The sequence below is a fragment of the Oreochromis niloticus genome, linkage group LG23, assembly GCF_001858045.2.
Source record: "Oreochromis niloticus isolate F11D_XX linkage group LG23, O_niloticus_UMD_NMBU, whole genome shotgun sequence".
Classification (NCBI taxonomy): domain Eukaryota; kingdom Metazoa; phylum Chordata; class Actinopteri; order Cichliformes; family Cichlidae; genus Oreochromis; species Oreochromis niloticus.
This window is the reverse complement of record NC_031986.2, coordinates 42,297,045-42,349,858: the sequence shown is the minus strand read 5'-3', so window position 1 is coordinate 42,349,858 and position 52,814 is coordinate 42,297,045. Positions and strand designations below refer to the sequence as shown.

Below are 52,814 nucleotides of genomic sequence, written 5' to 3'. Positions count from 1 at the left end.
GGTGAAAAATTTAACCCTTTGTGTCACGAGATGTATTCTGTGTGGTAACCAGGGCATTTATGAGTTTACTAAACAATTAACTAAAGGTTAATGAGAAAGATTAAAGAAATATTTCAGGTAGAGTGCAGACAGGGATTCCACTGGTTTTAGATTTTTTTTAAAAGAAGAAGAGGGAGAAATATTCAGTAATAATGGTAGTGATGCATCAAAATCCTAATTTGATAGTGCCTAAACATCCTCTACTTAACTAAAAGTAGTAGTGGTGGTTCCAACCATAGACTCTGTGTATGGTTATATATACTTAGACCCGTGACTCACTCACTGTTTGGTGAACTCCTGTTTGGATAGTTTTATTTTAGCCCTTTGGCCACTGCCAGTGTTTAGGAACCAGTGGTGTGTAAAGTTATCAGCTAACTAAGAAGCTTGGTTAACAAGCCGTTTCCATAGACCCTGTGTACAGACAGGGGAGTGTGGTGTGTAAAAGTGTATATTATTACCGAAATAAATCATAAAGCTATTCATCACCTGCTCAAGTGTAGCAGAAGTAAAAACAATGTTTTTTGTCAGCTGAATGGGAATAAATAAAAACACTCAAATCTGTACTTAAGCTACTTTCTGCAGTTCCAGTATTTCACTCCTTTCAAGCACATGTTCAAAAAGCACAAAAACAAAAAACAACAAATGGATCTACTCTGCGGAAACAAGCTGAAAAATATTCCTTAGAAGCCATCACAAACCATGAATGGTCCCGTCCTCCGAGATGGACTTATGTGAATGACTGAGAGTCTGGTGCGAAGTGGCTCTTGAGATGACTGGTTTTGAAAAAACCTCAGCACTGAAAGCAGTAATGCATGACAGAAAAAGACTTAGTTGCCAGTATTTTGATGCTGCGGTAGACAACGCTGGATGTTATATACTCACTTTGGTCAACGTCCCCGTGGAAGATGGCCATATATTTAAAAACAGGAAGGGGTGCAGCTAGAAGTCCTTCGATTGTTTACTTCACACTATGACAGTCATCTTGGTCCTGAAACAGTAAATATTTATGACTCTTTTCTTCTTAATTCTTTTTTTCTCTTCCTCTGTCTTTGTAACTATGAGTGAATTTCTGATGGGAAATTGAGTATGCGAGCAGAAAAGGGGAGGTCTGAATCAGACATGAACTGTTTTACATAAGCAGAAGTGGCTCCAGTGTTTAATTTAATTGTTCTGTGGCTTGTATTGAGCTGGAACTGATTATATCATATTTTCAGCACTTAAAGGGGGCCAGGCATCTAAATCAATTAGTGTTTATAGTTTCATAACCACAGATATGCATGGGGCACCACTATTGGAACTACTGGTGCTACTGACTGAGAAAATCATTTCACTCTGTAAACTTTAGCAGGTTTTTTTCTTCTTTTTTGCTTTTTGATGCAGAAAACTAGTTTCCTTAAGCGCTATTAGTATATTGCTGTATGATGTTAATTATGACAATTACCATTTTTCCCCTCCAGTATTGATTCTGAGGTGTTACAGAGAGCAGCTTTTGTTACTTTCTCATGCTGGAAGCCAGTGGAGACATTTTTAGCTTGGCTCTGTATTCTAGCAATTAAAATGCCTCCAGAAATGAGCAGCTAGTCTCTGTTGTTTTTCTCTTCCTATTATAGACAGCAGCTAGTCCTTTCATCATCGCTAAAAGCTATGCTTCTGCAAAGAGACACATTAATTGAGCCCACTCTGTTCCTCATACAAAAGGACATTCTCAAACATACATTATTTATGCAGGATCATCAACCAGTAGGTTAAAGTAGAATTGGCTCTCAGGTTTTAGTCTGAAGAATAATTTGGATTTTTGATCCTTTTGTATTTTTTATGGTTAGAGTTTTAGTAGTTAGTCTTTTTTTTTTTTTTTAGGTCCTATGTGTTACACAGACACAGCTGTTCTGTGGGTCAGCTCATACCAGCCTAACAGTAACTATGATGCAGATACTACAACAGGCTTTAAATTTTATGAATGAAAAGATGGTTTAACCTCCGGCAGAACCAGGCTCAGGGAGGGGCGGCCATCTGCCATGACCGGTTGGTATGAGAGAAGGAAGACAGGATACAAGACATGCTGTGGAACAGAGCCAGAGGTTAATAACAGAGAGGTCTATTAACACATGGTGAGTGAGAAAGGTAACTGAAGAAGAAATACTCAGTGCATCATGGGAGTCCCCCAGTAGCCTATGTCTATTGCAGCATAACTAAGGGAGGATTTGGGTCAGCCCTAACTATATGCTTTAGCAAAAAGGAAAGTTTTAAGCCTAACCTTGAAAGTAGAGATAGTGTCTGTCTCCTGAATCCAAACTGGAAGCTGGTTCCACAGAAGAGGGGCCTGAAAACTGAAGGCTCTGCCTCCCATTCTACTTTTAAATACTCTAGGAACAACAAGTAGGCCTGCAGTGCGAGAGTGAAGTGCTCTAATGGGGTGATATGGTACTAAAAGGTCATTAAGATAAGATGGGGCCTGATTATTTAAGACCTTGTATGTGAGGAGCAGGATTTTGAATTCAACATGATGAAAGCAGGAATCCATTCTGCTTTGTATCAGGGTCACCTTGGTATCGATGTAATGGGTACCTTACAGAACACTAATCATGTCCATTCCTTTTCGGCTCCAGTATACCCATCTTCTCATGGCTTCTTCCAGCAGGGTGTAACTATGAAGATTTACTTATTTTTGTGTATTTTGCCAGGTGTGTTCTTGTGGGTGTTGCTACTTTATGTACCCACTTCCAGTGGAGCTACTGCCTCTCTTGTCCAGGACACAATGGATATCGTTTAATCTCAAGAGTCTTGTTTGTCTATCTTTATATCTCTTTGTCAGGTTCATCATGCTTCTGTCTGGTTGTTTGTGCTTATTGTCTTCCTGCACAATGACACAAAGACCAAACATATGTTTAAAGAATTTAAACATCTACAGTTCTTGAAACATTTGCCTAGCTATTTATAAAGAGGTATCATTATCTTTCAAAGTAAAATGTATTTCTTATACATTTAGCTCAGCCAGAAAATTTGTTCTTAACATGCTGTGCTTAATATCCTATTTTCCTTTTTATGTGCATTTAAATGGTTTATTTCCAGCCTACAAACCTGTTGCTTGTCTTTGGTACATCCATATATTCACCCAAACTGAATGCATTTTTAAATTTTATTCAGAAGACAGGATGGTTGATTGTTCTTACATGTCTTTCTATTTGAAATACCAGAATAATTCTGTTACTAATTGGCAGTTGTTGGTAAATTATAATTATACTAGTAGACGATGGGGAGTGAATAAAATGTTGGTGAGTGCAACAACCACAACACTACAAAAGGATACTAACTTCTGACATTGATAAGCTTGACTGAATTGCTGTGCAGCAAAAGTTGTGGTGTGTAACTGTAGCCAGAGCCCGACAACACTACAACCCCAGCTACGCCTGTAATATAAAGTTTACAAGTAGGCTTTCCCTGTATTTAATTCACTGATGGTCAGCTATGGACATTTTCTAGGGAGGAAAGCCACAGCTTCTTGAACATCAACAGTGCCTGGTGCGTGTTAACTATATCAAGACTCTATTTTATGAGAAGCTACCACTATAATAATAACTCCTTTTTAAAAATGTTATTTATTTTATTTGCAATGTTTTTCTCGAGAAGTAAAGGTCATAATCTGTAGTTACCAGGCCCCTTAAGCTCTATGACACTGTATTAACAAACAACACAGACGTGGCTGCCAACAAAGTGGAAGAGATAAGCTGATCTCAAAATCTTCACTTTCACTGCACAGTTTACTGCAGCACATTAGCAAAGAAGGAACTAGACCTAAAGCACACATATACATATAGTGGTATTTTATGTTTCTTATTTGATGCACTGCTCTGTAACGAACAGCTGCCCATTGTCCAAGGACAGGACTCTAAAGCCATTGTTGTGCTAATGATTAAATGAACTTTTTGACCTCTTGTCAAATATTTGCATGTGAAGCACATATGGCTGCGATTGGACTTTGACCAGTATCGTATTCTGGCTCCAAGCAGCACTTGGAAAGCCCACTGACTCTCTCAGCTAAAGACCATGGAATGGATCAAAGAATGAGCATCCATATAGAGCCGAACAGCATGCTTTTAGTCATCACCTTTTTTTTCCATCAAAGCTCTTGAAACAAAGTGTCCAAGAGAAATAAGTGAGTAAAAGAATTACTGAGGCCTGTCTTACTGCTTAACGGTCAGATGAACATAGAGTAGGCAAGAAAATTTAATGCATTATTTGTGACTCTTGCAATCTTAGCTCCAGTCTGGACAGCTGAGTGAGATTTTTTGTTTGAGAAAAGCCTCTAAAGTCTCTGGACTAATTTTAATTTTCTGGAGATCAGCCTCACACTGGCTGAGGAAAGCCTGCATAGCTTCACTGAAAACCGCTTCATTCTAACTAGCAGTGGCCTGCTGGAAAGAAAAAAGTAGTAAAGAGAGGGTAGTGAGGCAGGAGGAACTTTTGGCTGTAGCAGAGGTGGTCGTAAACAGTCTGAGGAGGTATCTAAAGCTCTCTCCCATGCAGCTTCCAGTCTCCAGTGCCTTGGCATTTGCATGTTGCTTTGGACACTAGTTCTGAGCTCAGGGGCCCGGCTGCAGGGGCCTCGCTGGATAATGGCACATTTCTTTCAGGCAGCTCAGAGAGAGTCAGAAGGAGAGAGAGCAGAAGCAGCTTATCTGGCTGCTGGCCATCCTCGCCACTACCACCAGTGACCCTGATGAGGGATTTATATATTTAAACACACGCACTGCTTTACTTGCTTTGACCATGGGCTTCATGTCACTCCACCTCAACTCTGCAAGTCATGCAAGACTTTGTAGATTTATGGTTGAGGGGAAAACGTGTCCCACTGTGGAATAGTAGTGACACAGAGAGGTAAACAAACCTTGCCATGTGTGACACGGCCTACGTTGGGAAACAGCCCAAGGTCCTGTTTCAGACTCAAATGATGTCATTGCAAATGGAAGTGCACCGTGTAGTCGAGGCCACATATATTCATCTCTTAGTATTAATGCACAAGAAGGTTAATCCGGAAAGGTGTAGTTCTGTTTCTGTCACATGTTTACACAGGAAAAATGGTATGCGAATATACAGTAACAGACTGTAAAAGACTCTACAGAGACCACCCATCTCATCAGCCAAGAGCCATGAGTCTGTTTTATAGTTTTGTTATGCCGTGCCTGAGTTTCCAGATTTAGATTCCAGAGAGATGTGCACTATCTTTTGGAAACTTAGAGCAGATACAGGCCTCAGTGCACTGTATTTGTGGATTGAACCACACAGTAAGGCCAAGACATACAGTTCAAACTCTCTAACTCAGCATTTGCACAGTGTAGAGATGGTAATTCACAAGTCTCGTATTTCTTAAATTACACTTTAACAGCATTTTTTTGGAATGAAAACTAAACGTTCTGACCAGTTGTTAAATCAGTCATGCCGAGTACACAGACAGTCACCCCAATGGGGTTGGAAGGTGTTGTATATCACGCAGAGCTTGTCATTTAATACTGCGACTCTAACTTGGGTTTGTCATAAAGAGCCAAATATGAAATCAACAGCTTTGCAAGATATTTTTTCCCTCTTTCTATTGGACTGTGTTCAAGATTACATGATCTATTCAAACAGCAGGACCAGAAGGAGAAAGCAGAATGAGGATGTACTACATATACACGAGTATTTGACTTCTGACTCTTGAAAAAGATTTCACTCTCGCTATGAATAACATTAAGTCAGTTTTTCCTCTCTGTAGACTGTCAGAAAGATGATCTTTAATCTTTCCAACTGTCTTTTCTCTTCTAGTGTAGCCGCAGTGCACGTAGCTGTAGAACAGAGAAAAGGACCACAAGGGGAAACTGGGGGCTCGGGTCTGCTTAACTATACAAGTTGCCTTCCTGTGCCAGAAATCTGCAGATCAAGAACAAACAGTGAATAAAAGAAGGGAAAATGTTAGTGTAGTTAATGCCAGCCAAGACAGGGAAGGAAAGACTGGTTCATATTCTTAAATTCAACAATCCTCTGAATAAAGGAAAGTGCTGGCAGATATTACTAGAAGGGGTAAAGAAAGAAAGTTGCTTTTGCCTCAGAAGGTAAAACAGATAAAGAAAAACCTACAGTCTGGGCCTGAGACATTAAGGATTATGTTCTTTTAAAGATAGGGTAGGTAAAGTATGTAATACTGGAAGCTTTTTCTTTAAAGTGAGTTTGAAGTGCTGTTTTTCTTTTGTATGAATTAAAAAAATCCTCAATCAGCCCTTATGCTAAAGCATTTAATAACTGTTAAAAAAAAATTATCTTTAATGTTTTTGTTTCTTTTCCTGGGAAGTTTTACTGTTGTTTGCATATTTCCATACTATTTACAAAATTCCCAATTTGTGCAGACAAAAATTCAAAGAAAAAGACTATGCTTTTTGGTTACTAGTTACTATAATCTGAATTTACTTATTCTGATATGTAAAATGTACAAATAGCTTGCGGTATACAGCATGTAGAAGCCAAAATCCTTTAATGGTTAAAGCTTTCTTCTTATGATTCTTTCTTTATTACAGCTTTTAATTTCAGACCCATTTAGTTTCCACAACCTTCCTAATGCTTAAAAACTCCATCAGCTGCCTGATGGTGAAGCAAACAAGCAGGACAGAGTTCTCCTCCAACATATCCAATCTATCGCCAGAGGTTTTCAGCACCAACCATGTGAAATTTGACATTTAACACACATTTAATCACAGAAGGTGCCAACAAAGGGTAACTGTTTCAACAACACTAAAATTAAAGTCTTTTTCCTTTTTAGCTTTCTGTATGTCTTGTGGCTCATGTTGACACAGGAACTTTCCCAGGAGGTCACTATTATGTTTTTGAAACATCAAAGTAAAAAAAAAGACATAAGTTTGTTTCAAATTCAAAATTAATTGCAGTATGTAGCAACATAAGCAGTTGCAAAAGCAGCCTACATGGCTACAAGTGGTAATTACACAATTTTGGTGCATTAAATTCTGCCGGGGACCAAGTTTAGGCAGTGAAGGTCACTCAAACACATCCTGTCAGTTCCTCTTTCAGCAACCACAAAATCATCATCTTTAGTATATAGTAGTAATTTTAACTTCCACAGCATCAGGCAATTTAATAATATATGAACCTCAAGAAAAAAAAATGTTTTGTTTTATATTACTTTACTTTGTAAAAAGTCCTTGAAAGAAACTGCCTCCTTCGGGCTGTGCGCAGTGACCGAGATCCTTGGTAGGAGACGACGACTGACCGTCTTGGCCCCAGGTTACTCCACACTTGTCATAAATGGGAACTGTGAAAGAGAAGCAGGAGAATTGGTTATTATCATGGATCCTGAAAACAGCTGTGGGAAAAACAATGCAAGCAATTCCCTGCAAAGCTGAAAAAGCCCAGGCTGGGGCGGAACCATTACTGGTCAGTGATCTGTCAGTGCTGTGGTTAGACCTGATCCCAACAAACTAAATGTGGGACAAAGAGTATGTTTGTGTGGAACAGTATGGGAAATGTTGCTAATTCTGTAAGGTGGTCTGAAATTTTGACCAAAAATCTAAACAAACTATGGTTACGGTTCAGCATGTGAAGCACAAATATACAGCATTTTATGTGCAAGTAACTTTTCAGACAAGCATAAAAAGAAGCTGATGGTTGTTCAGTAATCTTCTCACACTCATGAATTTCCTTCTTTTTTGGTTTTTCTTTTTTGCAATAACTGTTTAAAAAAAATTAAAGGTTATTTGTGCTGTTCAGTCTAGTTGTCACTTTTGCATTTCACTGTGGATGCATCTCCACACACACTTCTGTTTTTGAGGGTTTCTCATGAAAAGCACATAATTTGATGTTATTCTTCTTTCATGTGCAAAACTGAATTGTTAATAGTAATTAAGCCAAAGTACACTGAGAACCAATATCAGTTTTTTTTAGTATTTATTGTAGCATTTTCTTTATTTGCAGTAGTTTCCATCATATTCTGTAAAAATCTGCACAGCTTGTAACTCTGTGGTGACTTGCAGGTTTCCCTGTTGAGTATAGAACACGCAGCAAAATAAAGGAAGACATGTTAACCTGCACTTGACCCATGATGACAGTCTTCCCAGCCTCCTCCACACTGTTTTCTAAAGCCAGACTTTAGAAAAGTGTCTCTTCTGCAGCGCTGACTTTTCAGTTCTGCAGCCAATCAAAATGCGAGACATCATCTCAGTAGTAAGACAGAAACACAGAGGATCAACATGTCAGTTCCTTATTATCTGGTTCAATTGTTGCAACCTAATTACAAATTAGTTTGAAATTCAGCTTCAGTTTCAAATATGAATGGGCAGCTGCTCAAGAATCCCAAGCTTGTTCTGTAAGACCAGGAGTGGGCAGCATATCCACCAATCAGTGCAGATGGGAGGAGTTTAGTAATCAGGAGATTAAATAATGCTGGGTGTGTTCTGTTCAAAGCATTTTTAGGAGACCGTGCTACCATAGAAGTCAATTTGTTTTAAATGCGTCAGGCAATTTCTATATGTGACTTCTTGTTTATACTGTTTGTGTAGTCTTGATACTATGTGTGTTGTTGTGGAGCTGTTTGATCCCTACCTTAAAAAAGTTTATATAATAAACTCATCTTAAGATTATCCACTACATATGACTATGAGCTGGAATGTTTCCATAAGGTACCACACATTCAAGTAGAAGATTTCTTACAAAAATAATGGCTTATGAGCTTATACTAGTGTCAACTAACTTTAAATATCTCAAGAAACCATGATGATAATTAGGCACTTAGTGCTAACTACAAAATACTCAGATCTCCATCAAGGTGGAATAATAGTTAAAATTTAATTCTCAAATGTACTTTCAGAAAGTACATTTAAGTACAACCAAGTACACCCTTATGTGTTCCATGAGAATTAAGAGAGGAAGTAGCAGCAAGGTGCTTCTAAAGGTCACAGTACCTCAAACGCCCTTGATTTTGGCAGTTTGCTGGTCTGGAACAATCAGATGTTTGTTAATACAATGCAAAATTCATCCTGAAGTTCATCCATCCATCCATCAATCCTCCTCCGCTTATCCTTATCAGGGTCGCGGGGGGGCTGGAGCCTATCCCTGCTACCATAGGGCGAGAGGCGGGGTACACCATGAACAGGTTGCCAGTCTGTAACACAGAGAAACAGAGGACCATTTGCACTCACATTCACATCTATGGGCAATTTAGAATTACCACTTAACTTAACCCCACTAACTACATATCTTTGGATTGTTGGAGGAAACCAGAGTACCCAGAGAAAACCTATGCAAACTTCACAAAGAAAAGCCCCGGCCTGATGATCGAGTTGACCTTTTCGCTGTGAGGCAACAGTGCTAACCACCATGCCACGGTGCTGCCCCACCCCAAAGTCAGACCACGCACACACACAAAAAAAAGTTAAGAGCTCTGTCTCAGACACTACAGGTCTTAGATAGCATGTTGAATGTTAAACTTCATGACAGTATAATTAAATATGGATTAAACAAGTATTGCATGTTTGGAAGGGTTAACAGGAAAAAGCATCTTCACTCTAAAAAAAACCAAACAAACAGAAAAAATGGCAGCACAGTTTAAGTTTGCAAAGCTGCATCTAAACAAACCACAAGACTTCTGGAACTATGTCCTGTTTGACTGTAATGCACAGCACCACAACAGCACAAACAGACCTCATACCATCCACCAAGCAGATCATGGAGCTGTTTGCATCCATCTGATAGCTAAAGCTATGCCAAATTGAAGATTGGCATGGGGTAGCACATGACCCCTTGAAATAATTTTTTCAAACAACTTGGCTGCTGATCACATCTTTCTTCATAGTTGGTAATAAAGCTCTAAAGCTGTGAACTGGGATGTTGTGTTTTTTTCTGTGTTGCAAAGTATACAGCCAAATACTGCTGTAATGCTTAGAATCGCTTTTATAAGGGCAAATACTGATTTTAAAACATGTGGGTGTTATCTTATTTCATGTGACTGGCTTACTTCAGTTTGGATTTGTAGCTGCATAACTATTAATAGCTTAAATTTGTCTGTATTTTTAAGTAAAGCTTGTGGTTTGTAAGGGAACAAAACATGTAAGAGAATTTTAAAATCTATACAGCACAAGCTGAGAACATTGATTTGTTTGAGAGCAAATACACTGAAATGATTGTTACAAATACTTTAAAACTGATAGTCTCGACTGTAAGCATTTAATATCTAAAAATGTTGATCATTGTTGTATTAATGTAAAAAATGTAATCAATATAATATTGGCTTCCTAGAATTCCTAGAATCACCCCTGGACCATCCAGCTGAAATGCTGTAGCGGGATCTTTGTAGAAAGCCCGCAAACCTCAACAACTGAAGTAATGACATAAAGAAAAATGGGCCAAAATTCTTCCACAATAAGGTTAATCACTTACATTTACAAAAATAAGTGTGAAGCAGCTGGCAGGCAAACATATACCTACACCAGCACACCTCAGTGCGAACTTCTGTTTGGCTCATTCCGGAGTGGAATAACAGTTACAGACAGCACGGGATTCACTATGTAATGGTGACACCGTGTGGTGAAAGTTCTTTACTGCAGTTTGGTACAGGATAATGGCGTCTTGGCACGCGACAGTATTTAGCATCAGTTTCCACTCAATGATGAAGGTTTTCAAGGTCTGAGACAGACAAGCGCAGCGAAACTGGCGATTAGAAACGCCCAGCAGAGCTTCTGATGGGTATGCAGTCTGTCAGCGTGTCTGTGTCCGCCTGGTGAGCTCCTGGATTTGGTGGAAAATGCTGCCCAGCGGGTAACCTTGACCTTATCCCTGGGGGGAAAAGCAGGTTGTACGAGGTCACAGGATTCAAAGTCCGCAGTGCTGCTATTACAAACCCCCAGTGAACATATAAAGCTATATGAGGTATGACACACAGCGTTGACAATGATTTATTCATTTATACCGTCCTGGAATGACACATAAATAAGATACAGTATATAATGTAGCCTATGGTACTGTATATGCCGCTGATTGCATTACTTATATGCAACAGCAGGTGGCAGCATAATGCAATGTGGTAGCTTGTTCGTTGCACGTCTAAGTACAAACTCACAAAATACAGATTAGGAGTTTGATATATTTGTGTTGTTGTTGTTTTGTTTTTTTAAAAAAAAAAGAAAAGCTCTATGTTTAATCTTTTATTTAAATGAACCCTGATATCTACAGGACCACAGTTAAGCTGTAACTGTGTGCTTTTTCTTTTAAAAGCTTTTCATGCATAAATGTAAGGTACTCAAATTATTTATTAGTTTTTTTTATTTGATAAGGAGAGTCATGTTGTTATAGACACATTTTAGAGGCAAATTCTATCAACCCAGCAGGATATTTTTTGTAGTTTATGTAATTTTCCTTCCTGTGGGAAAAAAAAGTATAAATATACAAATTATGACCCCATCTGCACTCTCCACTTTCCCAGCACTCAGTTACAGTGGAAACCTGTGGCAGTGGCTGCATACTTCTCACAGGAGAGCATCCCACCGCTGTGTGAGATGAGTGACAGCGCACGCAGAGTGCTGTCAGTAGCATTTGCAAGTCAATGCTCAGATTTAACCTCTCCACTCTCTCCCTCCCTTCCTGCATTCAAAATCAAACTCTGAAAAGATGCTCTTTTCTCACTCGCTCCTTAAAAAAATGAAAAGAAAGAAAAAGAAAATGTGGGAATATGAACCATCACATTGACCTTGTCTCGAAATTTCTCTGGCACGTATGAAGTTATCTTTTTGCAATGGGAGTCTATGCGGAAACCCCTCTAAGACGTTTCCTTGCCTCATCATTAACTCTGAGTACACAATGCCATTTCAGATTTCATGGCCAAATTGTGCAAGCAGCTACACCGCCAGACATTTGGAAAGTCAAAAGGAGATCTTATTCCGCTTCACCGTGATACAAATCACTCCATTGTTCTGTTTTATAAAGAAAAAAAAATGCCAGTGAAAAGGAGAGGAGTGCATTCCATCTTCCCGAGGCTACAACAGGTCATGATGAAAATGCCGTCCTATTTACAAATGGAACAATTTAGCAAATATCAAAGGAAAAGATTGCTCTGTATTGATCTCGTCAGCATTATGGTATGTGGTCCAAAGACTGCGGGAGACTTTTGAGCAGGGAAACAATGTTACGCCGAAACACTGGAATTCCTCAGTTCTAAGATACACATGCCTGTGGGCATAAATGTGTCAGCGCCTGTTTTATGTGCGCATATGTGTGTGTGTGTGTGTGTGTGTGTGTCACGCAGGGTATTTATTTGTATCCGCCTGCAACGAGGAGAGAAGGTGTGTTGTGTGTGTGTGTGTGTGTGTGTGTGTGTGTGTGTGTGTGTGTGTGTGTGCTCGCGTATGTGAGTGAAGCTGCTGCTGATGTGGGTCATTACCCCCTTCTTTTCCCCAGGGGCTATACAGCAGGAGAGGACAGAAGGGGAGGAGTTGGATTGAGGGTTTGGGGCAGGGGTGGGGGTGGGGATGGGAAACATGGAGGGTGTTGTGGAGGGGTGAGGAGGAGGTAGGGGATGAGATTGTGTGTTGGGGAGGAGGGGTCCCAAAGGAGTAGAGACCAATAAATCACAGGGCCGTCTCTGCGCTGACACCCAGCTTGTCTGATGAGGGACAGAAAGAGGGAGTGGGGGGTGGGGGTCAAAGTAAGGCAGCGGGGAGGGGTAAGGGAGAGTTGGGGGGGGGGGGGGGGGGGGCATTGTGACAACACTGTGGCCTTGTCTTCCTGTCACTCAAGCCAATGCAAGGCAGGAGCCATTCTCTGTACCAAACTAAAGAAACTGATGAAATTAGGGAGAGGTGGTGAGGCTGGGAAACCTAAAGTTTGACCCACGCAGGGCACCTTAATCTAAGATCATCTATCTCCTTTGCTGCTGTGTTGGAGAAAGTTGAGATGAACAAACTCTTCTTATTTGCCTACATTCTTACAGGACAATGGTTTTTATCGAGGGCTTAAAAGCTGCTTTCGGCTACTGCCTGATTCATAAGAGGTCAGAGAGCGGGTAGCTCCACATGTTTGATTTGGCAGATTTTATTGATGCGCTTCCTGACACAACCCCAAAGGGATTTGTGTCTCCACCCAGGATCAAACTGGGGATCTTTTTCTGCTTAGGTGAATGTGTAAACCACTACATTATGGAGACTTGTTTAATGTCTGAATCAAGCAATTTCAGATCTCAGAACAATTAGAAGAAAGTGGCATTTAACTTGTTACACAGCGTCCGTGGTATGGATCGGCCTCAGTAAGTTACACTAATTCATACAATTTGCTCATGAAAACCATAAACAATCATACTGGCGATAAGTTATTGCATTGCAACCTCAGTTTAATTATTCGGTTCACAGCAGTTTAGTGCTTCTGCCACAACTGTTGTGCCCAGCATGACCAAAGAGGACATTAAGCAGATCGGCCTATGCAGGTCAGACTTTGGGAAGTACCCCTCATGTGTCTTTTCAAACTTAAAAAGAGATCGCACCTCAGCTTGTGCATTTAGTTTCAAAGCATGACCTTACTCGAAAACTGCAAAACACATGGGGGATATTGTGAGCTCACAGTCAACTTGCCCTAGTATGTGTGGTGAGTTCACTGATCCTAGGGAAATAGACAGATAGATAGATAGATAGATAGATAGATAGATAGATAGATAGATAGATAGATAGATAGATAGATAGATAGATAGATAGATAGATAGATAGAGTAACAGGATAAACAATAAAAATAGTACAGTCTAATTAAAAAAACATAGTTAAAGTGTCACAAATGCATCGTGAGGGATTTATAGTGTATAGCAAAAATTTTAACCCCAAATGTGGGGAAAAAACAGAAAATACAAAATAAAAATGAGGTTAAGTTATAGACAAGTAAAAAGTAAGTAAGTAAGATGCAAATTGCATTGATAAATAATATTTCACTTCAAATTTAAAGCAACACTATTGCAACATGTGTTTTTCCATGTTAAACTGCAGTTGCTGCTTTTAAAAAGTGTCCCCATGTAACAGAGACTGTTGTGCTACTCCAAAAAAAATGGTTTTCTGCTTTTCTCTTGTATTTTGAAGGCCTATCTCTAAAACCGTCAATGCTTTACATAGTTGGCTATATTTTCTGTAGTAGCATGAGTGCTCTGAAGTGATGTCAGGTCATCTAGACTTTTTCCTTTCATCACTGCTATCCTTTCTTGACTTTCTGAGAACATCTAGCAACTTGCATTTTTATTTCTGGATGCAGTATTACTGTATAATAACACAAATGCTCATGTCTAGGGAGAAAACATCCAGACAAGTGAAGGTTATTGATCCAAACAAAGCAGCAATAACCACTCTCATCACGCTGCCCGCCGGAAACAAAAGATGCAACGGTCCATCGTCTCAACAGGATGTCTGTTCGGTAGGCTTTGTCCCTTGTTATTGGGGCATCATTTAGTATGAATATCAGTCACAGTTTGACACTGATATTGCTGCTGGCAACCACAAAGGAATGAAGCTGTCTCTAAAGAAGAGTGAGAAGCGAACTTTTTTTTCATCGCCACTCCCTCCTGATGTTTTGCTGCTCAGTGATACTTTATGCATAACCTGCGTCTTGGCCTTCGCTCCTGTTTTCTTTTCTTAGCAAAGCAGCCCTGCTCCCTTGGGAACTTTCCACCGTTTCCCCCCCCTGAGACAGGTGTGTGCGGTCATTGTGTGTTTGCTTAGACTCGGCACACATGAGTCTGATAGACCTCTCTTAACAACCTCACATAATTGAGGTAAAACCGAAAGGTCCCGTGACGTTGCGACCACGGCTTCCTCTCCTTTTTGTAGAGCTTTTTTTAATGTCCCTTTGCTCTGAGCGGTTGAGTATAAGGGCACTGTGGACGGAGTGTGTTTAATCACTGGAGCTCAGCCAACACACACACACACACACACCTAGAGCGCTCCTTCACCTGACCTGCCAATAGCAATAATATGTGTCCTTCACTTATCATTTTCTATCATCTATATTATTATGCCCCGCCAGCACAACATAGCCTCATACATCCCATGAACCCTCCCACCTGCCTTCTTCCCTATGCCCCCAACACACACGCACACACACGTGCACACACAACAAGAAACATCTCCCTGTGCAGCAGCAGACTGCAAAGCACTGCATTCCTCATGACTTTTTTTTCTAATAAATGTGATCCCAGAATCCGGGAGGGAGACCAGTGCTGTGCATTAAAATTCATGGGAAAAAATGGCAATAAAATCTTTCTTTCTCTCTCTCTCTTCCCTTCTTTCTTTCCTTCCCTCTCTACTCTCCCTACTTGCTCCCCTTCGCCCTTCTCTCTTTTTTCATTCCCTTACTTGTCTGCTCAACACATGCACGCACACGCAAAACCCACATGCACAAGCGACACACACACACACTCATTTTTTTTCATCACCCGTGCTCTCTCTCTCTCTCTCTTGTTCAATCTCCTAACCCTCCTACTGGCTCGTCTTTCTCAGCATCCCCCCTGCTGTCCTTCATCCTTTATTCTCTTCCTCCTCCCTCCCTTCCTACCCCCCTCTGCCTTTTTCTCTCTGTCTCTTTCTCACACACATATATATTCTCACACAAACAGACACACGCACACACTCACACACACCCATCTATATTTTCCAGCTCCACCTCTGGCAGGTTGTGATTTCCACTGTCAGAAATTGCTTTTTCAATATCTCTCTCTCTAATTATGAGCCCAGCTAAAGGGGTCGTGCCACCAGAATACCAATTTTTCCACCATTTCTCCCTTCTCCTCCAGAATAATTCTCCTTTTCCAGGTAACAACAAAGTGCACGTCAAACGAATAGCCTTGTGAGTGTTGCACCATTATCACTGTTGCATTTATGTGGTTTTCAGATGCCTTACTTTTAATGTGTTTTGCCAGTTCTCTGTGGTCAAGCTTATTTTTTTCTCATCTACAAACGACTAAGATGATGCAAACATTAGTGCAAAGTCTATTTATTTCCACACTGACGAGGATGAAAGGCGGGGTGAGGGGTGTGTAAGTTTTTTTTTCTCGAATGCATTGCCGAGTTTGTGGGGAGAAAAAGGAAAACCACTGAGTCTTGATACAGCAACCACACAACTCCTCGCCTTCTCAATCACTAGACGAAGCCAGGAAAGAGTTAACCTGACGGAGCGGTTGTAGCCCCGCTTGATTGACGCGTGGAGCATTGTGCTAGCCATCCCATCCAATCGGCAAACGGTCGCCACACCCCACGTGGGTGTTCTCGAAACTCATTGGCTCGTTTTACCAGTGTTTACCGTGCCGAGGCCGAGCCCCACGTGGAGATTTCATTCAATCACTGAACAATTCCTCAGAATCCCTTCCTTCTAAATACATTTTGGACTTTTTCTAAAATTAAAAAATTCCCAATTGTGCGGATACGTCTTTGTTTCCGACGCTGGATGCGAGTAAAGCTGGTTACGGTGCATCACTAACAAGAGACATGCTAAGGTTTCTTGGCAAATATCATCAGGCTGTTTGAAGAACAGCATTGTGTAAATGCTCTGATTTGCCCTCTATTTATATCCTGCATAGACTATATGTGCAATATTTCATTCTGTTAGAAGAACAATAGAAAATCTTAAGGCTGATAATTGTGAAGCAAACCGTGTCTTAAGGTTCCCCCCCCCCCCCTTCCTCAAAGAAAGCTACTCATATGTAATGTCCCATTGAGGATCAGAGCAAGGGGGGAGTGAGAGAAGTGAGGGACTGGGAGTGTTGTGTGTGAAAAGAGTGCAGGCCAACGAGCGAGACAAAAGAGGTTGCGGCTGCATTCAGTGTGCTGGTGGTGTGTCCGTCTCCGAAGCCACAAGCGAACCACATTTCCCCCATTCCTTCTCTGGCGTTTTACGCTACAGACGGCGAATATATATATTTATATATATATTTATCGAAGAGGAGGGAAACAATTTGCCTCAGCGTAATTGCTGGAAGCGTGAAGTTGAGGACTTGGAGGAGAGCTTCCTTGGACCGGGTGTTTCTCCCTCTCCTCCTCTCCCCGTCCTTACTACTCGTCGAGCGCGGTGCGGTGTGGGGTTGGAGATATAACCCAGAACAAAGGAGTCTTGAAGCGAGGAATGAGCGAGTCGAGGCTAGCTTCACTATTATCTTTGAAATCCGGCCAAATGCCTCTGTGAGCCCAACAATAGTACATCGACTGCTCGTATTTTTCGACGAAGCTTTCGGCACCGAAAAGGGGGGAAAAGGACAAAAAAATAAACGCAAAGACTCACAAGTCGGCGGCTACAATGTTTCCCCAGAACCGACCACCGGTAAGTAAGCTAGCTACTATGTAACCACGCGCTTATTGAGATAATTGTATCAGACTGAGTAGCAGTTAAATTCAGTGTGATTGAAACATTTTTTTGAACCTTAACGAGAAAGTGCAAGTCAAAATTGCTTGTCTTTTGTCCTCAGTGTGTATTTCCGGGGACTCTCTTGTATGGAAAGTGTGATTCTCCTCAGGCTCTTCTCTAGAACATATATTATTTGCCTTCGTTACTAACGCTGGGTGTAGGCTTTGTCTTGTGAAGGTCAGGAAGATTGTTGTCAGTAAGGCAAAGCCCCACTCACACAACGTCCAACTTTACCCACTGCCTTTGTGTGTAAATCTCGTGTCCTTGGTGGCCACCACCAGAAACGCAGAGCCTCCCATCTCCATACTTGACCCAGATGATGAAGTGTGTGTGTTTGTTTCTGCTTTCCTCGTGAACCATGAGGGGGGGAAGTGAGTCAGCTTGGCATGTCACCTTCCCTTAATGGCCTGCCCTTCTCAAGTGCCACTCATTGTTTTTACAAATTCTGCTTTTGCTTTTTTATTCCTCCCATCATATCAAGTGATTCATCGCCCTGATTTACTGATGTGATGCTGGAAACTATAAACCCTTTTCAAGAAGATAACCGCTAGTGCCAAACGATCTCAGTAACAGCACGTGGGCTAAAAAAAAAAATCAAATCAAATAAACGAAAAGAGAAAATGACAAGGTGTTTGTGTTTTGAGATAGATTTCTGCAAGGTTAGGACAGAAAATCTGTGCTGCATGGGTTTAATTTGCTTTAGTGGAGTTTATGTGGAGAGCTTTTGAGCAGGCTGAAATACATAAACACTGGTCCTCCAGCTGTGTGAAGTATCAATTAAGACCTGCTCATTTGCCTAACCCTCCTCTACATCCCTCAGTCATGCTACCCTGCACCCCACCCCTGACAGTGTTTTGACATTCACGTCCCTTGTATTGAAAAGTTCATGGGAATGTGTGTGTACGCCATTGTAATTATCGTTTCACAAATCCAGTCAAGTAGGTGGAGACTAAAAAGACATCGTTGGATTTTTGTGGGTTTGCCATCATGTCTATTTCAACATTTCAACCTATACTTCCTTGTAGGAAAGACTACATTATTGGAGCCCCCGTCCCAAACATACAGCACATGCAGAAAGATTACACACTAGCAGCAGCTGTGCTTGTAGTATAGCTGAGTGCAGGAAGGCAGGGCAGGAGGCAGACTGTGGGTCTGTGGTTTGCGCTGTAAACCCAATCCCTCTCATCCAGCCTCTCCTCACTGTGTTCCTGTGAGAGCTAAGAAACCACATCTTAATGTATGGGCAGGCGTCCCAGGGTGAGAGTAGCAGACTGCGGCGGGTCTGGGTGGGATGTTTAGGGCAGCGGTCCCTTTTGATTTGAACTCTCCACAGAGCTTAACGGTACCATGTGAGGCAGCCGTCATAAGGAAGTCTACGGCCATCAGCGGCTCTTGTTTGCACCTCGGAGTGAAGGGCCACTCAACCCAGCAAACTGTTTAATCTCTGAAATGCTAGGCTGGCAGTAACCTGTCATCACTGGATATTGGTGTGCTCTGAAGGAAGTGACCCATATAATATACAAACACGCAGTCATGTATTCCGACATGTATAGTTGCCAAATGGTGACTGTAAAATGCTGCATGTATTTTCACATTCTAAGAAAGAGACTTTGCGGTTGTATCTGCCAGTCAGCAGGTAAAATAACCTGAATCGTGAGAGCTTCTTACAACAGATCTTCTTTCCCGATTTCCTTCTTTCAAATAAAGAAGTAATCACGAGCTTCAAATATTCTACTAGAAATGACTCTTACCTTTCAAAAAAATATATGCACATACTGTTGTAAAGTGCAAGAGGCAAATCAGAAATTAACTTTTCAATCACACGTCTTGCACATCTTGGAAAATGAACCCTCTGCATGCCAGGGCTGAACTTTTCACCAGCTAATCAAAGTAAAATTATGTGCACAAATTAGATCCCTATGCCAAAATAGCATTAACACCACATGGAAGAATTCAGTGTCTGTTTTCAGATTATTTTAGGGTCCAAGCGGTGCCAAAAACAGAATAGGAAAGAAGTGCATAGGTCATGGCAGGCATGTCTGGCTGTCTTAGGGCATTAGTGTTCTTTCAGATCTGCCACAGCGGCATAAACACGCACAAACACAAAGAAGAAAAACATCAGAAACATAATATTAAAATATATTTAAATAGGAAACTTCTTCATGTTCTGGCCTGTACTGACCCTAACCATCTAATATACATTATTGACATGTAAGATAAATGTGATGATTATTGGATGGCTAATTAGATGTCAGGTATTCCTTGTCCATCTGTTTGGAGAAAACAGGAGTTTTACTGATTCTTTTATTATCAGAGTTTAGGGGCAATAACATAATTACCTACCTGCCATTTTATCCTAAGCAATGTCCTGGTCTAAGGGGAGGAGGGTTGGTTTCTATTAGTTTAAGTCATTATGTCTGATTAAAAATGTCTATTATCCATTTAGTATTGTCTAATGTTAGATGCACTGATCGAAAACTCACCTGAGGTCTCTCCGGAAACCACAGGCATCAGTTAGCAAATCTAACACAACATCCTAGATGGAAATATCTTAGACTTCTGTGAAGGTGACATTATTGCTGATTAATATAAAACATTTCTTTTTCAGCCTAACTCATTACCTCACTGATGACAATTCACCCCAGCACATTTAAGAGCAGGGACAACAGGAATTAGAGTTCTGGATCTCCTTTGGTCTCTCTTTTCACAGTTTGTTGAGTGAAGCTTGAGCTGCTAAGGACATTTATTTTTTTAGGTCTGGTAGTTAGTCTAGAGTAGCATAACAGACAAACATAATGAAAAAAGATGTGCCTGATGGAAGCCTGGGGTTCAAATCCAGTGTGAGGCCAGAAATCAGCAGAAGTATTTTAGGGCTTATGCCCCAGCTTGTCTGGTAGGAGGGGCTTAGATTATAGATGGGAGAGCTGCAGGAGGAGCGCCATGTGTTTTTAAATTCTGGCTTTTTCATCTCTTGTTGCTTCAATCATAAGGTCTACATCATTTTCGAATCACTGTTTTGCTTTTGAGACCAAAAGGAGGCATGCATTTTCACTCGTATATCTCCTTATTATCCACTAACACCAAGCAAGGAGTATTTCTTACTGAATTAATTTTATCTACAGTGAGAGTAAAATGCAAAAAAAAAAAAGAAAAGGTCAGAGAGACGAGTCTTCGGCTCTCCTCCCTCGGAGCTAGCATAAAGCAAGACCCACTTCCGTAGTCCTAGCATGCTTTTAGCTCTTTATCACCAGTGTTGTCCTATGGTGAGAGCGTGGCTATCGATCTGCAGCTCGCCTGCTTTGCTCAGCCAGCGATTAGAGAGAGAAAGAAAAGGTAGAGGAAAATGAAGGAAAAGAGGCTGAAGGGATTTCAGGTTTATACAAGCTGTTGTGGCGATGTGTCTCCGCGGAAGGAACAAACGAGCTGAGGGGGTTACCTAATAAAAGAAGGCACCTCCAGCAATTAAGCCAGCTGACAGGCAAACTGTGGCGCTTTGCTAATGTGGGCTGACAGCAGGGAAATTTGAATAACGAGGCTTGCGGGAGGAAGGAGACGGGAATGAGGAGGTGGTTGTGGGGGGGTGCTGGTGGTGGTGGTGGGAGAGAAGAAAACTGAGAAAGAAAGATGTGTGGCACTAATGAAACAGGTGCCTGGCAACCCCTCCCCTGTAAGAAGAGGAATCATTGAGAGATTACCAGCAGGTTTCTCCAGCACCGAGACCTACTCGATGGAAGGTGGCGGGGGGCAGAGGTGTGGGGGCAACTTCTCTTCCACCCTACACGCTGTTTTAACAATGCAAATGACTGTCAAATGTTGACAGTCATGTCTGAATAATTTCATATAAGAGGCTTTAATTTCAAAAGCTTTTTTGAGAGGACAGGATATCGACATGTTTCGTGGCCCTCAGAGATGAGTAGGTGTGGGGGTGGCGACACACAGATACGCATTCGGACATGCTGTTCTGGGTTAGACCTATTGTCATTGCGTCCTTGGTGGTATTCAGATGAGACAGAACAAGAGAGAGCTTGGTGGGTGTTTACTCTGATCGACTCTGTGGGTAAGCGGTGTAATTAGTAGCCTGACTAATGAGCTATATGAGGGGAGGCAGCAGTAAATTATTTTCCCAGTTGTAGGAGACAGACGGAGGGATCGACATTCGATGAAACAATTAAACATATATTTGGCAAGGTTTTTTTTTCAGTCATGCAAGTAGAGTGACTCGAGGGATGAGTCGGTTGGTCCGCCACTTGGTGTCGGTCCAGCCTGAAATGTCTCATTAAGTCCTGGCTGGATGAAAATGAAATTTTGTTGACATTTATGCCTCCCCAGCAGTGAATCCTGCTGACTTTCACTGGTGTTATTATGTTCCTGTCTATATATTTTATTTGTGGAAACAAATTTATTGACTACATTGTTACATTGCTGTTCCCCTCAAGAAGGATTTCAATCATTTTCCTGACCTCCTGACTTTTTTTTCTAGTGGCATTAAGTCAGAATATTGCCGTATGCTCTCTTTCATACTTATAATGTTTCAGTAAGTCTCAGCTATAGTTCGTTTCCAACCCACTACCCAGAAGAGCCTGGATACTATGTAAAATGTAACGAAATACAGATTGAATGTTCAAAATGGGACTTTCTATGAAATATAGCATCTTTTTGAGTTTAAGATTATGGCTTTATTAGGAAGGTGATTCTGTTAAGCTGCTCAAAGAATTTGGATTTAAATCTGAAACCGTATCTGGAATAATCTCTGTATGCAAGGCTGAAGACTGAAAACCAATACTGAATTTCTGTGATTTTCATTCAGACGGCACTGCATTAAAGCATGATTCTGTAACGGAAGTCCGCACATGGTCTCAGGGACACTCCTGAAAACATAATTTGGAGCTGCACCCACAGGTTTGGGTGAAAAACAACAACAAAAAACCCCAAGAAGGAACAGCCTTTTCTATTTCGCCAAGATGATGCCAGATCACGTTTTGCCTCTATTACAACACCGTGGCTTGAAAGTATGAGTCAGAGTGCTAAATTGGTTTACCTGCAGCCCAGATCTGCCACCCACAGAAATCATTTGGCACATTATGAAACGAAAAATATGACAAAAGCTTTAAAAAAAACTAGGCCACGCACCACCTTGCACAAACTTGCCACATTTTAAACTTTTTTGAAACGTTTTCTGGCATTAAATTTTCAAATCAGCACATAATATTCAATTATGATAAAATGGTGACGTTTTAAAGAAAATGCTGTGTTATTGATTTACAAATCCACTCTTTCTGTTTTGTTTACATCTACAGCATCATTTCTTGTGCAAACAGAGTTGTACTTTTGATTGGAAAATGTAATCAGGCTAACACACAATGAAGGTGGACATGGTAAAGATATCCGCTAACTGCCGACGCTGTCGTGCAGACAATGTCTCACCTAACTGCTAGGGTCATTCAAGACTCTTCATCTTGTTTTACTGTGAGCAGGCTTATTTTTAAGTTGAACATGTTTTGCTGCAGTGTAAATATTGGCGTTGGTTGCATTCTTTTGCAAAGGCACTATTCAGGATTTGCAGTGTGGAAGTCAAATCTTTTATTTTTTCTTTCTTGGATTGTGCATATGGAAAAACACATTTTTTAGTGGTGAAGACTACAGTTAAAAAAAAAAAAGTTATTGTTTTTGTCCATGGGAAATCTCTTCCTTCCCTAATTACCTGCATCCTTATAAAGAAGACCCTGAAAAGCATTCCTCAGAGTGGACACGAGCACCTCATGACAGCGACGGCACTATTTCCGCTCCGTTTGCGAATTTTGTATCACTGTAGGTCAGCGTGAGTAGCGAGGACGGAGACACATCTTGCAGGTTTCCGCTGATACTGACGTTGGAGCTGCAGTCATGTGTGAATGCAATGAAGTGCATATGTGCTTGTAAATACTTGTGGAAAACTTAATGTTTATAATGGTCATGTGTGGGTGTGTTGTCTCATCTGTGAGTCTGATTGCACATGTTTGCTTGAGAGCGTGGGGGTTCGTGCAAGGATGTGAGGTCATAGCGGTTTGCTGCTCGTGGTGCAATTTGAGGTAACTCAAATAAAAACAGGAATGATATAATTCAGAAAACACCACACTGGTAACGGTCCCTTTACATCAGATTTTTAATGGGAGCTTAATTTGTGTTATTCTCCTTTATTCATACGTTTATAATTTTGCTTGTCTTTGCATTGTCGGGCTACATTGTTGGATTGTCTTTAGGGATGGCTGTGCCCTCTTCCAGGAAACATCTTGTTTAAATCCGTGAAACTGAACTAGGCTTTTCAGTACTGACAAAGATTAGTGACGAATATGTGTTTGCATATACATTTAATCTGATGGGGTCGCAAGTTGGGGTCCTGGACCTCTAACTTTAACTTTTCTCTCTACACAAGAATGTTAGCAGACTCCTAATGATTTAACTGAACAGTTGAGTAATCAGATGATCTCTGATCATAACAGAGATAAGCTTTCCTTCCTTGTTCCTTGCCATCCAACCTCCCGCAATCCCTGCCCAGTATTACAGAACCTGACTTCACAATTGTATCACACGCAAAAAGATCGAGCCTGTAATTGTGTAACAGTGATTTTCAGCCTATGTAAGCTTTGTTCAAGGGCAGACGGCATGTCTCTTGTTTGCCTTCGAGCCTGGGACACGGCAGAGGAGGGAGGGAATAACCGACCGTGGGATTATCAGGTGAGGCTCCCCGCCTAGATCTATTCCCAGAGGTTACCAGGTCAGCTTAATGGTCTGACCTCTCACTTTTAAGCCTGCTCAGCTGTTTGCCAGATCAGGGGTTTGGACAGACTAAGAGTACTGGTTCGTGGGAGAGGAGTTAGGACGTTATGCTATGCTGTGATAGGATGGATGCTTTAGTGTTTCACAGGCAACATCTGGATGTGCATCAGTGTAAAAAAACCAAAAAAACCAAAAAACAACAGACTGGAATTTTACATAAGAGGGGAATGGTAGATTCCTTATTTTGGGAGGGGAAAAAGCCTCTCTTTTTGTAGAAGGCACAGTCTCTCCTCTCACCTGTCCTCTGAAGACATGAATATGAGGTAAAATGGGTGATTTTTTTTTTTAAAGTCCAGAAAATGTTGACGGGAAGTAGAGGAGGAAGGAGAGCGATAAAAAGGATAGTCCCCTCTTTCTTACACCTTCCACTGTCCTATAAAATGGCCATGGCCTTGGTGTTCTTTTTTCCTCTTGTGAAGAGTAATTGCTCTCAGTGTGTGCGCGCGTGTGTCTGTGTGCGCGCGTGAGAATGAGCGGAGTGTGTGCGTTTAATCAGAGGAGTGTGGGGAGTGTGTATGTGTGACCGACAAAATGTGTGTGTTTTGTGGGGGTGAGTGTTTGTAATACTGGGTTTGAGTGTGTAGGGGGAAAACGGAGTGTGCGCACACACGTGTTTGTGTGGCTTTCTGTGCTCTAGGAGGGGGATCTGGCCGACAGATTGAGAGCAGCTTGTTAGAAAGAAAGAGGAACAATGAGGCCACAGCCCCTCTTCTATCAGCCATTTTTCTTTTCCTTCCATTTCTTCTCTTTTCTCCTTTTCCTTGTTCCATTTCTCCTCCCTTTCTCTTCTCCATTTAAATCTTCTTTTAGAAAATTCTTCCTCCTTCACCTCTTCTCTGTGTATCTCCAAAAATAGTCTCATCCATCTTATCTGTCCATTTTTACTTTTCATCAGTCTTACCTTTTTTCCCCCCCTTTAAATTCTCCTCCCAATTTCATCTCTATTCTCTGTCCTTGCACTCCCCGTATTTAATTTCCTTTCCTCAGATAATGTTTCACCTGCTGGCAAACCTCCCTTGGTGTGTCTTTCTTTCATGCGTCTGCACACATGTGGACACGCACGTTTTTATTTAACATCTTTTACACACTGTTTCGCTGCATTGTAGCTGAGCGATGTTGTAATTAAGCCTTTAATTATACATCATTAATGCATCACAGACACTGCTGATTTGTACAACATCAGGATTTGTGGGGTAATTTTTTGAAACCAAATTAAAAATTGTCACAATCCTACACTCAGTGAAATAACCTTGTAGGTTATTTGATGACAAGGTGGGCAGCTTATTATTTTTGGACACGCTGTGATGTCCTAATTGGCATGGTGTAATTAAACTACATCGCATAAGTGGAACTGGCTAAGGATATCTAGATTTTGTTTATTTTTTTATCTAGTCACTTTATCCCTTCAGTGTGGTTTTATTTGTTGTTTCATATAAATTCAAAACTTTCAGAAATGGAGAAATTCCAGCCGGATGGCTTGGAAGACAGGATAGCATATATAATGTAATCTGGAAGGTATATCGTTAAAAGTGGAATCAAGCAAAAATGTTTAACCCTGCATGTGTTTAACTTAAACACACAGTCTGCTATATGCATGGGTTTGACAGAATGCAGGTGTGAGCACAGCTTTCTCCCTTTGCATTCAGCATATATATTCCACATTGCACAGGGAACTTGAGTACTTCCTTGCAAATCCCCAGGCAGCGAGACAAAACGTAGCAAAGCTACATGACTACCAGTTAAGAATGCATATAAGAGAAAAATGAGTTGCACTCTTCTACTACCCTCAAAGGAGAAAATAATGCCGCAGGGTAAACACAATGTGTGTGGCACTAGTAGACAAGTCGTATCTGCCTGGGTTGGAATTGTAACACTGCCCAAACTTTTGGTTTATTCTTTTCAAGAGAGAAGAAATCTGCATTTATATCATGAAAAAGCTTAAAAAATTCAACATTCCAAGTCTGTCTGTACAATCCCTGATTTTAAAAACGGCAAAATATCGTCAGCTGTTTCAGATTTTAAATGTATCTATTAAGCAGCGCTATGTAGAGTAAAATCTGTGGCCTACCAAATATAAGTTTTAGTACTACGCTTTAGTTGGATATAATTTTTTAAATGCTAAAACCTAAAAATTTACATCTTAGATGACAGTCAAGAAGCTTGTGAACCGGCTGTCTGCTTCTTCCCTCTGTTATTTTGTGTTATTTTGAGAGAGAGCCAAACAGACAGACAAATGGACTGACAGCCCCGACCACCCTCCTAGGCCTGCTCTTAGCCCCCTTTTGTCTGCCTGTCCTGCAGCATTACCCCTATGGTTGTAGTCTCCTAATTGCTCTGGATCCCGCAGAGAGGAGAGACTATACACAGGGGTTGGAAGGGGTCTTTGGCCACGATGGGGTCCTTTTCCTCCCCCGTTCTGCACCCCCACTGCTCTATTTTGCCCTTTATTTCTTTTTTCTTCTACCCAGACTTGCAATTAAACAAAGTGTGCTCATTTGGCTGAGAAGCTCTTGTGTCTCTCCACCCTATTCTGCTGACCCGCTCACATCTGGCAATAACAGTATTTCTATATTCAGCAGCTCCTCACAGACGTGAGAATAGATACGGTGCTCACGATTATTCCTTCCTTTGCTTCTTTGATAACATTCACTGTAGCAAATTCCTCAAGGACACTGGGAATGATGCGATTTTGACATTTAATTCCAACAATCTTTTTAATAAATATTTCTTGTATTTTCAGGCACCTCTACAGGCACCCCCGGGATCCTCTGCGTCAGTGGTGGCAGCTGCGGCGGCGGCGGCGGCTGCAGCTTCGGGGACGCCCCAGTCACTGAAACTGACCTACCCAGAAACCTTGGACCGCATCAAGGAGGAGTTTCAGTTCCTTCAGACCCAGTACCACAGGTGGGTGTGGAGCAGATTTCAGTATTGTTTGCAGTCTGTTTGTGCTTTTTTAGGGCATAATGTCGTTCGCTTCCAGTGCCCTGGGCATTCACGGCGAAAATTAAATGATCATGTGAAAGCTTCATGTCTGATCACTTCTCTGTAAATTTCACATTGGAATGGACAACAGCTGCATGACATTTTAACACTGGTCCCAGCTGCATAAAGTCTGCAACATTTTCTATCAAAGAACAGTTTAAATATAGCCTGCATAATAACAAAACTTAAATATACCTTCCCAATATTTGCTGCTTGTTTGAAAATCACCTTAAAATGGCTCATGTCTCACTGAGGAAATGCAATTTACCAGAAAACAGGTTGTTTCAGATATTAGTCAAAAATGATGGAGTAAGGTGACGCAAAGGTGTTGTTTTGGTGTTAAATATATGAGTTTAAAGCTTATCAGTCACTAAAAGACTGCGGTGATTTATTTTACTGGAGGAACTACAACTCTGGATCACAGCAGCATCCATGCTGTTATCTGTGTGAAAAGCAGAGGGCTAAATAGTAGAATTAGCATCTTCAGTGCTGCCACATGACTGTGCAGTAAAGTGTCGTGTCAGAAGTTGAGGCAGGCTCAGCTTTATTCCCAGGCGACACACTGGAATTGTTTCTCTCGCCCATGCCATGCACATGCAAACACACTTGATCTGCCTGAAATAATGCAAGATAATGCTATGTGATGTTTTGACATCTACCCTTTTTGCCTGACTGTATGGTGTGCTTGATGCGCAGGAATGTGCCCAGAATGCCTTTGAATGTGGGATTTGGGCTGGCTGTGCAGTCCCAGCCTTCTCCCTCTTTTCTCTCTCCCTCTCTCTGTTCTCTTGGCACACCTTCACAGGGTCATTCCCGCCTCCCAACTCTTCTCCTCTCATCCTGCTTTGATATAGCTGGCCAGAATCTCCTCTCCCTCCCTTTCTGTCCCACTTCAAACTTCTTTTGTACACCCATCCCTCCCCGTCCACAGCCCCTCTAACCCCTGCGGCTACTGTTACCCCTGTTCACACCACTGCCTGCATGTGTGTCTGTTCTTATTTCACTGTCCGTTTTGTTCACTGCAAGCTCGAAAGTATAAATCTAGAGAAAAAAAACACACACACACAAATTTCAATACTTTCAAGTGGATTGCTTCCGAATATACAGCTAATTTTTGTATTGACTATGAAGTTTGTATAGAGATGCATAAGAGTCACATTGATAAAGATAAATGTAAAATCGGTAATTAGCGTGGCCAGTTAAAGAGGCTTAGCAATGCCTGTTTGGTTTCTCTCATTTCTGGTTTGTGCAGCATTTTTTTTTTAGTCATGAGACTTTTATTATGAATACCAACTGGAGTAAACGATGTATAATTATAACTTGGTCACATGGATCAGAATGTCTTAACTACAGCTGGGCAAAGTAGTCAGGTTGGGCTAAAGGAAGCAGTGAGAAGAAGGCAGCATGTGCTGTTTGTTTTAACCTCAAACCAGTAAAAACATATATCTTTACTCCAGTTGTCCAGTCTTGTCACATATGCACACTCATTCAGTGCAATGCTAGAGGTATGATGCTGGCCACGTCCAAGCCTTATGGTATGTTTTTGATGTGTTTGTTTGCATGGATGACGCAGTTTATCTCCTTGTCATCGCTGTCAGCAACAAGCCCCCCTCCCTCGTTATTTGCATTGTCCCTGCGACAGATCCAGTCATTCACTGAACACGAGTTACCTCTGAATCTCATGGTGATGAACTCCTCTGGAGGGAGCTTAGCATAACACCTCATGTTACAAAACACCTGGAGCATCGCCCTCTTGCAAGTGCTGGTACTGAGAACTGCTGAGCAGGATCAGCAATAAATTAATGATGTGATTAAGAACACGACCGAGAGCGGGATTGGGATTCTATCTGCGTCGTCCAGTTTCGATAAGTCGGCGTGCTGTTTTAGCGGGTTCAGTTCAGGTTTCCAGGAAAGATTGTTTAACCACCCTGCAAGCTTTCTCCCAACAGCCCTGCAGGATGTTTAGAGCACAAAGAATCAGAGCAGATTAATTCACTGCATATGACTACAACTGAAAACTAATACTGTAACCACGACTTGGAACAATAGCAACAGTTTCTGCAAGTGGAACAGCTTGTGTTATCAGACATCTTCTCACGTATCTGTCGGGTGCATGTTTAATCTGGCAGGTGGGGATGAATCTGTTAATTGGAATGACTGGTTTGGCTCGCTCATAATTGGCGTACAAACAACAATAAACTTGAGCTGCTGCTTGTGTTGTGTTTAAGGAACAAAAACAACTATACCGCTTATTTATCTTATAGGAGTAAACCTTTTATTTTAAACGAATTATTCAGTGAAGAGTCAATCAAATTTAACCATAAAGCCAAGATCACAATTATCTAATTGGTGTTTAACTTGTTTAACCAAATTTTACATTTTAACATATGTAAAGCAAAACAATGCATTGCTTTCTGATTTTATTACACTAAAGATTAACTTGGGCTAATCTCAGTAGGCAGTTATTAGGTGCACCAAGCTAAATCTAATGCAGTCTTATACAACAGACCTTTAAAATAATCCTGCCACCTTGAATGTGTAGTTATGTTGGAAATAGGGTTAGTGTGCACAAAAATCACCAAGTAACCAAAATATGCAGGCCAGCCTCGCTTGAGCCATCTGCCACTGTGAGGTCATAAAACCACTGTCGTGCAGTAAAATTAGAAGTAATACTTTACCATTCCAAGTGGTGCAATAAAGCCACTTGCCCCTCTCACAATTGAGTAACTCTTGGAAGCTTTTTGGTTCGGTTACCCCCCCAGTTTGGCAGCAGTTTTTGAAAGGAGCACACATACATACAGTGGCAATCAGTATGATTAGCAGTGGCCTTGTTTAGTCCAACAGCAGACAGGTTGCACCACAGAACCACTTCTGATTGCAGGCTACACCTTCATGTAATCAGATCCACTTGTACGCTATTCACCCTGCAGGGAAAACATGACCTGAACGCCCACGGAGACAGACACAAACACACTGACCCATTCAGACAGACTCCCAATCTGATGCATATGCTTAACACGCTTAGACACATGTACGGGCCTCCCCAATTATCTTCACACACAAATAGATGTTGTCTGGAAATAGCTAGGCTTAGTTGTGTATTTTGGCCACAGGGAAAGTGGCCAAATTCTGATAGATGCCGGATTAGATGGCAGGAAAGAGATGGTGGGAAGGGATTTGGGCTGATGAGCTGAAACTGTGCATTGTGTGTGCAGGCGGGCGGATAGATGGATGGGTGGGTGGTAAGGGCGCGTTTCTAAATTTATGTGTCCCTTTTTTTTTTTAGGTGCTGCACGTGGTTGGTAAGATCGAGTGAGAAAGATTTCTAAGCAACCTAAAGAAAGAGAAGAGTTAATTAATTAGAGGGTCATTGCTGGGTCAGCTCGCGTGTGTGTGTGTGTGTGTGTGTGTGTGTGTGTGTGTGTGTGTGTGTGTACGTGCACGCACGTGTGTGTGTGTGTGCTAACTATCTAAACAGGCTGTAATCAGCAGGCTGAAGGGAGACGGGAGGAGCTGCTGACACAGAGCTCTCATTACTGTAATTTTCTTTCTGTACAAACGCACACACACGTTGTTCTCGGTGACTGCAGACGTGCTTGCATTGTAACTCTGTGTGCGTGTGTGGTCTGCAGAGTAAGATAGACTCTCCACTCACCACTAATATGCTGCCACTCATCACTAAAGAGCCCCTCCACTCATCTCTGCCCAAATACGACATAGCGGCACTGATGCACATACAGTCAGTGCTGCATGCGTGTAATAATTTCACAATCAACCGATCGTTTGATTATTGAGCCTTATACAAAAATAACGTTTTCTAGTTTTGCCTCCGTACACGACCACACAGGATTTTAAAGCCGACCAATCACGAGACACGTGCGGACTTTCAGCTTTAATTTTGAGGGGTTTTACATCATTTTGCATAAACTGTTGGAGAATTGTGGTCATTTTTATACACAGGCTCAAAAGCAATTGGACAATTGACTGACGAGCTGTTTCATAGCCATGTGAGGTTTGTTTACTTGTTATTTCATAATCAGAATGATGGGAACACTAAAAAATATGGAGAAGAAGACAAACAACTCATGATCGGAGACATCACACATGGCACAGGCAGTGTTATGGCATGGAAACAGGTCACTAGTGTTTATTGATGATGTGACTGCTGATAGAAGTAGCAGGATGCATTCTGAAGTGCACAGGAATATACTCTCTGCTCAGATTCAGCCAAATGCTGCAAAAACTGATCAGACAACGCTTCACAGTGCAAACGAATAATGACCCAAAGCATGCTGAAAAAGCAACCCACGGGTTTCTCAAGGAAAAGAAACAGAATATTCTTCAATATCAAATAGCAAAGTCAGTCGCCTGATCTCAACCTCACAGAGCAGCTTTTCACTTATTAAATAAAAAAACTGAATGCAGAGAGACCCACAAACAAGCAGCATCAGAGCATCTCAAAGGATTCTTCTTAGCCCCTTGAACTAAAGCTGAAAATCTGCACTTCAATCACATATTGATTGTTTGATTTAAAATCCAGTGAGGTGGGGCAGGGAGGTAAAAATTCAAAAATCGTCCAACAAATTATCTCTGGGTTATGAATTGTTGTTTGGACAATAATTCATAACCCAGAGATAAGACATATGGAGACAGTCCTCAGACTGAAATCTTTTCACTGTTTCATTTATGTTAATAGGCACAAATGATAAGTTTAAAAAAATTAATTAGCGCTAATTAAGCAACTCTGTCATTTGCATACCTCTGTTAGGCAATATATTATACAGTGCTGCATGAACACCGAATAAAGCATATTTAATTTCTTTAGAAGCTTTTGCTGTACCTCTTTGTACTCAAACACAAGAGAGTAACTACGCCTGTTGGCTCTTTACTAGAAGGTTGAGATGCACAAATATGGTGACGCGTGATGCGTTCACTGGCATCAGTCAATCTGCAAATACGATGACATTTAGCAATGGCAGTGGCCAGTGTTTACTTTTGTGCTGCATTGGTTTTCAGCTTGGTAGATTTTCAAAGATGAGCCATAATCTTTTAATTTTTATTTGTATTTATTTATTTGTTTGTTTTTGTTTGGTTCACTGGCACAAAAGGCAGAACAAATAACAAAACAAAAAACGCCGTAGATGTTGGTATCGGCCAATAATGTCAGAATTGCTGCATCTGTACCGAATACTGTAAGGCTCAGTCGACTTACATATACTGTCACCACCACGTGTGGGCCTGAATTGAATACGTCTTCACAGCGCATGTAAATAGATAGGTTGTGTTTGTGCGTGTTTACAGTTATAATTGGATAAAACGGGTATCCTGTGTTTAACTGTCATTCACCAAATGATAAAATTATATTTGCTTTAGGGCAGGCTGAGGGTTTGTGGTTTCTTAATGTGATTCTTTTTTTTCCTTTTTTTTGTGGGTTGGTTTGTGTGATGCAACCTCTCCCTTTTTAATTCAGTGTGTGGTTGTGTGTGTGCATTTGTTAGAAACAGTTATAAAAGAGCCTTTACAGTAAGCCTAGCAGCATAGAGGGTAACAGTTGGCCTCTTATTGTGTGACAAGTTCCTGGCTTGTGTATCTGCGTGTGTGTGTGTGTGTGTGTGTGTGTGTGTGTGTGTGTGCTCTTGTACTTGCCCTTGAGAGATGATGAAAGAGTACACTGGCAAGTTGGGTGGGTCCCTGGTATGTATGTTTGTGCGTTTCAGAGACAGTGTGTGTATTTGAAGACAGAGAGTGGGACGGAGGCTGGAGGTTTTTGTGGCGGAGCAGAGAGGGAAGGTTGATCAATAGTTAATGAGATGTAAAGTGAACAGTCACATACCTGGAGGCTGGCAGGCTAAATGGTCCTGACACTGTAAAGGCACTACACTGGCGCAGTTGCTCCCATCTGTGTGTGTGTGTGTGTTTGTGTGTGCGCACATTTTGCATATGCGTGAATATTTAAAGCTGGGATTACTAGTTAATATTCTGTATTCCTGCAGCACTTTGTAATCTGAATTGATGGTTCTTTCTTTGTTTCGTATCACTCTGAACTTGGTGTTTACCCTGTGATTTGCAAGAGGAAATAATTGAGACAAAAATTTAAAGTAACAGACAAAAGTTCTCTGCCAGCTTTTGGCACTTGACACCTTTGACAATCAGTTTTTGTTACAATCAGTTCGCACATCATTTTTTCTCAGCTGGTCTTTGAAATATTCAAAAGTGCTCAAAACCCAAATGTTTTTTTTTTGGGGGCGGGGGCATCCCTAAAATATTTGCTTATATTAACTACTAAATTAATTAAACATCTGTGAACCTGGCACCAGCTAATGTTTGAAATTTTTCAAAAAATATAACAATTAAATAACTCCTCAGTCTTTACGCTTTTCTGAATGTAAATGGATTTAAATGTTATATATACAATGTGATAAAAGCTTTATAATGTAAATCTACTCCTGCCTCATTTCACAGGTTCCTGTCTTCTCCTCTGGGGAGAAGATTTTTCGACCACACCTATAACTGGCTTGTGGAAGGAGAAAATTAATATTTTGTCAATATTTTGATGGTCTTTAACGCGACACTTGCCCAATGTGTGCAGAAAAAATATCTGTTATCACAGGAAAAGAAAAAATTATTTGACAATTACTGTTTCATCATTTACCATCATTCATCAACTAGCTTACAGAGCAAATCTGATCACTCATAAGAAAAATAGAATGCTCCTCTTGTTCCCTTAGCTGAAAAGAAATATCCTCAAGTAACCAGGAGCAATGGACAAGCGTGTTATTGAGGGAAAATATGAAAATACCTTTGTTCCTTTAACATAAAAAAATCAATGAAGGAAAAGTAAAAGTATTGTTCAGAAAAACAAATGCTAGAGAGGAAAGCGTTGACATTTTTGCAATACCCACAAGCCCAATTTTAAAACACGGTGACTTAAAAGGCAGTCGGCGCATTTCTACTCCAAGTGCAGAATTAGATGCTTTACTGTCTGTAGGCTCTCATTAGAGTGTGTGTGTTCCTCGCTGTGTTTATTTAGCAGCTACGTGTGCATGTGTGTGGGTGTATGTACAGTCTGTGCTCACGTGTACGTTATGTTTCCGTGCGCCTGCATACATGCAGTGGATTCGGTTAATATGCTGGTTTAGTGTGTTCTCACACACATCCCCATTTTCTCCCATGCTTTATGTGGTTAGTTTGCGTGTTTCCCTGTGTGTGCGTAAAGAGCATTTGTGTGTGTGTGTGTGTGTGTGTGCTCAGTAGCAGAGCAGCACTGACAGAGCTGTCTGAAGGCTGGCAGGCTGCAGATTTGTAGCGCATTCGGCTGATCATCTTATCTCCTGTCACCGCCAGTGAAAAATCGGAGGAACCGAGCCCACCATGCCACACAGGCACACACGTGTGCGCGCGCACACACACACACACACACACACCCCATTTCTTTTTTCTTCTTGCTTCTTTCTCTTGTTCGCTCGCTCAATCTTGGTTTCTCTGCGTGTCGCTGTGCCTTTCTCTCCATCCTCGGAAACCTTCTCTCCCTCCCTCGCAGTAAATGGTGCTGAGCCAAAGACTAATTATTACAGGCAATCATTTCGACATGAAATGTCTACTTCCTGCTCACCGCTCTCCTCCCCTCTCTCTCTCATTTTCTTCTCCCCCTCCAACTCTTTTATGCTCCCACAGTCCCATCATGACAACACACACTCGCGCAGTAATTCCAATCCTTGAAGTCCATTTTCTGGGGAATGGTTATTGCTTTCTGAGTACGACCTTGGGGTCTTTCTTGTAAGCACAAGAGCTGTCCATCTGCACACTGTTTGGGTGTAGGCGTGTATATGTGCATACGTTTGTTTTTGGCACAACACTCCAAAAATTGCTCAGCAGCATTGCAAGACTTTGTGGCTACATGGATATTTGTTTTTCTTTTATTATTTTGTAGATCGGGGATATGGAGGTGGTTGCACTTTAGTGGTTTATAGGATGACTAACTGTTGCTCATTTGCTGATTTAGTGATCGTCTTTTAGTTGTCGGTTGTGAATTCTCTAAAATAAGTAAGGAGGCACTCGTTCTGATGGACGTTATCAGTTTGTGTAACTTTATTAAACGAAGCAAAAGAAAGTGGAAAACAATACGTAACAATGTGTTGACGATAATTGGTTAAGAAGTGAGTCATTTTTTATTATCATTATTTCATCATCATTTATTTTTTTTCGTTTTGTACTTTTCAGAAGAAACACTCAGGAGAAATGGGTAGGTGCGCAGGGGAAATGCAAATCAGACCACTCATAAATGATTTCACGTGGCATTCCCTCTTTTAGTTTTTCTTTCATGACTTTGGAAAATTGTGATTGTGTTCATTTTTTTTTGAAAATCGTGAAATTGTTGCATTATGGCCGTTGTTTCATGGGTATGATTGTGTTGTATTTCAACTTATATAGACAAATATTGCACTTTAAGGATTAATAGATAATCGCTGGATTCACCCTTTAGCTCTGAGCCAGTGGACAGTTTCTGTGTGTGTTTGTGGTCACAGCTATTCTGTAAGCATATCCCCAGTTTGTCATGATTAACACACTGGAAGCCATGCAAACACACACACACAGACACACACATACTTGCAGAGAGTTGCATTAGTTCCCAGCCCAGCTGTGAGTGACTTCTGCCGAGAGGCAATTCCAGTGTAATAAAATCTATAGGGTGGCAGTGGCGGGGTGGGGGTGGTGAGGTTAATCCTCACTGCCCTCCCTCCTCCTCCGCCACCACCACCTTCCTCTCTCACTCTGCGTCCTGCTTCTCTCCATCTCCTCCCTCGTCCCTCTTCTCCTCAACTGACTGGCAATGATAAATGAGTCAATTATGTGTGTGTGTGCACGCTGCACTGGAGAAAGGGAGCGGATGGGGCTGTTATTACCTGTTGCGGCTGGGGGTAATGTTGCGGTATTAATCATATTCTAATTTTCCTCCGCCAAACGACACCCCCCCCATCACCACCAACACCACCTCCACACACTCTTTCCTGCAGCACCCACCTTTAATGTCCCACCTCACCGCAACCCCCCCAATCAATCTATCTGCTGCCCGCAAACAAGTTGGCGTAAACTGCCTCAGGCCCAAAATGTACTAGCTCTCTTTGGAGGGAGGGGGGTGGGTGTGGGTGTTGGGGGTGGGGGTTGAGGTCAGTGTATTTCTGTGTGCGGGAGATGAAGAGAGTGCTGCAGAGGTAACAAGAAAGGTGTTTGTTTGCTCGGACCTGAGCGCATTTAGAAATGGTGTGTGTGTGTGTGTGTGTGTGTGTGTGTGTGTGTGTGTGTGTGTGTGTGTGTCTGTGTTTGCAAGTCTAGCAACTGACATCATCCAAATTTAGGAGACATCGGGGACCAGTTTGGGTGTGAGGAGAGATGAGCAGACGAAGAGGACAGACAGAAATATAGGACACATGGGAGCTGTGTTTGGCTGCTATCACCTCAGATACATTTTTGTGTTTGATTGCATTAGACTCCACGCCAGGCCTCGCAGTAACCAGCATCCCGAAACGCTCACAGACAGACACAGGTCACGTCCCGAACATACGCACAGACAAGTGAAACAAAACTGCCACACTTGACCCACTTGAAACAGAAACTTCAACTTCAGTCAAACTTGGCAAAGTTTGCAGTTCAAAGTGAAGCAGGGGACGGTCAGATCCAAAGACAGACAGGCTGGCTGGTAAATGGGAAAGCAACAAAATGAGGATGAATGGATGGCACATGGATAGACTGAAAAGGAGAAAAGAAGAAGAGAAAGAGGGAGAGACACCTCGGATGTGCCTTCCTACCTGCAGTCTTGGCTGAATTTCAGGCCCCGAGCGTGACTTTGTCTATTTCTGCTCTGCTCTGAGGTGATAATGGGCTGTCAGCACCCCGGTCACCCTGCTCCCTCCTCCCCAGTGAATGATGGAAACAGGAGGGGTGGGGGGCAGAGACTGAGTAGGGAATAATTTGTTGTCATGTTGCTAATTACACTGTGTATTTTCTATTTTGGAGTGTGATACAAATCAAAACGGCCAACCTATATTGTTTCCATTCTTCTCTGTGTTGCAGTTTGAAACTGGAGTGTGAGAAACTGGCTACAGAGAAGACTGAAATCCAGAGACACTATGTTATGGTGAGACACACAGACACACACACACACACACACATCTTTCCACATTTACTCACAACAAGTGCAGTGCCAAGTCCCCTGAATCCCTTTCATCTGCTAACAGCTGCCAAACAACACCCAGCAAAAACCACACACAAGACCACACATGCACACACAAACACATATTAGCGAACTACAAAATAAATCCAAATTTTAACAGTTTTTTTTTTCGATGGGAAAGTACTGGTACGTTTGTGTTTAGAGAAAAAAGAAAATGTGGTTTATTTTCTCCAATAAGAAAACTCTTTATTAGAAATACTTTATATTCCTCGAAGGAGGAAACAGATTGGCAGAAGTGATGAATGTCTAAAAATTGTCTTGAATGTGAATTTAAGGTGGTTTATTTCAACTCTGTCGGGATCTTTTTTATTCATTGATTGGAGCTGAAAATGATCGCCAAAACTGGCGTTACTCTGAACCTTAGACATCTCACCAGCACTGCTCTGATTGATCACTTTGTCTGTTCTGGTGCTGCTGTGTAATGTGCCCAGTCACTGCAGATATTCCACTAAGTCTGAAACATTTGCATCTCATCACAGAAATGAGAGCAAGTTATAGAAGCTGATGCATGGCTGTGATTTGAATAGCAGAAAATATCTGTAAATCTGGGCATGAAAACAAGAGTAACAAAGCGTAAAAGCGGTCCCTCTACTGCCGTGCTACTTAGAGCTACGACTGATTGTGAAGGATACATGATCAGCAGATCTTTTTCCAGATAAAGGGAAGGCCAAAACTCTTTGTCTTCTTCTTTTTTTTTGCTGTTTTTTTAGTCTGCAAACCTCCAGCCTTGATTTACCTGTGATCAGAGCCATAAACAACCACAGCTTACAGAGTGTAGGCTGCCCAGAACCCGCTGTGCCAAAAAAGAGCTATGTGGCAATCTTGGCACAGAGCGGGGGGCTTGAAGCAGGGAGGGGGATTGAAGTTTTAGCAATGGGGAGGAGGGGGTAGCTGGCATCAAGCACAGGCCAGGTCTCTTTGCTGGCTGATGATTTGGGGGAGTTTGGATGTTGCTTAGCAACAGACGAAACTTGGCAAAGCAATTGCCAAGCAGAGCTGCCAGCTGCCAGGAAAGGCGTCTTTTATGGAGGCTTACAGGCAAACACACACACACACAGAGGAACGTGCACACGCGCCTTGAAAACACACACTCACAGCAAAGCATGCACACAAAGCACATAGATACACACGCCTACACACTTTGAGACTTGTGCTAAAAAACACATACACCTGCACAGACACACACACACAAACACACACATGTGCGCTAACTGCCAGGAAAGATGTCTGGAGAGAGAGGACCCCTGCCATCTCCTCTCCCATCCTGCCAGCCTGTTCTGGCTGTCCAACTGCCAATCTCATCTCTCCACAACCAGCCACGCTGAAAAGCAAATGTCAGCCTGCCACTTTTCAAGGCATCTGACTTTAAAATGTTCTCCCTTTCGGTCCATCTCTGTAAGAGGAGAGGGGGGACTGAGTGAAAGAGAGAGATCCTTACCTGTCTTTCTCTCTCGCTCTCTCTGGCATTCAACACCTCGTGCATTCCTCGCAGCTCCTTGTACTTTCGGGTAAAAGCCAGGGTCAAATAGCTCATATTAGACATGATTATTGCAATCGTCTGCCACCTTCCTCTGCCCGGCGACAATTTCCCTCCCCCGCTTTGGGTTTCTGGCTTCCGAAACACGCCTCAGGGTCGTTTTATTGCCATTGACTTTCAGCAGATTCAAGGTGAAATTAGTGGTGATGAGCTTTTAGGGACATGCGGGCACTTCAGAGTGCTCACACTTGGCCTAACGTCGGGAAACTGGGAGCAATGGAAAAGGTTGCGAGTGGTCTGGGAGTGTTGATTTGTCTCAATTCTTTTGTGTGAGAAAATAAAAATAGGTATTCTTCTTGGGTACACACTTCTAGAGAATATTTGTGTTTTTCAGGTGAGACAGAAATATACTTTTTATGTGTTATTGAATTAGGCTTAAAGTTTATTGTCTATTGATCCTGCAAAAATGCCAAGACTTACAATACTTTGGACTTTGCAGCCTAGTTTGCAGCAGTGCATTTGTTGGGCTGTTTTATCACAGCCTGATTGGTTTAAAGCTTTTAATGAGAGTTGCCGGAAAATATAAACTGGGTTTATTTTATGTTAATGTCTGTGTTTTATCTTTCAGCAGATGACTTATTTCCTACAGTATATCCATGGGAAATGATTTCATTGTACATATAAAGAAAACATCCTGGGTTAACCTTGTGTTCCACAGTCTCTTATTCTCTATGTACATTCATGTCTATTAACTGATATTCTCCTTTGTTTCAGTATTACGAAATGTCCTACGGCCTTAACATTGAAATGCACAAACAGGTGAGTCAGGATTCTCTCTTTCTCCACCCCCCACCACCCCCCTCCATCTCGAAGCTTTGCATTTTCCTCTTGTATTATCGCTTCTTCCTTCCTTTGCCCTCAATCAGCTCGAAAACTGTGAGAATTATTTTTTAAGGAAAATCTCCCGTCTCTGCTGCTGCTATGTCAATCCTCTCTGTGATGGACTTGTACAGCGGTGTTATGCTGTGGAGGTGTTAATAGGATCCACAAACAGAATTCATTTCTCCACCACAGACAGATGAGAATACTCTGCCCTTCCCTCTTGCCCATCATAAATCCCCGTCTGTTATTCCCTCCCTCTGTCCTTTCAATTCTCTCACTGTCGCCCTACTTCTCCATCCCATCTTCTTTTTTTTATCCTTTCCCTTCAATTTATGTCTTACTGTATCTTTTTAATGCTCCCCGCGCTTAATCTCCATTTCTTCACCATCTCTGTCGCTCTTCCTTTTGATTGATTTCTCTTTCTCTTTATCTCCCTATTTTCCGTGCACCCTGTCTCCACCTCTGTCTCCTTCTAGACATACAGTCCATGCTGAATTTCACTTTAAATCAGGTCACTGCCTTCCTGCTGTCTGCTCTCTTTCCTTCTCTTCGTTCATTTCGCCATCTCAATCGCTTTGCTTTTGACATGCTGCTGCCCCCCACCCCACTCCCACCTCACCCCACCCCCACCTCACATACACACACATGCACACGACACCACCACCACTTCCCAATCTCGATTTTCCTCCTCCGCCTTCCTTCTGTTCTTCTTTCTATTTCTCTTCTCCCTCCTACATCCTTCGTTCATTGGCTGTCATTTCCTCAACCCAATCTGCCCTTTTCCTCCTCCTCCTCTCTTTCCTCTGCCTCCTCTTTTCATTTCCCCTCTCTCATTTTGTCCTCCCCTCTTTATCCTCTTTCTCTCGATTGCTCGTGTTCTGTCCTTCTCTCCCTTTCTCTCTCTCTCCCTCCTGAAGATGTCATTTAGTAGTTGGAGCTCTCTAACAAGAAATCATTGTGTCTCCCTTGGGGTGGGGGGTGATGGATTCAGAGGATGGAGGGGAGAAGGGCAGGAGTAGAGGGGGGCACTCTGGCTGGCTGACAAATGGAGAGTAGAGGGAGGGAGAGATGTGGGCAAGCAAGAGGAATGAGAGAAAGAGCATGAGAGAGGAAGAGCAAGAAAAAGGAAGGGTGGAAGTTCAGTCCAGCATCAATAAATCACTTAAGAGAGAGAATGGGGTGGGGTGAGTGTGGCTATGCACACAAACACACTCACATGGATTCTCACACATGCGAGCACATCCACACAGAACAGGGTCTAGCTGTCAACAAGATAAACAGCCTGTGGCCATAATGATGTTGTCATGATCTCTGCATGCATATCATTACTGGCCCTAACGGCCTTGTTGGGCCTGCCGCTAAACATGATTTTGCGTGCGTGCGTGCGTGCACACGCGTGTGTGCGTTAGACATTACATGGTGGGGCTTGTAACACTGATTACTGTGCTAATACAAGGGAGGGAGGAATGAAACGAGGGATAGATGGATGGAAAGAGGGATAAATGGAGTGGGATGGAAGGAAAAAGGGAAAGAGAAATGGCGGTGGGGTGCGGTGGAGTGGGGTGGGGTTGGTGGTGGTGGTGGTGAGGGGGTGGGGGGTGGAGGAAGAGTTTGCTGTTGGCTGTGTAGTAGAGCAGATCGAGACAGACACACACCCACAGCAAGAATCACTGACCCCCAGCAGGAAACACACACACACACACTCAAGCATGCAAAATGCAAACACACACACAGACAAACAGACATGCAAGGACACACCAGAAACACATGCACACACACAAGATGGTGAATTGGGTATGCATGCACAGAGACACACACACGCACACGATGTGTGGGCTGGCTGTGGCCACAGCAGATGCTGTCCATGAATATTTTAGCCAAACTCTCTGGCAGAGTTTCCATTTGCATGGACCAGATGTAAGCAGCTGAAATATTTACCACACTGGCCCTGGGAGAAACAGGCCACAGCCACACTGTGTGCGTGCGCCTGCGTGTGTAACCTTCATGAGGGTGTGCGTGTTCTTTGTGTTCATGCTGAATCTTGGCTGTGCGAGTGTTTGTGTGTGTGTTTATTCATCAAAGTGACAGTACCTTTTTTTCTCTTTTAGACGGAGATTGCCAAGCGGTTGAACGTGATCTGTGCTCAGCTCATCCCCTTCCTGTCACAGGAGGTGGGACACACACATACACACACACACGATGTGTCACATTCAGTCCTCTTTCTTTTTTCTCCTGCGTGAGATCGACGCACACAGGAGGTGTGCACATACATACACATTTATCACTGTCACACACAGAGCTGCAGATGGACAAAACTTCAGAGCACATTCGTTTTCTTCAGCCACTAAAAGTCAAACGACAAATGCTATAAATTATACTTGTTATGAGTTGTTGGGGGAAAACAGACTAATTATCCATCTACCTGCCCTTACTGACATCTTGGTTTGTTCCACAGCACCAACAACAGGTGGTCCAGGCCATGGAACGCGCCAAACAGGTGACCATGGGGGAGCTAAATGCTTCGATAGGGGTACGTGGGCTCCCCCCTCTGCCTCATAGCGTGTGTACCTTATACTCCCACATTTTTATTTTTCTTTCTGTTCTTTTCCTTTTAGTAAGAATATTCATTGGCCAGCTCTAAAATATGTTGATTTTTTATTTTTGTTTTGTAAAAAAAGACTATTTTTGACTTTTTATGGTGTCTGACAACCACCTAAAAAAGGCCCAAAAGTCAGAAATTTAAATTATGTCCCAGTCAGTTTGTTTGGAATTCAGATGCAAATTAAATTCATGGAAAATTTGGCCTTGCTTTAAAATTTAGTTCCCATCCCTTTCAATTTGACTGCAAAGCCTCCCATATTAAAGAGCCACTCCCTTGACCTTAACATGCCTCCTCTCGTGCACATCGCAGCAATTAGTTCCCTTCCTTCTTTCCTTCTCTCTTCCTCTCGATCAATTCCTGTGAAGTAAGCTTGTGCTTGTAAGTCACCCAGATATTTCTGTCTCCTCTTTTTCTGTTTCTTTGTATTTCTCGTTATAGCAGCAGCTTCAAGCTCAGCACCTTTCCCAGCACGCCCAGGGTTTGCCAGTGGGCCCACACCCATCAGGACTGCCCCACCCCAGCCTGGCCCTCAGCAGCGGGTCCGGCCTCCTGGCCTTGTCTGGCGCTTTGGGTGCCCAGCTCGCTGCCAAGGATGAGAGAGCTCACCTCGAGGCAGCCGCTGCCGCCGCCGCCGCTGCCGAGCATCACCGAGGTACAGCAGCAGCGCACTTCTTGTTTCAATTTGTTCAAAGAAAAACACGTGAAAGTCCAGATGAGTTCGTGACCGAGAGACGAGCTGGGTTACATTTTTCGTAGATGAAAACATCTCGCTGGGTTAGCAGCAGAGCAAACATCAGAATGCGCTCTATGAACTCCAATGATTGCCGTTTGCTTTGGAATTTTGGCAGGGCACCGGAGCGCTGCTGATCGCAACACCCCTGGGATATTTTCCCACTGAGTCATCAGCTGCAGCGTGATGTATAGTGATGGCATGTAGTCTGACGTTTGTGTATCTTTATGTGTGTGTCTGTCCGTCCTGCTGTCCTCTGACTGGATGTGCTTCTGCATGGAATGAACAGATCGTGAAGCAGGACCAGTGAGTACCATTTACTACGCAGTCACTTATATATTATTTGTTGATGTTATAATGGATGTTTTTTCTTTATTTAACCTGTGTACAATTTCTATTACTGTTGCACATTATGTGTTCAATTATTTGCCTGCAGACACATTTTCCTGTATGACGACATAAGTAAATATTTCCTTCTTGCGTGAGCACAAAGGCGACATGTTTATATAGCTCTTCTCGTTCTCATTTAACAACAATAACGTAGCTTTTAACACAGACTTACTGTTGGCTATAGAGGAACCACTATGATAACAATTTTTATGCCAGCGCTATAAAATATTTATCTGGCTGGGTTAAAAAAAAATGGTATCAGTGCCAAATCATGCTTTGACCACTCGGCACTCTTTTCTGCTGCCTTCAAGAAAACTTGAAAGATTCTTTCTTCTCCTCACTGAGCCGGCCAATCGATGCAGCCTGATATTCTTTCACATTCATCTCTGCAGCTTATGAGCCTGACATGATTTATGCAGTCCCTCTCACCTCATTATCACCCTCTTCCTTCGCGCCCTCACGCATATTTCTCCACTCCTCTGTCCTTCTTACCTTCATCTCCTCCTCTTCTTCGCACCTCCCCGCACACACCTCCCCCTCGCTCCCTGCCTCTCTGTCTCAATTCCATCCTCTCTGCCCTCTCCTCCCTCCTCTCCGCAGAGCTCTCTGTCCAATGGGGATAAGGGTCGCCCAGCAGACTACCTCAGCAACGGCAAGAAGAGGAAAGCTGATGAGAAGGAGTTCATGACAGACTATGTGAGGATGTTTTCATAACGCTCTTAAATGTTTGAGCAACTGTAAGAAAGTTCCATCCAACTCTGCCGGGCCTCGTCAGATAAGACTGGTGGTGTCTGCGTAGCGGCATGCCAGCAGACTTTTTAAAGCTGCTCTTTCTTCCAAAATAATTGAAATAGTTTCACTTTCTGCTGTGCTTACTTTGCTGCCGGAGTAATTGTGAGAGATCAGATATATCAGACCTTGAGAGGATTTGTTTTAGTGAGAGATAAATGCCTCCTTTTATCCCCAAGTTCAGAATTATCAACATGTTCAAGACCTAAAATAAAAACACAAGCCTGTTCCTGAGAGGATTTCACATGTCCGAGTTAAGAATCTCAAATTAATTACATTTCTATCGTTTATTGTCCACGTTTACTGAACTCAGCACCTTCACTGGGTATTAATCAAAAATTTTCCAAATGCAATAAACTACACACAGAGAAACTTGTTTGCGTGTGACTTTGTGTGTTGTATATTTCTACATGTAATCTGCATACATCAGACCGCAGAGCGGGAGTGTCTCATCTCACCTTCTTTCTCTTTCAGGGCAGCGATGCGGATAAGAGTGATGATAATTTGGTAGTAGATGAGGTTAGTAGGCGGCCGCTGGCCTCTGTTTGCCTCACTTGACCGCTTTCATCTGCATACATCATGTAAACATACCCAGCAGGAACACATGAATAGTAATTATACTAATCACTCTCCACCGTCCTTCACCTCCACCTGTCCTCATTTAGCAGCACAGAGCTATAAAATACATAGGTACACAAACGCCACTGTAGTTCAAGCTGTCCTCATTTTAAAAAGCCTCTTGGTTAGAGTTTTTTTTTTCAAGTTATGAAAAAGTGGAATAAAATAATTTATTTACAGCAAAGATTAACAAAAAACAGTCAACACATTTATTCTTTATCTTAAAATTATGCAAATAAAAGAATAAGCATCAAAGCAAGGCGATGAGCTTATATCTGCTTTTAAAAATGTTGTGTTGAGCTGTGTTAGTTTAAAATACATTATAACAATAGCTGCAGAAGTAGATCTCCTAAGTTTATGTAAGCAATTGGTTTCCACTAAAAATAACACAGATAAAATCTGTGCATCTATCATGTTAGGTCATATATCTTACACATCTTACAGACAAGACTTCTGCTGCCACAGTTGTTTTATGAGACAGTCACTTCAAATATCTAGCAGTGAGGATTTTCCCAGGCTTAATTGGGTTACGAGGCCATTGCAATGGCCAGCTCCGACTGTTCAGTGTAGGACCACCTTTTTTTTTTTTTTCAAAGCCTCCTCTCAGAAATAATTAGTCCAACTTTGTTTTATTGATTTCAGCGATGACATACAAAGTTAGTAGCAGCAAAGTCGATCTTGATTTCAAAACAGTTGTATGTCCATTATGTAGGACCACCATTGAAGCAATGGCCAAAGATATCACAGCGATTTTTCACCTTGCAGGTTGTCTTTTATCTGCAAAAGCCCAAAATAAATTCTTTGTTTCGCAAGGTGTGAATCCAAATCCACAATTTAATGCAAAAGACGCGTCTTTACCGATTTGACTTTACCTACTTAATGGGGCAAAGGATGAGGACGTCATTTACACTGGAAAGCATGTCAGCCAAACATTTTTCACCTTATGAACTGGCAGAAGAATTACAGCAAGAGAAATTGGTTTCATTGTCTTGTTTCCTGGCTTTTTTGGAAAACAGAGAAATGTGAGCCTCTGAACTTGGGAAAGAAAAGATTTCTAACTTCTGTGTTTTTAAACTCAGGATCCATCGTCACCCCGCAGTGTGCAGTCCTACTCTTCCCGGGAAAATGGTTTGGACAAAATCCCACCGTCCCGTAAGGAAGGTCCCCCGCAGGCCAGCCCCACCTCCCTGGCCTCATCCAGCAGTGCCACCTCCCCATCCCGTGGCAAAGAGCCCCCACAGGTAGACAGACACAATGTTTTATCTCAAATGGAGACAAGGTGAAGCAAGAAACCCCATTAGGATATTAATTTAATGTAGGGTGCATTTTATTTAGCTTTTCTCTTCATGATTGATAGTTTGTCTCTACGTTATTTTGTTGGATGCTCCCAAACACACTGTGACATCCCACAATGGTCCCATCCACTCTTGGTCTTTCTTAATGTCATCTTGTGTTTTATTTCCCATTCTTCTTCCTCCCTCTCGCTTCCCTTCTGTCCTTTATTACTAAGTCCTCCCAGATTTAAAACATTCTTTTTTCTGTTCCACTCTCCCCCAGAGAGAGAAATCCAGCACTCCAGGTATGAAGCCAGGGACCCCGATGTCTCAGGAGTCCAATACCCCAGGACCAAGCGGACCCCCGCAGTTCAGACCTGTCCCCGGCAAGCCTGGCGTCGACCCCCTCGGTGAGAACGTCCTTAGCTTTCTTTAATTCCCCTAAAGGGCGTATAGTCTGTGCTTTATTGCTAAAATCCTCCACTGGACTTCAGGGAGACTGTAGATAAAGTGTGAGGCGGACAGCCGAGGACACCACGGACGAGCAGTTCTTGTTGTACTATTTCCTAATCCTCTTGGAGTGCGCATACATGCTGCTCGGAGGATCCATTAAACATATGAATCTGCAGAGCCAAGCGTTTAGCTCTGTTACATTGGCTTTGTTACACGAAATGTTTCTAGCAACATCGGGCTGCAGTAGTTGGTATGGGTGTCAGCCAGCTCCCCACCACCGACCACCATCTGGACTTAATAAGCAGCTGTGGGCAAAAATATTCTGTGCGCCTCACTTTTTAAATGGAAAGATTAGGGGAGGTGATGGACTGTGACTGTGAGCTGCTTCATAATGAGCCTCCATCTATTCCAGTGTATCATCTCTTTTCTCTTTTCTCATGTCACCTGTTAGCCTCTGCTCCGTTTTCTCTCCGCACACACATCTACACTATTATCTATGCATGCGTGCGCCGTCGTAGGTGCACCTACACGTGCAGATGGAGGGATGTAGAGGATGCTAATTTGAAGGCACGGAGATGTACATGCCGTCTCCCTGCAGGATGGTAAGCTGGCCAGCAGGGGTCAGTAGTGGTCTAGTGCTGATATCATCCAGCCTTTTGTTGCAGCTTATTCACAGCCTGTCAGTCACATCTGTCTCTTGCTTTAAAAGACTCTGCAGAGGGAGTCACCTTAATAAAATGTTATGTATGTTATTCCAACCTATGTAAAAAAAAAATAAATAAAAAATTACATATGAAGCTCAGGTCTCATTCAGTAATTTTGCCACCTGGCTAATCCAAAACAAATGGTCTATCTTTTCTTTTCTGCCCTTTCTTTTACGTTCAGCTCTTGGTCTGAGAAACCCCCTGGCGGTGCAGGGAGCGTACCCACCGGGGGCTTTTGGCCTACCCCCTCCAGGGGTGAATGGGGACCTGCCCGGGGCTGCGGGCTATGGTGCTGGTCTCCACTTGGTCTCCCCCCAAATGAATGGAGCTGCAGCAGCGGCGGCAGCAGCTGCCGCAGGCTATGGACGGTCCCCCGTGGTGAGCTCGACGCTCTGCACATAATTTGTCTTTGCAGTGTCACTGTCATATGTCATACCTCAGCATATAAACCAGTCAGAGGGCAGAAAGAGGGATATATATGGAAAAGACGAGAGCAGCTGCATTGTCATTTTAAAAATCTACGGGCTCTGCTCTTCAGAAGTCTTTTATGTCATCTCGTTTTATTTCGATCTTTCAGATTTACGCTGCCTCTGTATGACCAATTTTAACAAATTAACTGTGATCTCTTCTCTCTTCTACTATGAACTATCTATTTTATTTCATAGTTTTCAGTATTATTTTCTTCCCTATGTTGACTTATCTCTGACTCTTCCAGGTGGGCTATGAGTCTCCACACCCACACATGAGGGTCCCTGGGCTGCCTGCCAGCTTGCAGTCTGCTGCCTCTGGGAAACCGTGAGTTTCCTCTTCCTTGGTTGCTATCATGCAGATCTTCTCCTGTTCACTATTAACGGCACTCAGAAGCTCAGTTTGTCCTCAGAGTTCAGTTACAAAGCTTTAAGAAAACAAAAGATGAAAAATAAGAGATTTTGAAGCCTTTTGAGATTTTAAACCTTCATTAGGCCAAAACATAAAGCACCAAGGCATTTTTTTTAAATTAGAAAAGTGGTGTTCATGCATTAAGAGCTTGTAAGTGAGTTTGAAAAATGTCTTTAAAAGTGTTAGCAGTGTGCCTCATTTCACTTTCTTGTGTCTAATATTTCTTACTTTAGAGGATGAATAGTCAGTGTTCTGTGATTTTTTAATTTAAACACAGAGATATTACTCTATGACCAAAGTACAAGAGCTTCATATGTGCTTCTTTAAACTACATACATGGAACGGTGCCCGTCGCAATAACTTGTCCTGATGTGTGGTTACTGCAGCACTGAATCTGTTCTCCATCTCTTCCTGTGTCCTCAGCGCCTACTCCTTCCACGTGAGCGCTGACGGTCAGATGCAGCCCGTGCCCTTTCCCCCTGACGCCCTGCTCGGACCGGGCATTCCTCGTCACGCCCGTCAGATCCACACCCTGAGCCACGGGGAGGTGGTGTGCGCCGTCACCATCAGCACCTCGACGCGTCACGTGTACACTGGAGGGAAGGGCTGCGTCAAGGTGTGGGACATCAGCCAACCAGGAAGCAAGAGCCCCATGGCCCAGCTGGACTGTCTGGTGAGAAATGAAGGAGGACAGATAGATGGATGCTTTGCAGATCGGTTTTAAAGCCTGCTGCCCATCTCGTGTCTAGTAATGTTATTTTACTGCTGAAATTGATGTGCTTGCTTTTCACACTTTGAATGATGAATCACCTTTTCAAGATAAATCCTCCAGCATCTTTATACTTTTCTGTAACCACATGTTTTAATTTATATCACATTGTTGAACTACCCAGAATATATATGTCTGTATAATTTTATAGTGATGCATTTATCGTTTTATGATGCTCAATCAGAACAGGGATAACTACATCCGATCCTGCAAGCTGCTCTCTGACGGTCGAACCTTGATTGTCGGAGGAGAGGCCAGCACGCTGTCAATCTGGGATCTGGCCACTCCTACTCCTCGCATCAAGGCGGAGCTGACGTCGTCCGCTCCCGCCTGCTACGCCCTGGCCATCTCGCCCGACAACAAGGTCTGCTTTTCCTGCTGCAGCGACGGCAACATCGTCGTCTGGGACCTTCACAACCAGACGCTGGTTAGGTAAGGGGAGAAGGAAGTGGCTGATTCATCGTCCTCGCCGGTTTCCTGCAGTCAGATGAGGAGAGCAGATGGGAGTGGGAAATAGCCAGATTATTTTCAGGTTGGGAGAGGAGAGACTGATGGAAAAGGTATGGAGTGGGATGTTGAGAAGAGAGGGAGAATAGTATAAGGAATTGGTGTAATTTTACAATCTGCGCTGTCAGTCATGAAATAGACATAGCGCCAGGAAAAACTGCACTTGGGGCACCAAAGCAACGAGTTTTTTGTAAGTTTTGAGCACAGGCTGTGCATTTATCTTCTAGCCAGAATGACGACGTACAGTCTTTCTTCCTATCTGTCTTTAAATGGGTTTTACTGGTGGTTTTCCACATTCACGTATGCCACATTCTGCTTTTGACAGTTTTTATTTAAATAAAATCTTCAGATGTTATGTTTAATTCTAAGTTTGGGGCTTTGCAGTTCTCTTCCCTCAGTACCTAAATAGTGCTACATTTATACTCTAAGCTGCAATTTACATACAGCGTAGGTCCCTCATTTTTTTATGATTAACACTTCTTATTAGTGTTTTTTTTTTACTGTGTTACCTGTGCAGACACTTGCCTGCACTTATGGAAGTTTTAGATAAGTTTGTGCTTTTGATGCTAAATGTAACTTAATTTTGCTAAATAAACATTAATAAAATCTCTGTAGCCTTGAATTCTCTCATGTCTATTTGTGGTGTGAAATTCTGTATAATGCAGACAAAAATTGCTCACTTCAACAAATTGTAAAGATTAAATATTAAATGTACTTAAATGAAATGCAGTCAGTGCTGTGTACCTTAAGGAATATCTCTCTGGTTGTAGTTGTCTAGCTGTGTTGACTACCTTGTGTCTATCCTGCAGGCAGTTCCAGGGCCACACGGACGGAGCGAGCTGCATCGATATCTCCAACGACGGCACCAAGCTGTGGACGGGAGGGCTGGACAACACAGTCCGCTGCTGGGACCTCCGAGAGGGACGCCAGCTTCAGCAGCATGACTTCACCTCGCAGGTGCGCACACAAGTCTAATACACATAAACCTCATTTCCAGTTCCAGATTTAAAGAGGCTGCTGGTGACCAATAAGACTTTACATCTGTCATCATCGCATTTCCTCTGTCTCCAGATCTTCTCTCTGGGCTACTGTCCGACAGGCGAGTGGCTGGCTGTGGGAATGGAGAGCAGTAATGTGGAAGTTCTGCATGTCTCCAAACCTGACAAGTACCAGCTGCACCTTCACGAAAGCTGCGTTCTCTCCCTCAAGTTTGCCTACTGTGGTACGCACACACACACAGACGACACGTACACACCGATTAGATTGATGGTTTGGTTACATCACACTACCTGAGGGTATCTAATCAGAGGGAAGCAGAACAAATCTTTTGCTTCTCTCATTAGAACACAGAAGCAGTGCTTTCCCTTTCGCCTCTTCTCCCTGCTTTTGCTTTGCAGCCTCTCAGGCTTCTCCATATCTCTCCTCCCCTGAGGCTTTATCTGCTGATGGCCATGTGTGTTTTTTCCTGTAGGTAAATGGTTCGTGAGCACAGGCAAAGATAACCTCCTGAATGCATGGAGGACACCTTATGGATCCAGCATATTCCAGGTAAAACCCCAGAGTTTAATGCAAGACACGCCGCGTGATCTGATGAGAAATTTTGATCTTTGGTCTGGAAACAATTGAGCTGTCAAAGCTTTAAAAATAATACAAGCTTTTTCATTTCCCTGCTCATCTTCTTCAAATATCAGAGGGTTATTTGGGGACACAAAAGTACCCTAAATAACAGCTGTGAATTTCTGCATTTTGATTCGCTGATGATGTCCTCTCTGTCTTTTTGCTTAGTCTAAGGAGTCGTCGTCGGTTCTCAGCTGCGACATTTCCCCCGACGACCAGTTCATCGTCACTGGCTCCGGGGACAAGAAAGCCACAGTCTACGAAGTTATGTACTGAACTCTGATTGGCTCCAAAAAAGCAAACTAATAATCAGGGGGCGGGGCCAAGGCTCCCTCCTGCAGCATTGACTGTACAGAGCGTTGGTGGCATGGAAAGCAAGAGACACTCAACTTGTACTTTTGTTGTTTTGGTTATGTTTGTGAAAGAAAAGAAAGCGAAGCAAAAAGACACAAAGTCACATCTCTGGAAAAAAGAAAAAAACTGATTTTAATGCTCTGAGAATGCTGGTTAGTCTATAGCTGCGCAACTGTGGGATTCCTCCAAAGAACTTTTTTGTTTTTGTTTCCTTTTTTGTCCCTTTTTTAAAAAACAAACAAAATGAAACCTCTGTAGTGAACAAGAAATTAGGAAAAAAATATTTTTTTAGCCTTTGAATTTTACGCAAGCAGTCGGATGGCATTGAGTGGAGGAACAAAAGACAAAGGTGTGGGACTGAGAACACGTGGGGGAGGGTTCAGAAAACCCTTAATGGAAAAATACAGTCCATATTCTGTGCTGTGTACAAAGTCCAAGCCTGAGTCAGCTTGGCCTCGTTCGGCCCGGTCCGGTCCAGCTCTGTCCACCGCACGAAGCCACTCCTCGGGGCAGCAGATGCATGGCAGATGGCGAGACGATGTGGCGTGAGGTTCCAGCTATTTTCTTTTCCTCCTGGTTAAGTTTAAGCAGCAACACGATTGTATCATCTCTAGTGCATACATGACAAGAACAAGGCTCGGTCCTCTGAGGTGTCCTGAGACTCACATTGTCTTTGTTGTTTTACTGTTTTTTTTCCTCCTGTTTCTTTCCAAAAGAACAAAGACAAACGTGTTCTGAAGATGTTTGATAGAAACCAAAATCAGACGGAAGACAAAACTCAAACAAGTACTCTCCAGTATCGGGACATGGCCTCGGCATCATCGACACTCAAACACTCAGCATTAAGTGTGTTTTTTTATTTTTTATTTTTTATTTTAAATGTATTTGTTAGGGCACATAAAGACAGACAGACAGGTAGTTTCACAGCTGCATCATGAACTTGAACCTTGCTATATATGGACATGTAAATAAAGTTCTCTAAAGGCAAACAAAGACGTAATCTGTGACTGTGAATTTTCTTGGAGTGTGTGTGTGTGTGTGTGTGTGTGTGTGTGTGTTGGCTGGTTTGTTTTTTTTTACCGCAAACCCAAGTCAGGCTCTCGGCAAGTCTGGCTCGGACATTTAAAATGAACCATTTGTTGAATATTTGTTTAAACCCTAACAGCCAGAAAAGCGTGCTCTCAGCGTGGTGCCAGAAAGCGTCTTAGAAATATTTAGATGAAAAAAAATGAGGGATCTGAATGAGGGCGCACACACTCTGTTCTAAGGGAACACGGTGTTTCTCCAGTCTGCATCTTGACATCAGACAT

General features: G+C 42.4%; 1 protein-coding gene across 7 annotated transcripts; it reads left to right on the top strand.

The window, feature by feature from the left end:
- Positions 1–10,805: 10,805 nt before the first annotated feature.
- tle2a (TLE family member 2, transcriptional corepressor a) lies at positions 10,806–52,499 on the top strand. Of its 7 annotated transcripts, none has more exons than XM_013268222.3 (20): positions 10,806–10,941; positions 26,987–27,150; positions 37,300–37,363; positions 39,711–39,755; positions 41,927–41,989; positions 42,274–42,378; positions 42,859–43,072; positions 43,440–43,456; positions 44,141–44,236; positions 44,804–44,848; positions 46,027–46,188; positions 46,505–46,631; positions 47,560–47,756; positions 48,094–48,173; positions 48,681–48,930; positions 49,211–49,458; positions 50,343–50,490; positions 50,605–50,755; positions 51,005–51,081; positions 51,319–51,426. In XM_013268222.3, the coding sequence occupies exons 3-20, from the start codon at positions 37,361–37,363 to the stop codon at positions 51,424–51,426; spliced, it is 2,136 nt and encodes a 711-aa protein (XP_013123676.1). In that variant the 5' UTR covers positions 10,806–10,941; positions 26,987–27,150; positions 37,300–37,360. The 7 variants fall into 7 exon arrangements, with proteins under 7 accessions (XP_013123676.1, XP_003439878.1, XP_005479105.1 ...); XM_003439830.5 differs by lacking the exon at positions 10,806–10,941 and adding an exon at positions 16,744–17,346 and having other exon boundaries at positions 51,319–52,499; XM_005479048.4 differs by lacking the exon at positions 10,806–10,941 and adding an exon at positions 16,744–17,346 and having other exon boundaries at positions 42,274–42,315; positions 42,862–43,072.
- The last annotated feature ends 315 nt before the right edge of the window (positions 52,500–52,814 follow it).

Excerpts from the sequence above, each read along its gene's own strand:
- tle2a (XM_003439830.5), top strand. The coding sequence starts at position 17,323 with ATGTTTCCCCAGAACCGACCACCG. Across the intron at positions 46,189-46,504 it reads GTGGCAAAGAGCCCCCACAG|AGAGAGAAATCCAGCACTCC; the intron begins GTAGACAGACAC and ends ACTCTCCCCCAG. Across the intron at positions 47,757-48,093 it reads GCTATGGACGGTCCCCCGTG|GTGGGCTATGAGTCTCCACA; the intron begins GTGAGCTCGACG and ends TGACTCTTCCAG.